This window comes from Lynx rufus, unplaced genomic scaffold (genome assembly GCF_022079265.1).
Source record: "Lynx rufus isolate CCGP_SWC_20201006 ecotype Redwood Valley unplaced genomic scaffold, mLynRuf1.p SCAF_1, whole genome shotgun sequence".
NCBI lineage: Eukaryota > Metazoa > Chordata > Mammalia > Carnivora > Felidae > Lynx > Lynx rufus.
This window is the reverse complement of record NW_025814823.1, coordinates 174,079,093-174,141,381: the sequence shown is the minus strand read 5'-3', so window position 1 is coordinate 174,141,381 and position 62,289 is coordinate 174,079,093. Positions and strand designations below refer to the sequence as shown.

The 62,289-nt window shown below is 47.7% G+C and overlaps 4 protein-coding genes and 1 pseudogene across 4 annotated transcripts; 3 read left to right on the top strand and 2 right to left on the bottom strand.

The window, feature by feature from the left end:
- The first annotated feature begins 3,498 nt into the window (after positions 1-3,498).
- Positions 3,499-3,914, top strand: LOC124506812 (sterol carrier protein 2-like; annotated as a pseudogene).
- Positions 3,915-12,715: 8,801 nt separating this feature from the next.
- Positions 12,716-22,398, top strand: ARL10 (ADP ribosylation factor like GTPase 10). The gene is made up of 4 exons (XM_047090881.1): positions 12,716-12,961; positions 13,641-13,842; positions 16,867-17,042; positions 18,734-22,398. The coding sequence occupies exons 1-4, from the start codon at positions 12,779-12,781 to the stop codon at positions 18,905-18,907; spliced, it is 735 nt and encodes a 244-aa protein (XP_046946837.1). The 5' UTR covers positions 12,716-12,778; the 3' UTR covers positions 18,908-22,398.
- Positions 22,399-31,253: 8,855 nt separating this feature from the next.
- NOP16 (NOP16 nucleolar protein) lies at positions 31,254-37,746 on the bottom strand. The gene is made up of 5 exons (XM_047090855.1): positions 37,368-37,746; positions 37,171-37,279; positions 34,141-34,210; positions 32,248-32,354; positions 31,254-31,680 (listed from the first exon to the last, which is right to left on the bottom strand). Exons 1-5 carry the CDS (start codon positions 37,472-37,474, stop codon positions 31,537-31,539), a joined length of 537 nt encoding a protein of 178 aa, XP_046946811.1. The 5' UTR covers positions 37,475-37,746; the 3' UTR covers positions 31,254-31,536.
- On the top strand, positions 37,728-38,672 carry HIGD2A (HIG1 hypoxia inducible domain family member 2A). Its single transcript, XM_047090867.1, has 2 exons — positions 37,728-37,912; positions 38,270-38,672. The coding sequence occupies exons 1-2, from the start codon at positions 37,759-37,761 to the stop codon at positions 38,434-38,436; spliced, it is 321 nt and encodes a 106-aa protein (XP_046946823.1). The 5' UTR covers positions 37,728-37,758; the 3' UTR covers positions 38,437-38,672.
- A 1,912-nt stretch (positions 38,673-40,584) lies between these two features.
- CLTB (clathrin light chain B) lies at positions 40,585-61,134 on the bottom strand. The gene is made up of 5 exons (XM_047090847.1): positions 60,770-61,134; positions 55,437-55,483; positions 46,967-47,084; positions 46,615-46,726; positions 40,585-41,048 (listed from the first exon to the last, which is right to left on the bottom strand). Exons 1-5 carry the CDS (start codon positions 60,954-60,956, stop codon positions 40,877-40,879), a joined length of 636 nt encoding a protein of 211 aa, XP_046946803.1. The 5' UTR covers positions 60,957-61,134; the 3' UTR covers positions 40,585-40,876.
- Positions 61,135-62,289: the final 1,155 nt, after the last annotated feature.

Here is a 62,289-nt window from a genome sequence, read left to right as displayed (position 1 = left end):
GCTGACAGCTCAGAGCTTGGAGCCTGCTTCGGACTCTTTGTCTCCCTTTCTCTCTGCTCCTCCCCCACTGACACTCACTCTCTCTCACTCTCTCTCTCTCTCTCTCTCAAAAATAAATAAACATTAAAAAAAATTTTTTTTTAACTACACTGGTATAAGGTTAAAATTCTGCTTTTCTATATTCAAAAGACAAAGTTTTCTTGGATTGTTCTGCTCTTGATAAATATATATATTAAATTTTATATATAATATATATTTATATGATATATAAATAAATCTATAATTCTATATTATATATAATATATAATACATATAGTAAATATATGTATGCAAACGGTTTTTTCTCTTTCGTCTGCTGGGAAAATGAAAGCTTATGTTTTGTCTTTATCAGGTCTTTGACAACTTAAAGTTAAAACTTCTCAATGTTAAAGGACCTAAGTTTTGCTAACAACTATACAACCCTACATGTTTGTTTTTGAAATCTCTTATTGCCATCTTGGTTAAATAAATAATTTAAAGTTTTTAAGATTTCAACGTTTATTTATTTTTGGGACAGAGAGAGACAGAGCATGAACGGGCGAGGGGCAGAGAGAGAGGGAGACACAGAATCAGAAACAGGCTCCAGGCTCTGAGCCATCAGCCCAGAGCCCGACGCGGGGCTCGAACTCACAGACCGCGAGTCGGACGCTTAACCGACTGCGCCACCCAGGCGCCCCAAAGTTTTTAAGATTTGTAGTGATCTATAATCCTATTTAGGATGTGCTTTATAACTTTCTAAGGTTTTAACAAACTTCCAAGATTTAAATTGTAAATGAAGTCTTTTTGACCAGTTAGGCCATTTTATTTGTTATGTTAAGTTACTCTGCAAACACTGTCAAACAAATAATGGTTAAGTTTAGGTTTTATTGCTTGGGTAAATGCTATAACTCTTCAAATATATACGCAATTCCTAAAATTTTAATATGTTTTGGTGATAAGGTTGACACTTGATATTCTGATTATCAAAGTGTTATGTGTCACAGAAATAACCAAATTTCCTTGTCAATTGCATCAAAATGAACTCTCAACAGACTGTTAACCATGTCCACTTTTTACTCTTTTGTCACTTATAGTTATTGTTCTGATGCTCTTACAAAACGTCTTTTATCTTCAAGATTTATAAAAAGGACTTTTAGGACAAATACAGGTATCTGAAATCTTTAACATTAATACTAAAATGGGTAAGAATTTCCAGAACCAAAAGACATCATTCAAACTGAACAAAAATTAGGAACATGGTACAAAATAAACCGAGGAAAATTACAGTTTTTATGACTCTTGTTTTAAACAATTGCTGGTTCTCTGTTTGCTCTTCCCGATTAAGGAAACTTTCTCTTAAGATATCCATGATATACAAAAATAGGATAAGGTATTCATTGGGAAACAAACTGAAGCTTTTAACCTTTCTCTCTACCTGAACCCTCTGAAATTCAGACTCCCAGTAAGTGTTCTTTTTCATGGCAATTACAGTTATTTGCATGAGTTATATAAGAATCTGTTCTCTTTGTAACAGGACACCATTGGTTATTTTACTAGGCTTTGACTCGAAGGTCATATTTGAGAATCATGCATAGACTCAGAAATAACCAAACAGCTTTAAGGAACTAAGGTTGACTTTATAAAGCATGAAGCCAACAAAGCCTGTTGGAAATGTTGGCCTGATGCCTTGCTTACAGAGTTCCCAGCAGCCTTATCAGGTGAGTAAAGAATGTCACTTCCTGGCAGGTGCAGGAACCTCAGGATATCTTGGGGACCTCTAGAAGAGGAACTTGCCCAACTCTCTAAGTATTGCAGGCACGTCTGATGGCAAGTATATGGCTGGCTTCTGGCCTGGAGAGGCCTAAAAGTTCAACCTAGAGATTCCTTACAAAAAGTTCTAGCAAAGCAAATTATAAAGGATTTATATGATCAGTCGCTGTTCTTGCTGAGCTTATGTAATTAATTAGGTCAAGTTTATTAAAACTGGACTTGTTTTACAAGCAAATTAGTCTTGATTTGGCTATCTCTGGAAATGAGGATTATTACAAAAATTATGTTTCAATAATGCACCTTTATGGATGTTAAATTCTAGTTCTAATTGTCTTTACCTGTTGTTTGCCTAAGTTGAACAACGTGAGGTAAACTTCAGAAGAATTGTCACAATAGCACAGGTATGGACAATCTTCTTGTTTGTTATTTTGTGGGAATAATAACAGGACCCCATGGCCATATATATATATATATATATATATATATATATATATATATTTGTGTATATATATATATTTGTGTATATATATATATTTGTGTGTGTATATATATATATATATTTATTTATTTATTTATTTATTTTAGTGGGATGGATTTCCCCAACAATTGTATATAAAAAGACTTTTCTCACTGTAAACCTATCAATAGATAAAGACTATAGCGCTTTATTAAATTATTCACTTGAGGCTGGGTTAATTCATCAATCTCTAAGTGAATACACAAACCATATCCTCCCTAAACTTGATTTGACAGTTACTAGAAACCTACCCCATAAAAACCCAGGAGTCCTGGGCGAAAGTCTAATACAGCAGGGGATTTAATTCCAAAATGGAAGGACCCCTACTGGGGTCATATTGTGTACTTCTACTGCAATAAAGTTAGAGGGGCATTCTTCATGGGCTCATATACCCAGAATAAAAACTGTACCTCCTTCACAGGAAACCGATGAGCCAACTAATGTGCTTTCTTATTCCTGAAACCTGTGGAAGACCTCAAGCTTCTCTTGTGATGGTTGCACCTTTCTTCTTCATTCTCCTTTTCCCAATTTATACTGATAATTCCTTCTTATAATGGGTCATTCAAAAGGATCACCAAAGACATTTGAATTACAAACCAAAAAGACCCATCTGATTCCTGCTGCCAGTTCCTACTCCCCTCTGAGAAGTAGTAGGGGTAGAAGTAGTAGAAGTACTCCCCTCTGAGAGGCTTCAAGCCTGACATCTAAAAATCTCACTGGCAGTGCTGGCAGACACCGGGTTTGAAATCTGCTATAACCATTAACCTATAATTGCCTTGTTTCTGTATTTCCTTATTGATTACTTATTTGCTTCCTGAACAGAGTCTATGATGGCTATACACAACCTTTACACAGTTAAGGCCTTAAATGACTCTCAAAATAACACTATATTATTAAATACTAAAATAACTAAAATAAAATTAAACATTAAAATAAAAGCATGAAGCCAATAAAGCCCGTTGGAAATGGTGGCCTGATACCTTGCTTAGAGAGTTCCCAGCAGCCGTATCAGGTGTGTAAAGAACGTCATTTCCTGGCAGGTGCAGGAACCTCAGGATATCTTGGGGACCTCTAGAAGAGGAATTTGCTCTCTACATAGTTCTACAAAAGAGAATGGCATTAGATATTTTAACTGCTGCACAAGGTGGAACTTGTGCTCTCATAAAAACAATGCTGTGTAGACGCTCTACAAGATGGGTTTTCCTGAAGCTGCCAGTTCTTTCAGAACTCATCAAATCGAGGCTGCTCCAACCAGCTCTACATTTGATGGATTTAAGGCAAATCTTTCTTTAAGGAGATTGAGAAGAAACTTGAAGACGAAGGGAACTTGAAGAAAACTGGTGGTTTTTTTGTCTTCAAGGTGAAGGATGACCCTGGGGGTAAAGAAGCCACCTGGATGGTGGATGTGAAGAATGGCAAAGGTCAGTGCTTCCTAACTAGATTGTGACTGCACAATCACGATGGCTGACTCGACTTACTGGCTTTAACGCCTGGTAAAATGAATCCTCAGTCGGCATTCTTTCAAGGCAAATTGAAAATCACTGACAACATGGGTCTGGCTATGGAGTTACAAAATCGTCAGCTTCAGTCAGGCAAAGCTAAGCTGTGAAGAACTCCCTTTGCCTATCTTTGAAAATTAAGATAAGGTATATAGATATATATCCATATATTTCCTTGTCAGAACTTAGATGGAAATCACACATTGGCAAATAATGTGAGATTTGGTTTTTATTTTTTTTATTTTTTTAACATTTATTTATTTTTGAGACAGGGAGAGACAGAGCATGAACAGGGGAGGGTCAGAGAGAAGGAGACACAGAATCTGAAGCAGGCTCCAGGCTCTGAGCTGTCAGCACAGAGCCCGACACGGGACTAGAACTCACGGACCGTGAGATCATGACCTGAGCCAAAGTCGGACGCTCAACTGACTGAGCCACCCAGGTGCCCTGTGAGATTTGTTTTTAAATGGGTGTGACCAATCCTATTTACCCTGAACTCTGGGTGAACAGAGCCTGCTAGTATATTACTGCTTGCTGAACTGCATACAACTGTGCATTACAAAGTTAATATGTTAATTAAGGTTTGGGGTAAAACTGAGTTTCAGAATAAAATTAGGAACAGCAAGATCTAAAAACAATGTAAACAACACTCTCATTTTGCTTTAAAGAGCATTCTGCTGAAGACTGAATTTAAGTTTCCCTTGGGAGAACTAGGGAAGAAACCGAATACCACCACTAGGTGGCCAATAATTAGTGTTGTGCACTTAATGTCCTTAACCTATTTTCCATTAATAGTTTTTAAAATTCTGTACTGGGATGTTTAAAAAAACTTAAACTTTGCATTTCATGCTGTCAAAATGGTATTTTCTTCCCAAATCAAAATAATCTGATCAGAGCTGGGGGAAAATTTTTTTAGGTGAATACAGGCCTATTTAAAAAAAAAAAAATTTAAGATGAGTTTCCTTCTTGAAAAATCAGTGTATTTATCATAAAACGCTGTTGTTAAAAATAATTGAACAAATAAAGTTTGCTTTGAGATGCACAGTTTTCAAAGTAAAAAAAACAAAAACAAAAACAAAAAAACAATGCTGTGTATACATTCCAGATTACCACACGAATATTTCTGGATTTCAAAGCAACATGAATGCTCAAATTGACACTTTTAAAAATCCCTCTCGGGGCGCCTGGGTGGCGCAGTCGGTTAAGCGTCCGACTTCAGCCAGGTCACGATCTCGCGGTCCGTGAGTTCGAGCCCCGCGTCGGGCTCTGGGCTGATGGCTCAGAGCCTGGAGCCTGTTTCCGACTCTGTGTCTCCCTCTCTCTCTGCCCCTCCCCCGTTCATGCTCTGTCTCTCTCTGTCCCAAAAATAAATAAACGTTGAAAAAAAAAATTAAAAAAATAAATAAATAAATAAAAATCCCTCTCTTTCCTTTAATGATTGGTTAAACATCTAGACTGGAAAATTTTTGTCAACTACCAAGGACTTTTATTGGGGTTTCTTTCTTCTTACTCTAATTATGTTTTGCTGTTTTCTCCCATGTCTCTCCACCTGATGCTAAGACTCCATCACTACAATAACTTCAAGCCAACAGATGATCTTTTCTACTCAAGGAGATTCATACTCATTGTCCACCTTGAATTCAGTTGCTTCCGCCTTTCATAACTCTCCTATACGTCCCCGGACTGACCAATGTTGACCCATAGGTAGGGACATCTCTATACCGCTATTTAGCAGGAAGAAGCTATAGAAGATGAGACCCTCCACCTTCAGCAACTTTAAAGATTTAAAAGTCAAAACTGATTAGGGGGGATCGGACAAGGGACCATTAGGCCCTTGAGGGCAAATCACAAGCTAGTACCCCCACTCCCAACCCCTAGGTGGGATACGTGTGATTCCTCAGGCACTCCTGGATGCCCAAGAACAAAGGAAAGGAAACAAATAGGAAACTGACAGAGATCACAGTCATGAGGGCATGAGTCTCCATCAGTTTACAAATATTTTAGTAAATTACAAGAAAAAGGCATTCATTTAAATAGTCTAATCTCCAGAAACCTATAGACTCGGTTTCCTGGAGCCCCTAATATCACCCTCCCCTCCATAGTGATGTAGAGAACAAAGGCAAGAAGGAAATGGCAGGGAAAATTAAATTTCTTTATAACTGCAACCCATTGACAAATACTTGAGGCAAATACAGAGTATAACATTTCTCTAGGAACCCCCTACTGTCATAATGTTAATGCATTACTAGAGGGAAAAAAACCTTAGTTTGACAATAGCAAGGTCTCCAGTATTTTAAGAGTCCTCTTTAGTGTATCAAAGTCTTTCTGGAGGCCTGCCTCCCTTTTGTCTTTACCTCCCCCAACTCCATAGTATATAACCAGTCACTCTTCACAACCCCAGTGCAGCTCTTTCTGCCCATGGGTGCTGTTCCTGTGCTTTAATAAAATCACTTTTTTGTGCCAAAGATGTCTTCAAGAATTCTCTCTTGGCTGTCAGCTCTGGACCCCCCCACCACTCTAAAACCTTATCAACTCCAGTCCGCCCACTTAACTCACAGAAATCCCTCTTGAATACCTGAAACCAGAAGTTCTAATTTTCTCATCTTTTCACGTTATCTTCATTCTCTCTGTGTCTGTAGGGAACGTGAATGCTGATATCTCTCCAGCTTTACTTCTGCCAAGAGTATGGCTATTTCTCAAATGCAGTATGAAAGCCTCAAACGCTTGCCCTGGCTTGGGTCAGTGCTCCCTCCCACTGCAGCCAACCATCTGTGGCCAGGAGCACGCTACATTAGAAAATGTTAGCTTCCCTAGGAATCTCATGACTGGGATGGAAGAGGCATTCCCATAGGAAAAGGGGGAGATGACAGAAAGAATAGATCTCAGCACACAGTAGATGCAATCAGCACCCACTCAACAAAGGGTTGATGAATATTGAAGGGACAGGGATTGTGCTAAGTGCTGGGTGACTCAGTCCTTGCCCTCAGGGCACCTACCTTCTAATGTAGGGGACTGGTGATAAACTGATATTCATCCAAATTGCCAATTAAACAAATGGTAAAAGGATATGAACAAACACAGAACAAAACTGGTGAATAAACATATAGAAAGTTGCTCACCCTCACTCCAATGGGAAAAACACCAATAAACAAAGAAATAGAAGCTCATTTCCATCAGATTTGCAAAAAAAATTTAAGTTTGATAATACCATATGTTGGCAAGGATATGGGGAAATAGAGACTTAATATGTTTTTGGAATGGATTAAAAATTAGGACAACCATTTGGGAGAGCAATTTGGCAGTATTAACTTTGAAGATGCACAAATAGAATGACTCAGGAATTTCGCTCCCAGGAAATACTTCACACATACATCCCTCACAAATGTGCTCAAGGAGATGCATATAACAATCTTCATTGCATCACTGTTTGTGAGAGCAAAAACGTGTAGTCAGTCCAACCATTTCAACAACAGAAGAATAAAAAAGTAAACCGTGGGGGCGCCTGGGTGGCTCAGTCCATTAAGCGGCTGACTTTGGCTCAGGTCATGATCTCAACAGTGTGTGAGTTGGAGCCCCACGTCAGGCTCTTGTGCTGGCAGCTCGGAGCCTGCTTCAGATTCTATGTGTCTCTCTCTCTGCCCCTCCCCCCTTGCCCTCTGTCTCTCTCTCTCTAAAAAATAAATAAACATTTTTAAAAAAAAGTAAACTGTGATATATTCATGCAAGGAAATACTACACAGCATTAGAAATGAAACTAGATCTCCATGTATGACATGGATTAATCTCAAAAACGTCAAGTTGGATAAAAAAAGATAACAGTATGTTACCTGTAGAGGACACTTTTTAGGCAACAGGCTCGAGCATTAGAAACTTGAACAAGGCAAAAGTGTCCACAGTGACCACCAAGCTGACGCAAAAAGGTTTATCAAGTGACCCACCTGGAAATAGCCATAGGCTCTGACCAATTACAACCACGCATAGTTCTTAAGATCACCAAAAAAGGGAAAATTCCATAGGTTCCATACTTCCTCACTCTGCCCTATACCTATAGCCCTTTACCACCACCTCCTGGCAGACAGTCTCTCCTTTGCTGTCCTTCCTGCTCTTTTGCAGTGTATTCAATAAACTTTTATCTCTTTTGTTCTGCCTTGGGTGTATTCTTTCACCACCCATGCCTTGACCCCCTATCCAATCAGACCATGCCACATCACCATTTATGTATATTATTAAAATTCAAAAAAGTTTTGATACGTACATAAAATAAAAGTATAAAAACATAAATGGAAATGATACACATCAACTTCAGGATAATGGTTATACCTGGAGATAGGAATAGCATTCTAGTTATGTTTGAATTTTTTTTTTTAGAGAGAGAGAGCATGCATGAGCGGCGGGGGGGGGGGGGGGAGACACAGAGAGAGAGAGAGAGAGAGAGAGAGAGAGAGAGAGAGAGAGAGAATGAATCCCAAGCAGGCTCCACATTCAGCACAGAGCCCAATGCAGAGCTCAATACCATGACCCTGGGATCATGACCTGAGTAGAAATCAAGAGTCAGATGTTCAACTGACTGAGTCACCCTGGTGCCCCTGAAAAATCTTTTTAATAAAAAAAGAGAATAAAGCAAAATGCTAACTCTCAAATTTTGGTCAATACATGGGTATCTGAACATGTTTGTTTGTCATATTTAATAATTTTAAAATTTAAAAACATTAAGAGTCAATTAATTAAAATGATGAACAACTCCAGAGCTCATCTATGTCTGTGAAATTGAAACATCCTAAAATCCAACTGAGGACACGTGAAAAACTTCAGAACCAATCCGTGGATCTAGATTCCTGGATCTATACAGGGAGAAACAAGGTATCAAAAGCATGGTTTTCAAGACACACAGACCTGGTTCAAATCATAGCTGCCTTGGTTATTCAATATACGTTCTTGGGTAAACCACTTCCTCCCTCCAAGCTTGTTTCCTCTTTGATGAGATGGAGATAAGCTGGCCAGATGGCAGATAGCACAAGGCAGCCCCAGGTCAGGGATACCTGAGAGCCAAAGGGAAGCTGGCAGATCAGAGAAACCAGCCCTGTGGCCATCAGAAGAGGGCTGGGCTTGGGTGTAAACAATGGTAACCCATTACAGAAGAGGCCAGAGCTCTAAGAAGGGAATCAGGCCCTGTTGGGTTAAGGACAGATGTACCCCTTCTTCTTCCCCCCGTTGCCCTGGGGAGACCTTGGCCAGCCCTATCACCATTACAGCAGGTTGAGAAGACACTGGCTGGGTGGCTGGGTAGGCACCTGCTCTACCTCAAGAACTAACTACAGTGTAGTGAACCAGCCTGCACCTTAGCAGCCTCTCTTCCACCACTCCTCTTCCCTCTCCCTGTACCCAAGCACTAAGTTAAAGCGATCAGAGGCGGCAACTTCTAATAAGAGTCTTACCTGGGCCAAGAGAGTTATAGAGAGGTTCTCCAGGGATGCAGTTGTCTGCTCAGGATTATACCAACTAGGGGTGTAGACTATACACCAGAGAGCCTCCTTCCCAACTCACCAGGAATGCTTCAAGTTACACTTGGACTATGCCACCTCCCCTAGGCATTTTAGTCTCCAGGCCTCTCCTGGCCCCAAGGAAAGAGGAGCTCACAGGGACAGATAAGAGAGGTCTGAGGGGCACACACCCAACAAGAGAAAGGCAACATACAGGACTATCTTATCCAGACACACCAGAGTTAATAGACTAGGCAGGGCAACAACTGAAAATAAGCATTTTAAGTATTATTCTAAAAAAGAAAAGAGAGGACTTCGGAAATATGAAGGGGGAAACAAGAAATCATAAACAACAACCAACTACAGAACCCGATGTGAAAAATGTAGATTAAATAAAGCCCTCAAAGGCTGTGGTGAATAGCAGAGTGGATATACCCAAGGACGAAATAAGCAAGTGTGAAGATCAGGTTCAGAAAATTGCCTTAAAAGCATAACAAAGGTATAACCGAAAGGCAGAAGGTTAAGCCAGTGTTGTCTGAAGCTGGCTACTTCTGGATGATATGGTGTATGATATAATGAGTGGACCCTTTGGTCAAGGGTCCTGCCTTTCACTGTATAGTGGGTCCCCTCATTGTATGCTATGCTGTTTGTGACTACTTCCTGTGGATTGGGCAGGCATACTGTGGTTCCCCAGATAGTGATGAAAAAAAAAAAAAAAAAAAGGATGGAAGGAAAGAGGGAAGGAAGGAAGGAAGGAAGGGAGCTATAAAATGGGTGAACACAAATATACCCTGGACTTTAGGAACAAAAGTGCACAAGAATGCAAATGGCACCAGGATTCCAGCTCTACCTTCTTTCTTTGTTTTTCCTGCTCTACCTCAATCTCTTTGACCTGAAGCTTTCTTCTTTACAGGTGGGGAAAATGGCTGCCTATAGCTGATAAGTTTTACATCTTTATCCACCCAAGACAGATTGATCTCAACACTCTGCTTACCAAATTTAAGAATCTCACGAAAGGATCTTCTTCGTCCAGCTTGATCCAAGTCATTACCCTGGGACTAATTATTTGTGCCAAGAATCATATAAACATGGTAGGTTTCCAGTTAATTCAATCATTAGGGAAACAATTCTCAGGAGATGAAGACAGACAAATGTTTGCATAGCAGTACACTTTACACCAGAACAAAGCCTGATATATAGTAGGTGATCATTAAATGTCAGTTCCCTGCTGCCCTTCTTGCACCATCATCAGAGACATATAGTACTTATCCTGGTAGAGATGGGGAGCCACTAAGGAATTTTAAGCTAAAGATGACATTGTCGGCTTTTGTTTTGTTAAGACTACTGTGTAGCAATATGGAAGTTGGACGGTGTAAGGAAAGTTGGCAGTGTTTACCTTTAGAATTTAATCTTTAGGGGCGCCTGGGTGGCTGAGTCGGTTAAACGTTCAACTTCAGCTCAGGTCATGATCTCATGTTCGTGGGTTTGAGCCCCATGTTGGGCTCTGTGCTGACAGCTTAGAGCCTGGAGCCTGCTTCAGATTCTGTGTCTCCCTCTCTCTCTCTCTGCCCCTTGCTGCTCATGCTCTGTCTCCCTCTGTCTCAAAAATAAACATTAAAAAAATTCTTTTTAAGAATTTAATCTTTAATTGTAGAATATCCAGATGGGGTTATGATTGAAGAGGAATTAACATCACTCAGAGATGGATATATTGACTATTGGGACTTTGTCTTCCCTTTTTTCAGAAGGTAAAGGGTGACTATTTTTATGATGGATATTATATCATGCAAGTGGAAGCACAAAGTTTAAAATGGATATAAGAGTAAAACTGGATGCAAAGGGGTGGACTGTGCTGGTCATGTGCCTGTTTACTTATGGCTCCATCCCTCACCCTTCACCTGCCCTGCTCTGTATCTAACTCCTGACAATCCCATTTCCAAAATTTCCTTGCCAAATAGTCCAGTTAGTTTCAGCTAATGGCAGCCAATGCCAGGTAAAAGGAGACTGAAAAGGATTGGTCAGAGAGGAGGGAAAAGATCAAGAAAAAAATGTGTCATAGAAGCCAAGGGAGGAGCACATGCAATTCATTCAATTCTGCAAATATCTAAGTGTGACCTCTGGGCTTCAGTCAGACTGAGCACATCAGACCCCAAGATGACAAAGGCCTGGTCAACATCCTCAAGTGGAGTGACAGAAAAATTTTCAGGCAGAAACTGTGACAAAACAGGGTGACTGAACTCCAGCTGAGGAAAAAAAACAAAAAAAGAAACCTAAAAAAAATTTTTTTTTTCTGACTGCAAAGTTCTGGTTAAATTCACTGATAATAACTTTTCTCTTTGGGAACTTTGCACTCCTGTTTTACCAAGGAGGTGATCCCTCAAGCAGTGAGCTGGCACCCTGGCCAGGTTTTGAATGGCATCTCTGCTAAGACTCTATTTAATAGTGTTAAATGGTGCAAGGAGGTGGAGCAAAATAAGAGCTAAGATGTTACCAACAGATTTAATAAAGAGGGATTTGTTAGAGACCCAGGTGAGAGAAGTTTCTCTGAGTGGGCGGGGCGTGGAATAGGAAATGCATATTATCCAGAAGTAGGGCTGTAACAGAAAGGAGAGGAGGTAGCCAGTGAGGGAGGACAGTTTCCCAAATAAGAGAGATCTGAGCATACCTGTGAATGACTACAAGAGTCCCGGGTCAACTAGATGGCTGGGGGTTGCTTACAATAAAGACACCTATTCACCGTGCAGCCCCTCATGGAGTTCTTCTTTGAAGTACCTCAGGATGTTTCTCCTGCTACACCTGGAAACCTTGGCAGTCACTGGAAGTCACAAAAGACTAGGTGATTAGGAGATCTAAACACTGCCTTCTGATCCTGCCTGCTTCATTCGCATGCCCAAGACCCCAAGAGAGCAGAACCGCTGGGGTCTGAGAAGCAGCCAACGGAAGGTAGAGTACCAAGCGTCTGGGATCCAGGCTGCAGTCCCGCCTCTGACACTCCATAACCTGATACCCCGTAGCCTTGTGACTTGTCTTAATTTGTTCCCCGAGGTCTTGAGGGATGCCCAGAAAACACCTTTTGGGTTTGAGTGCAGTCTCTACCAATGCACTACAATGCGACCTGGGGCCTCGGTTTTTCCTTCCAGGAAGCCCTGCTTTACAGAGTAACCGAGAACAGCGGCCAACTGACCACTAGGCATACAGTAAGTGCTCGGGAAATGCCAATATCACCGTCTCCCATTACGCCCAGGTACAGCCTCTCGCTCCACACCGCACCTTGCAGCGGGGGCGGGAGGTCCCCGCGCTCTGGTCGGCTAGCCCACTCCCGCTGCCCCGGCGCGGGCCGCCTGTCGCTGACAGCAGCGGTGCATTGTGGGCCTTGTAGTGCGGGGCTGCGGTTGGGTGGGTGGGCGCGGCCGCGGCAGTCGCAGCGGGGCCATCTTCCGCGGGCCGGCTGGTTCGGCCTGTGCAGCCCGCACCCACGCCCTTCGCCCGGCCCGATGGCTCCGCGGCCGCTGAGCCCCTTGGTGCTGGCGCTGGGCGGCGCCGCGGCCGTGCTGGGCTCAGTACTCTTCATCCTCTGGAAGGCCTACTTCGGGCGCGGACGGGAGCGGCGCTGGGACCGGAACGAGGCCTGGTGGGGCGCAGAGCCTCCTCGCCTCCCTGAGTGGGACGAGTGGGACGTGAGTGCCGGGCCGGGGTCTGTATCTCCGCACGTGCAGCTGAGGGGTGTGACGCGGCCCCGCGAGGCCGGAAGCGCCTGGGTCCGGGACTTGGCGCCACAGCCCGCTAGCCCCTCGCGAAAGGGCGCGCGGCGGGCAGCCAGGCAGTCGTGAGTCCCGGAACCGAGAGATGGGTGGGCATTTCAGGGAGTGTTTGGCACCGCCCTGTGCTGCCGCGGGACCCGGGCTTCCTCGTGGGCGCCAGAGCTCCGTGGGCGCGGCCCCGGAGTGATGTCGGGCCCACGCCCTGTCCAGCCCGCGCTCGCCGGGCGCCTGCGCAGTACGCACAGCCCGCGGCCTGGGGCATGCTGGGAGAGGCCTCCGCCCCCTTCCCGGCCCCTGGCCTGATTGCGAGTTTTTCCCTGTCCGTGGTACCTACGATCCTGGGTCGCGGGGATTGCCAGTCTGAGGAAGCTGAGACTTCGCGAGAAGGAATTTCACCGAGGTCACTCAGGGAAAGCCAGGAGAATAGGGTTTGGGATTCAGGACTCCAAAGGCAGCGCTGGTCTCACTGCACCAGACCATGCCTGCCTGCCCGTTGACGGGTGGGGAGCGGGATGGACGCTTTGGTGTCTTCGGTCTTCTTTTAGGGAGGGTCCAGAGGGAGGGTGCCGGCCGCAACCTGACCTGTGCTCCACAGCCTGAAGACGAGGAGGACGAAGAGCCGGCGCTGGAGGAGTTGGAGCAGCGTGAGGTGCTGGTGCTGGGGCTGGATGGCTCAGGGAAGAGCACGTTCCTGCGCGTGCTGTCTGGGAAGCCACCGCTGGAAGGCCACATCCCCACCTGGGGCTTCAATTCTGTGCGGCTGCCCACCAAGGACTTCGAGGTGGACCTGCTAGAGAGTGAGCAGACACCCCCCCCCCGCCGCCCCCCCCCCCCATCTCCCCATCACCTCAGCTGGACCCAAGCGGGGGATCTTTGCCTGGGGGTGGCTCCAGCATGCATATCTAAGCAGGACACGTCCCTGTATGACATTCTTCCCCTGCCTCTCTGGGGCACAAATATAGTCCAAGCTCTGTCTTCTGAAGCGATGGGCCGTTCATGATCAGGCAACTCCAGCTTGGTCACTGCCTGTCCCTCACCCCTATTGAAGCTCACATGCCTAACACTGAGATATCAAAAGCTAAAGTTTCCTGTATGCCAAGCACTTGACAGGCATTATTATGTAATAAAATCCTCCCAACAATTCCAACAAACTGGAAACAGTCATTATCCTTGTTACATTCATGAGGAAAGGGAGGCCCAACAAGTTAAATAATTTATCCTGGCTCACCCAGCTTGCCAGTCTGCTAATGCAGACTCTGACTCTAAGCTCTCGATGTTAAGTACCATGCTACATTGCTTGTTTCTGAAGGATGCTTGCTATTTTCTTCTGCCCTTTGCACTGTTCCCTCAGTCTGGAAAGCCCTTCTTCCCTTGAGAAACTGCTACACCTTCAAGATTTAGGTCAAATATGATATCCTGTGAAGCCATCTCTGACTCCCGGGCTAGGTCAAGGGCTCTTCCTCTGAGCTGGCTTTTGCCACATACTAGGCTGTGTCCGTAACTAAGCATCTGGGACACAGATGTGTCTGATCCAGTCTGGCCCCTAGGGCCCAGCCTCAAGCAGATACCTGGGAGAACTTGTTGAGTGAGTGATCAGAGGGGGTCTGGGCAGTGCCTATCCTCAGTGTTAGGCTTCTTGGGATCCCAGGAGAGGGTTGGCTGAGGGGGTATTGAGAGGACAGCAGTACTTAGCCACGTGTGTCTAGCTACAGACTTGGAGGGGAGGGACAAATGGACTTCTTGCCAGCCACAGGACTCAGGCCATAAAGATTGGGTAGGTTTAGTTAAGCGTTATGTAGTGAGATCAGACTCTGAGGGCCTACCTGTTGGCCTGAATGGGCCCAGTTCTTCTGGTCTCAGGCACTTGCTTGCTGGCCTGTCCTGGCTATATCTTTCCTCCCTGATTGTGGCAAACATTGATATCCACCTGGAATTTGGTTCTTTTTTTTTTTTTTTTTCAATTTATTTTTTTTTTCAACATTTATTTATTTTTGGGACAGAGAGAGACAGAGCATGAACGGGGGAGGGGCAGAGAGAGAGGGAGACACAGAATCGGAAGCAGGCTCCAGGCGCTGAGCCATCAGCCCAGAGCCTGACGCGGGGCTCGAACTCACGGACCACGAGATCGTGACCTGGCTGAAGTCGGACGCTTAACTGACTGCGCCACCCAGGCGCCCCTGGAATTTGGTTCTTTAAACAAGATTTTCCCCATCCCTGGAAGAAGGGGTTTGGTGTTTTCATGTTACCCAAGAGTCTGACTGGTTACAATCCAGGTTTGATAGGGTCACTCCTGGATTCAAATTCAGATCTCCCATTCAAGTCCTAGAGTTTTCCCTTCCCACAACACTCACATGGCTGTGGTCTCCAATGCCTGGCCTGGAGCCCAGCCAAGGATGGACCCTTCGTGGATCTTTGATGACTCTTTCCGTCCCCCCCACTTCGTATACCTCTTTCATTAGCTAGTTCTTTCAGCTTTATTTTCCAATAGATTCTGCATCTGTCCACTTTCCCCCACTTCCACCACTGCCTGTTTGATCCAAGCCACCATCATCCCAGTACTATAATAGCCCCTGTGCTGGTCTTTCTGCTTCCACTTCTGTCCCCAATGTCAGCCAGCAGTATCTTTCAGACACCCATGTCACGCTTGCTTAAAACCCTTAAGGGGATCCCCAGCAGCCTCACTGTAGCCTTACAGCCCCTGTGTGTTCAAGCCCTGGCCAACCTTGATGGTTGTGGCTTCTTCCTCCCTCCCTCAGCCATCCTGGCTGCCTTCTGTTTCTCAAACACAGTGTTCTTGCTCTTCCTTCTGCTTGTAATGCTTTTCTCTGCCTCTTCCCTTAGCTAGCTCCTTTTCATTAGTCCAGACTCAGCTCATATGCTGCTTCCTCGGGAAGACCTTCCCAGATGACCCAAACCAAAGCCACCCTCAGCCATTTTCACTTTTTCTGTTTGATTTCCTTCCCTTCTGAAATGTGCTTATGTGTTACTGCTGTGTCCGTCTTGGTTACAGAGGGAGCTCCTTGAGAGCAGGGCCCTGTCTGCCTTGCTCACCTCTGTATCCCCAGCACCCAGATCAGTGCTTGGCACCTAGTAAGCACTCAGTAAATACTTGTTGAGTGCCTGCTATGTGCCAGGCATTGTGCTGAGGGCTTTGGGGGGGATCCAGATGTAAACAGCTCTAACTCTCAAAGAGCATAGAGTCCACAAGTATCAGAAATATATTCAGCAACACTAGGATGTGGTGTGACTAATGGGGACTGTGCAGAGGGACAGAGAGGAATAAGAAGGCAAGCCAGGGTACTGTGTGGGCAGCCATGTGGTGGTAGGACTGAGTGTGGTGTTTGCAAGGAAAGAAAATGGGGTGACCAGACTGAACAAGAGACACTGAAGGGAGAATGGCTGTGCACAGGCTGGGCAGGGAGTCCTGGCTTCTGACCACACCATTACTGGCCAGGGAGGAAGCTAGGAATTGGCAGGAAGCAGCCCAGGAAAAAGAACTAGAGAGTACTATTTAATGAGCACCTTGTATGCTAGCCCTGTGAAAGGTGCATTGCGTGTGGTACCTTGGGTTTTGCCACAACCTATTAGTAGGTAAGTTCAGTGAGGAGGAGAATGCTGCTGCTTGAAGGCAGTGACTTGCCCAGGGAGCCCTAGCTGTCAGAGCCCGGGCTAACCAGGTCTGATTGGCTCCAGAACAGGTTGTCTTTTCCTTGCCCCTGGCTGATGGAGCCTTGGGAAGCCAGAAGAGGGGTGGTCTTGAGGCTGTATGTACAGAGCTGGGGCCTGGGGAGGCTCTGAGCTGGCCCCTGGCCTCTCCTCAGTCGGTGGCAGTCAGAACCTACGCTTCTACTGGAAGGAGTTTGTGAATGAAGTAGACGTGCTGGTGTTCCTGGTGGACTCGGCTGACCGGCTGCGGCTGCCTTGGGCCCGGCAGGAACTGCACAAGCTGCTGGACAAGGACCCTGACCTGCCTGTCGTCGTGGTGGCCAACAAGCAGGTGAGAGCCATGGGAGGCTGGCTTAGGCCAGTTGGGCTTTATCCACTGATCCCTGGGCAGGGGCAGGGAGCACAGGAGAGAGATTCAGGCCCAAGTCCATGACCCGGAGCACTTGGCTGAGATTCTGTCCCGTGTTTTCATCCTGTGCTTTTTCCTCATCCCTGACCCTCGTCCTCTATCTGCCTTCCTCTTTGTCTCCCTGCCACCCACCATCCTGGAGAAATGAGAAAAATAATGATTAAGCATCCACTACATGTCAGTCAGGTATGGTTTTGAAGAGCATTTCATATTATGCTTCTAATTGACCCTACTAGGTATGGGATACTATTCCCATTTTACAAATTGGGAATCTGAAGCTTGAGGTTTTGTAATCTCCCCAAGGCTGTACACCTTGCAAATAGTGGAACTGGGATGTCTAAATCCAAAACTTGTGCCTTTTCTGCATTGCCATATCCTTGTGACTTCCAGCTCTAGATCTGAGAGGTAAAGCTGGGAAGTAGTAAGTTGAGCCGATTGAAATGACAATATCATGAGTGCGCCTACAGTGTGCCAGGCTAACCACCTGACAATCATGACCTCACTTAAATCCTGCAAAACCCTATGATTGGCCTTGTTATTATCCCTCAATGCCCAGAGTTACAGCTGGTATATGGCAAAGGCAGGACTTGAACTCAGATCTTCCTCAAAGATCCTTCTTAACCACACTATACCTTTTCTGGGCCTTTGGCCAGACCTAAGCTGCCCTTCTCAGTACATACCAAGTTAAGCTTTGCCACAGTACAGAGTTCTGTCATTTTTCCTGTAGCCTGGCCCATGTCCCTGAGAACTGTGGCACATGTTCCCAACCTGTCTTGAAGAGAAGCTGTACGTCTTTGATCCCAGTTTCCCTTGCCTGTCAGGAAATATTTGACAATCATTTATAAATATGCCCATATGTCCTGGTTTTCCTGGGATGGTCCCCATTTATGCCTGTTGTTCTGATATAATTATTAATAGTGCCCACTTTGAGTCTCAGAAGTACCCTGGTTTGGATGATGAATTATATCATCATTCTACTCATAATTTATGGCAATATAGAACCTACAGGAGACAACACCTAAGGTCCTATGAATTCTCCAAGAATTATTTTAATTTGGGGCCAGGGCTGAAATTAAAATGTACCCTCACCAGCCGTGCTCTGCAGTGGCTTCTTTTTTCCTCAGCCAGTGTCTAGGAGTCTGGGGCAGATAAGGCTCTTGTCTGGAAATGATCCTAATATAAGATCTCCCCACTACTGAGTTTAGGAAACTGAGCTAGGATTCCTGTAAGGGGTATAGCCTTGGTTATCAGCCCAACCTGGGTTTGAAACCTGGCTTTGTCACTGTGTCCTTAGCTAAATACCTTCACCTCCCTGAATCCATTTCCTCAGCAGTTCAGTGCAGACTGTGAGAATCAAATAAGTCTAAGCGCCTCTTACAATGCCTGGCTTAAAGGAAGTGCCATCTCTTACCACAGTGGCTGGTGATGGTATGAAAAGAGGTTGGTACCAAGGAAAGACGGAAAAGAGTTTAGACAAAGGGGCCCAGAGGCCACTTCTGGGAACTTAGGCCCCAGTGTTCCCCGGGTAGCCAAACAGTTCTTTCCATGGATGACAGCATGGGTGCTGGGAAACTGTCAGCTCTGTTCCAACTAGCTTCTCCATCTCCTCCCAGGACCTGAGTGAGGCCATGAGCATGGTGGAGCTGCAGCAGGAGCTGGGCCTGCAGGCTGTCGATAGCCAGCGGGAGGTGTTCCTCTTGGCAGCCAGCATCGCCCCTGCAGGACCTGGCTTTGAAGACCCCGGCACCGTGCATATCTGGAGACTGCTCTTGGAGCTTCTCTCCTAGGCTGGCCCCCACCTGCTCACGCACCCAACCCTGGAGACCCCCGTTCTGCCACTCCTGCTTCTCTATTGCCGGCCTGGGCCTGAGGCGGGAGCTGTGTGGCAACTCTTCCCTTCTCTCCTCCCACACTCCAGAACAGGGCCTGAGCAAGGCCAAGAACCACACAGAGGCCTTCCTGGTGAGGTGGCCGTGAGGCTGAAGTGGGGAGGCAGGTGGGGCAGACAGTGGAAGAGCATAGTGTCTGGCTCACTCCAGGCTGGAAGTGGATCCAATTGTCACCAGTGAAGGCCTGCACCCTCCTTCTCTGATGTGTAAAGTAAGGTGCTCAGTGGGCTCAGTTCTCACCACTGCAGGTTGTGGTGACTGAGAACCAGTATGGTGTCAGAAGTACTCCCAGTCTGAACCATTCCCTCCTGGAGACTTCACGCCCCTCTCATGCAGGCAGGTTCTGGGCAGTACACAGTGAGCCGTGGCTCCAAGGCCTACGATGTCCTGCAGCCCCAGTTCTGCCCAGCTGGGTCATGGCCTTGTGCTATCTCTGCCTCTCTGGCCCTGGGGCCATCATTTTTAAAGAGAGGTGATTTCCATGGGTTGTTTTTTTTTTTTTTTTCTGACTTGGAAATACGTTTTCCAGCCATGAAGGTAAGAAGTGCTAGAACGAACCTGGAGATCCTAGCAAGCTTTCTGAAACCTGCTTCTGCAAGCCAAGGCCTGCCTGCCAGACTACAGGATCAAGTGGTATTCACCCCCAATCAAAAAAACTAAAGGCTTTTTCCCCCCTAATCTGGACACACAAGCTGCTGCTCTTGCACTAACTGTGCCAATGCCCATGTTTACAGAAGTCTGGGGGAGGAACCCATGTCCCTGGGGAGACAACTGTCAGCTGGAGCTGGGTGTTGGCCTCCGAACTGCGTTTTAATTATTTATTTATTTATAAAAGGAACAGGCCGAAGTTTTAGGTTCTGTTTCTAGGTGCTGTTATCAGAACCCCAGATGACTGTCATGGAAAACTTGTGTCTTTGAGGAAAATAGCTGGAATTGTGAGGCAATGTGATAACCTCCACATGTCAGTGGAGACAAAGCTCTAGCTTCCCCCTATCATTTACAGCTGTATGCAGTATCATACTTCACATTAATCCACATGAACTTAAACTCCACCACCTGGCCTGATAAGTCAAAAGGACACACCTCCTTCTGTGTAGATGGTGACTCTAGGAGAGGAAATTTGAATCATGTAAATCCAGGCAAAAAGAGATGGGAATTAGCAGATCAGCCAATAGGGGGACTTTGGGTACCTCACTCAGCCTTTCTGGACCTGCTGATTCCTCAGCTAAAGCAAAGTTGGACAGAATTTCTGGGTTTTCTCCAGTGCACACTCCAGGATTCTCCTGTTTCTGGTGACCAGCCAGTTTGTCTGTATATTGACACTTCTCTTTAGTGCAGGCAAAAGAAGGAGGCTTTTGTCTGTCAGGGGCTACTGAGTAATCAGTAGCCACAAATGGACTTTTTTTTTTTAGAGGTCATATCCAACTCCGTTTGCTTTTTAATTGAGAATACAGATTATGTGCCTTCATTTCATTTGACATTTACTCAGTGTGCTTCAGTTCCATGCTGTGGCCTATGTGAGAAAAGGCACAAGGAGGGAGGGTGGGGAGGGAACCCCCCAAATCCAGAAGTGTGATTATTGGAACAGTGGCCTACCATGCTCTTGGGCAGTAGGTATATCAACAGAATCACTGTTATTTGAAATCCTGATTAATGTTCGCAGAAGATTTTGTTTGCTTTTACTTAAAATATTTAAGGAATGACTTGGCTTTTAAAGAGTAGCCTTTGAAACTTTGTCGACAAATTTTCATTTTGACATTGAAAGATTATAAAACTACTTCTCTGTTCTTTGAACTCCTGGTTCTCCAGTGCTTGACATTTACCTTTGGAACCAGCAGTGTTGTAGGGGATCCTTTTCTAATTAAGATCTGCCTTTGGTCTAATGAGTATCATTATGTAATACAATTTTCAAAGTCTCCAGTGAGGGCAGTGAACTTGAATAAAGAGTTTAACTAACTATATCTACTTGAGCAACTTTTGAAGACCACTCCCAGAACAGACAGGTCCGAGTGGTACACCAGAAGAGACACCACCGGGGGGCGCTGAAGGTCCAGAGTACCACCCCTCTGATACTTGTGCAGAATATAGATGTTCTCTTGGCCTGTGAGTGTGCCTCATCACATTTGTGGCTGACAGCTGTGCTCTGGTAGGGTCGTTGGCCTATCCTCCAGGCAAAGTGCCAACAGTGCTTATCTGCTCTGGTTTCTGCCAGAATTAGACCAGATGAAGTAGAGGAGTGGGGCTCTCTTACGAACAGCTACATGCCTGGCCTGTGGTGCTCTTACTCAGTTGCTCCCGAATGTGACTTTCTGATTCACAAGCCCAGATCACCTGCTCCTGGGACCCAGCCATTATCTGGAGTTCATCTCAAAGTTTTCTGAGCTAGCCTGGGTGACACTGCCCCCACCCCACTCTACCCCACTGCCCCAACACTACAGCTCCCAACCTACCTGAGCATGAGTTAGGGGTCAAATGTCAGCAGCTCTCCTAACAAAGGCAGCTGGAAGGTAGGAAGGCTCTGGGTCTGAGAGAACAGATGGGCACTCCACATCAAAGGGAAGCCTCTGCTTCTGCTTGCCTGTTGAACCTATGCCTCATCATTCACCCTGGCCCTAAGGGCTTCTGTTCTTAAGAATTACTTAATGCAATGTGGCTTCTGGTTTTCCATTCTCTGACCTGCTGCCAACCCTCAGGAGAGGCCAACTTGGCTGAAAGCTTGGTCATGTGGATGGCCTGAGCAAAATTAGGTTCCTGAGACTACTGAGACCACCACCTTGGACTGGCTGCCTATCCCAAGAAGCCTCCTCTGGTACCTCTTGGTGCCCAGATGTGGGTTGTAAGCTTGCGCTGACACACTGGCATCCAGCTGTAAGGACGGGGTGGGATGGTGAAATCAGTCCATCACAGCCCTCCCAGTCCTACAGAGAGGTGCTGATGAGAATCTGAGGATTCTTCCCCGTCTGCCTGAATGAAACACTAGATTCTCCAAAAAATGTTTCCACTTGACTTTAGAAAACATTTGTTCTTATGCTAGTTTAGTAGCAATTGCCAGCACTTTGAACTAGCTGCTGAAACTCACCGGTGGTATTCATCCTCGAGTACCTGCCCACACCTCAGACCTGGGAATAGTCTTAGTCTGCCTGTCTTGTTTGTTGACTCACACATCCCCGAAGTCCTTTCTAGTAAAGAACCTCCACCTTTTCCTCATCTGCTGCCTCTGCGAGGTGGGCCCATGAGGTACATGGGGAGAATTGCCATCAAAGATCTGGAAGAGGCCTTGCTGTCCCAGCCCAAGCCCTATGAACCCAGACCTGCAGGGTTGCCAAGGACAATCTGCATTAAAGAGCACCGGCAGCAGTTTGAGCCACACAATAAATGCCAAAAACTCAGTTGTGGTTTCATTTGAATTCTGATTTTGAGGAGTACATGCTGGGTGCTTACAGCTCCAGTGAGGGGCAGCTATGGAGGGTGGTCCCAGAATACTACCTGTGACACAATCACTGGTCAACAGCAAGTCCCAGTCCTCTGACCCTTCAACCCACAGCTCAGTATCTTTTGGGAGGTATCCAAGCCTGGTTGACATTCCTTGGGAGTTCTAGCTGATGGGCTGGAGCCGGGGTGTGGAAACAGGAGCAAAGGATGTCTAACTGCCTCCATTCCAGAGATCAGAATGGAGCATTCCCCTAGCACCTGCCTTGGGCTGGGCTCTGGATTCCCAGGTAAGGTGTCCACACTCCAGCCCAGTCTGGAGGCAGAAGTCAAGCAGATTAAAAGGCATTTATGACTGATCTTTATTGCTACAGAAAGTCTGGGGCGTAGGGACAATAGGACACTTACACAGCCTGGGGGTGGGGCACAGTGGTAGGAAAGGCTTCCTAAAATTGGCACCTGAATTGGGTAAAGAAACAAGGGGACAGCCATCAAAGGTCTGAATATGGAATGCTGTGGAGGGCATTATGAAGCCAAACAACAAAAATCGTCATGAGCTCTGCTGCAGACTAGATTCCAAAGGCTGTGTGAACACTGCTTACAAATGGCCAGTCACTGCTGGGATCTAAACTGGCTGGGTCCTCTAGGAGGGGTTTCTGGGAACCTCTTCAGTTTCCAGGCTGCCTTCAAATGGAAGGATAGCAAGCGAAAGCCCAGGCTTAGCTGTCGGACAGAATTGACTTCAAACTTCACACTGACCACTCAAGCCTGTTTCCTTACCTGTAAAAGGATAAAGCCACACACCGTACAGGATTTTACATGAAGTGATTTATATAAAAATACCAAGTCCTTTTTAAGAGCAGTAAGAACCAGATTTTAGGGGCACTTCTAGGAGAAACATTAGGAATAAGAGGGTTTTAAAATTATAATAGCTGAAGACAGGGGCACCTGGGTGGCTCAGTTCGTTGAGCATCTGACTTCGACTCAGGTCATGATCTTGTAGTTCGTGAGTTTGAGCCTCACATCAGGCTTGCTGCTTTCTGCGCATAGCCCGCTTCAGATCTTCTGTCCCCTGTTGAAGAACAAGAAGCCCGAGGCACCATGAGAATGTCCTGAAGGAAAGGGACGGAGCAGCAAGGAACTGAAAGCCACTGGGACTGCACGTTCTCTCCAGAAGGACATCATACCGGCACCAGGCCAGGGACAAGAATGTTTTATCTGGCGCCAGACGTACTCATGACCCAGTATGGAATACACTGCAGGTGCACGGCCTGTCAAGATGCCAAATACTATGTTGTACGTGCTTGCTGTCATCAGACAAATTGCAAAAATAAGAGGCTTGAGCCAGGGGACTGGTCCTTCGGGCTCCTGGAGAGTCTTAGCCCCCTGCTTCGTAATTCTCTCGTCACTGCACCTTTAGGCCCCGTCTCTCTACAGCTGGCGCCCAAACAGGGACCTGAGGGAGGAAGTGTGCAGCACTGCTGAAGAAGTGCCAAGGGAACCAAAGGGAAATTTGGAGCCAGGAAGCTCATCCTTTGGGATTTCTGCAGGTAAGTATGGGGAATGCCACCTCATCTAGTTAGGACTCATATATTCAGCTCTTGCAGACTTTATTAAAGAGCTCAGTGGTAAAAGTGAAACGTTCCACATTTGAAGATTTGTCTTATTTAGTAAAGAAACATTGTTATTGGTTTACGCTCTCTGGCAAAAAAATGCTTTGAACCAGAAACAATGGAATTTGGCTTTACATGCTTTGCCCCTCACTCATCAACAAGGGGAAGCCATGCCTTTCTCCATATGGTCTTTGTGTAATTTAACTTCCCTGACTTTACAATTCTTGCAGTCAGAATTGGGAGGAGGGGGCACTGGTCCTCACAACCTTTCACTGGCTGAATGTGATCATGAGCTTGTAGATAACGAGGAACCCGAGCCCCAACCTCCACCACTGGAGGAATGGAAACCTATGTAATCATGGGTTAATGGCCCAGAGATAGTGGCAGCTCCAGCCTCTGCACCCCTGCATCCCGCAATACCCCATGGTCCTGAGCCAGTCAATCCTTTTAAGGAAACTAACTGTTCCACTTATTCAAAAAACCCATTTTTTGATACATCCGCTCAGAGCATCACAGTTCCTGTTTCCCCCATGATGCAGATGCTTCAACAAGCTAAGCCTGGGGGGGGGGGGGGCAACCGAATTAATGGCTAGTATGCCTGCAATTTATCCTGTCAACATTAGCCAAATTCCTCCTAATCAGCAATATCCTCAGGGAGGGCAACAATTTGATCATGTTCCTTTAAGTTTTAAGGTAATTAAGGATTTGAAACAGGCTTGCATGCAGTATGTGTTAATTCCCCTTGTATGTTGGGATTGGTGTCTGGTTTAGCAAATTCAGAGCGACTCATTCCGTGGGACTGGGAGGTCCTAGGTCGCACTGTCCTAAGTGCTTCTAAATTTTTGCAATTTAGAACTTGGTGGGATAAAGACACAGATACAGGCCTGGCGTGATGCCGCCGTGAATCGTCCTGTGCCCATTACCATAGAACAACTTACCGGGCTGGACAAGGGTTTGGCCTACAGGTTCGGCTTCAGTACAATGATCATGCAGTGTCACAGGTCAGATTGTGCTGCCTTAATGTCTGGGAGAAAAGAGCTACCCCAGGACGGGCTACACCCTCTTGTGTTCAAGTTAAAGAGTTCTAATGAGCCCTATGTAGATTTCGTGGCTCGACTAAAGGTTGTTATTACAAAAACTGTTTCTCAGGCAGGTTTACGTGATCTCCTCTTACAGCTGCTGGCTTTTGATAATGCTAGTAAGGAATGCCAACAAGCTTTATGCCCAGTGAAGGCTCAAGGAGGTGTTAATTTAACCGATTATTTAAAGGCCTGTCAAGATATTGGCCCAGAGATCTATAAAATGGGGTTACTGGCAGTGGCTATTCAAGGCACTGGACCTTACAAACAGTCCAAGTGTTTTCGCTGTGGCAAATTGGGACATTATACGAGGGATTGTCATAAAAAAAATAAATAAATAAAAGGGATTGTCGACAGCTGAGTCGTAACAATTCCCGTGATCCACCCTGGCCACCAAAACGAAATACTAATGCTCCCCCCAACCAAGCAATAAAGGCTATTACTATGCACATCGATGTAGATCTAAATTCCTTAAGAATGGAGCTCCCCTGCCACCTCAGTCGGTCAGGGAAACGGAAACGGGATAACAGGCCCTCCCCAGGGCCTGAATGTAAACAACATGGGGAATCAGATTCCACGTTGTTATCCTGTGAGCAGCGGCACTCATCAAGCAAATCTGTCCATGACCTCCTCCATGCCACACGAGGGAGCGCTGCATTAGATATTCCTGCTCCAGATTCTCTGGATCTCAAGACTTCCATGGGAATTTATATGCTTAAAATGGGATTTATGGGGCACCTGGGTGGCGCGGTCGGTTAAGCGTCCGACTTCAGCCAGGTCACGATCTCGCGGTCCGTGAGTTTGAGCCCCGCGTCAGGCTCTGGGCTGATGGCTCGGAGCCTGGAGCCTGTTTCCGATTCTGTGTCTCCCTCTCTCTCTGCCCCTCCCCCGTTCATGCTCTGTCTCTCTCTGTCCCAAAAAAATAAATAAAAACGTTGAAAAAAAAAATGGGATTTATGACCCTTTTCCTTCAGGGTCCGTTGGCCTTATTGGCTGAAGTAGTCTTATGTCCAAGGGAGTTCATGTCCACTTAGGAATTATAGATGCTGATTTTAAGGATGAAATTTTAGTAATGATTAGTACTTCTGTTCTTTATTGTGTCTTGGCAGGAGATCACATTGCTCAACTATTGTTGTTGCCTTACATTGCTTTGAATTCCAAGCCGATAGAACGACAGGGAGGGTTTGGATCTACCGGCAAACGGGGTACTTCGGCAAACATTTCTAAAGGACACAAGGCCTGAGCTGACCTTACAAATGAACAGAAAATAGTTTAGTGGCCTGGTAGATTCAGGAGCTGATGTCACCATCATTGCTTCTAAGTTCTGGCCTGAGAATTGGCCACTTTCACTTGTATCCGCAGTCTTCACGGGTGTAGGAAAAGCTACTGACTGATATCCAACAGAGCATTGAAATTTTTCTGTGTAAAGGGCCTGAAGGCCAGGCTGCTACTATCCAGCCTTATATTACTGATAGAGCCATTAATCTGTGGGGAAGAGACCTATTAAGTCAATGAAGAGCATATGTTAATATTCCTTATGTTTCTCCTGCTGCAACCAATATTATGTCCAAAAATGAGTTAAAATCCATTAGAAGGGCTTGGACGACAAGAAAATGGGTGTACGGAGCCAATTACTGCCAAAATGCAGCCTCCTTATATGGGACGGGGATATCCTGCACAGAATTCAAATTTAGTGTAAGGGCCACTATTTCTAAACAACGTTATGCCTTGCCATTAAAATGGTTAACAACTGTCCCAGTGTGGGTGGATCAGTGGCCCCTTCCGAAAGAGAAATTAGAGACTTTAGAGCAATTAGTGCAAGAACAAGTGGATGCAGGTCATATAGATATGTCCACCAGTCTATGGAATTCTCCTGTGTTTGTGATAAAGAAAAAATCTGGGAAATGGAGAATGTTGACTGACTTAAGGAAGGTAAACGAGTATGGGACCATTGCAACCTGGGTTCCCATCCCCTACTATGATTAGTCAGAACTGGTCATTAATTATAGATTTGAAAAATTGTTTTTTCACAATTCTACTACAGCCAAATGATAGAGAAAAATTTGCTTTTTCTGTACCTTCATACAATCATATGGCTCTTATGCAATGCTATCAATGGAAAGTGCTTCCAAAAGGTATGCTTAATAGCCCTACTATGTGTCAGCATTTTGTTAATCAGTTGCTTTCACAATTGCGTATTCAGTTCCCACAAGCATTGATTAACCATTACATGAATGATATTCAAACGCCTACACAAGTAGAAGATCTTTATCTTTATTATTAGGCCCAAATACAGCCTAATAATAGGAGAGGAAAAGGTGCAAAACCAAGATCCCTTCCTTTATCTTGGTGTAAAAATTCACAAGGTAACCATCATTCCCCAAAAAGTACAGATTCACCGAGATCATTTGAAAACTTTAAATGATTTCCAGAAGTTACTAGGTGATATAAATTGGTTGTGACCTGCTTTGGGAATCCGACTTATACCTTATCTTTTCCAAACATTAGCCATGATCCCAACCTTAACAGCCCTACCCAAAAAGCTGAATTAGCAGCCGTTATAGAATTGTTGCATCTTGTACCTGCTTCCCTCAATGTTGTGACAGATTCACTATATGTATGGTTCATAGTCCTAAATATTGAAACTGTACATATTATTTCACAAAATGAATTACATTATCTGTTTTTGCATTTACAAGAATTAATACAGATGGCATAGGCAACATCCTTTATATATCACTCATACTTGCAGTCATTCTAACCTTCCTGGCCCATTAGCCTTAGGAAATTCCACTGCTGATGACTTATTACAAGGCACTTTACAGATGACACAACAGGAGCATACTAATACATAACACCATACTAATGCTCGAGGACTCGCCCACAGACACACTATAACACATGCTGAGTCAAAAGACATCGTTAGTGCCTGTCCTTCTTGCAAGCCCCTCACTGTGGCTCCATATACTTCTCGAGTGAATCCTCATAGACTATGGGCAAATGAACTTTGGCAATCTGATGTTACCCATATTCCTGCTTTTGGTAAGCTCTCTTATGTACATGTTACTGCAGATACCTTCTCCGGATATATCTGGGCCACAGCATGTACAGGAAAAAAGGCTATACATTAAAAGTGATAATGGCCCTGCATACATATCTCATAAGGTAGCCCGCTGCTTTGCAGCACAACAAATTACTCATCTTACTGGCATTCCCTGTAACCCTCAAGATCAAGGGATCATAGAACACACTCATCGGGTACTTAAAAACATGTTAATTAAACAAAAAGGGGGAGAAGAAGGACTTAGACTACGCCACGGGAACAATTACATCGTGCCTTATATACTTTAAATTTCTTGGACATACAAGTACCCCATACATGTCCTGCTGCTAAGGTACACTGGCACAAGCAAAAGGTCACCCCTGTTCATCAGCCGGTATATTGGAAAGATGAGAAGGGACACTGGGAAAAGGGAGAGGTTGTTGTGTGGGGCAAAGGGTATGCTTATGTCTCTATGGATCAAGGCTACCAGTGGTTACCCAGTAGCCGGTTGAAACCCAGGAATAAGCCAATCCAAGTGACCTTGGTTAGACATAATCCCACCAGTCAAAGAGTTTCACAGAATGTCCATCGGGAAACTGATAATTTGTGCCTAATGCGCCATGCCCTCTCCTCAGGCGCACTAGGACCACTCAGCCTCCTACCTGGGGACAAGTTAAGAGGTTGACACACGATGCTGAAAAATACTGATGCAGACTCGCAGCCCGCAAACTCCTGCTCACCTTTTCCTTGCGATGCTTGCGGTTATCACTACTACAGTAAACGCTGATAACTATACTTACTGGGCTTGTATCCCTCATCCACCTCTCAATCAGGGCATAAATTGGTATGACTCCCCCCGTGCCGGTATATACAAATGACACGGAATGGACACCTGGGCCATTTGACAGCAGAGGACCACATAGGCCAAATGAAGAAGGTCCTGTTATGGATAATTACACTATAGGGATCGAGTGTCCTCCTTATGTTTTGGTTACGGGCAACACTGCCTCAAGAGTAAGCCTCAAGTATGACTATCTATTATTAAAAATGGGACCCAACACAAACATTTTCTTACTATCAGCCCATTCTCTGATTGACTCCAATCTTACAATTAATGACACTCCTCCAATGCTTCTATCTTATGCTACTCGCACATTGTCAGAATGACAGATGCGTGACTTGGGACGTATATAGAAGGGAAATAGGGTGAGTTCTTTTAAATGCTTCCTATGGAAGCGTCATTCATTAAAGCCCTATGGGCTCAGCTTGCCTTAAAAATTCGTTACAAAACCTACGATGGTGTGTTCATAATCAAACTATCAGCACCACTGCTAATGGCTCAATCATTTGGCATGGTGGGGGAATTTCCGCACCCAGTCATTTACAATGACTGTTACAGAAGCATATAGGGAAATTAACTCCTGTCTGTCACCCTTTACATACCTGGAAGGGCACATATTATAAAAACAGCTCCAGCAATATTTCTACTTTATCTTTCACAGTCAATAGTACCCAGTACATACAGGCTTGTGTCTGTTTGCCATACATACTACTGAAAGGACGGATAGTTTGGAATGATTCTGAGACCCTTATAACTTGTGTTAACTGCTCATTACACACCTGTCTTAACAATTCTATACCCTTTAATATGTCACCCAAAAGCCTGTATTTACTTAGAGCGTGCACTGGCCTGTGGCTGCTGATTCACATGTCTCAACCATGGCAGTATTCCCCAGAAATGTGTCTGATGGACCATCTGCAAGCAGAAATATGTGAGACTTTCAAAACAAATCTGGACATGTTATCCAGTTCTAAGATCTTAGAAAGTATATCAGAGGGATTGGGGAAATTAAACCCTAAAGAGCGTATTAGTATTTTTAATTTCTCTACTGCTATTCTGTTTGTATTAATATGCAGCGTATTTATCCTTGCATGTGCAGTCTGGTACCGGGGACAACGAGCCTGTCAATGTACCGACGGACACCTCAGGTTATACAATGTCCTCCTACAGTCCGTTGTATACAAACAAAAAGGGGGAGATGCTGGAGAACAAGAAGCTGGAGGCACTGTGAGAATGTCCTGAAGGAAAGGGACGGAGCAGCAGGAACTGAAAGCCGCCGGGACTGCACGTCCTCTCCAGAAGGGACATCATACCGGCACCAGGCCAGGGATAAGAATGTTTTGTCTGGCGCCAGACGTACTCATGACCCAGTATGGAATACACTGCAGGTGCACGGCCTGTCAAGATGCCAAATACTATGTTGTACGTGCTTGCTGTCATCAGACAAATTGCAAAAATAAAAGAGGCTTGAGCCAGGGGACTGGTGCTTCGGGCTCCTGGAGAGTCTTAGCCCCCTGCTTTGTAATTCTCTCATCGCTGCACCTCTAGGCCCCGTCTCTCTACAGTGCCCCCTCCCTCTGTCCCTCCCCCACTTGCACTCTCTCAAAAATAAATAAAACATTAAAAAAATTATAACAGCTCAAGATAAAGTACCAAGACCAGAAAATGCCCAGTGCCCACCCCACAACATGCCTGTGATCCTGTTCTGAGTCATCACCTCATATGACCAAATTAGGCCTGCCCCAGAGACTGGCCACACAGTGTGTAGCCCAGTGCCTGGCACACAGTAGAGTGGTATTCAGCAGTCCCCCAGTCTCAGAAAGCAGATTTGGGGGCCCTGGGTTCCTTTCAGGGCAAGCAATCTGAAGATGCAGTGAAGACCAGTCACAAGGAGGCAGCAGTGCAGCTACCTGCCCTCTGGCCATCAAACCACAGGGTAGGGCCATGGACAACCAGTCTGCCAACCTCCAGCCTCGGGTGGGGCTAGTGTTGGCAAGACAGACCCCTTCTGAGCAGTCCAGGGTTGCTGGCAGGCTTCTGTGGAAGGGTTAATGCTGTGCAGAAAACCAAGGCAGAGCAATGGAACTGAACAAGTGAGAAGAGGAGGAAGGCCACACCTAAGAGGGCGTGGCAATGTGGCACACAAAGGGCTGGACGGCCTCTGCCCTGGTTGAGTTGGTTTTCACAGGGGCAGTCCCAGGGCTTGGCTGGGAGGGGAAACACATAACCGTCAGAGAAATAAAATAGCCTTATTTTATTATGTACATATTATATGTAAACAAACCACCCACTCTGAAAACATTAGGTTCTGGCTTTTCCCAGGGCCCTAAGAAACCTCATGGAGACTGTTCCTTCCCCAGAGAGGGGAGCGTGTATGTGCGTGTGTGTGTGCATGTGTGACCTTTTGATTCCATGGGGTTTGGCCAGCCTCATCTAGCCACATGCCCCTTCTTGCCTTAAACCCTGGCTTCCAGTTTCTTTGGTCCAGGAGGAGGCCTCAGCCTGGGGCAGGCATAAGCCACTCACTCAACTTCCATCTTATTCTTCTGCAAAGAATCAATGAAGGCTTGCCACTCCACTGGGTAAAAACGCTTATAGACGTTGATCTTATTCCGAATCTGTTTCGGGGTATCTTGATAGTAATTCTTCTCATCCCGGGCCATAGCCTAAGAAAGGAGAAGGGCCACTTGAGGAGGGCTGGACAGGCACAGTTCAACCCCTAGTTCTGCCTGAGTTAGGCAAGCCACCTCATATCCCCGAGGATCAGGTTCCTCACCTCAAAAACCATGGTATATGTGGGGAAATGGGTGCAAATGCCCTCGGGGACCAGGCAGGAGCTAGGGCCAGAGGAATAGCTAATGCTCCATCCACAGCCATTGATCCCACTTGGGCACCAGAGTCCAGTGCAGCCAGATTTTTCAATTTTTAAGAGAAGTCAAAAACGTGAATTTTTATTTGAAACCTCCCATAATTAAAATAGCAACTAGTTCAAGTTCTTTAAAAATACCATGCAAACAAAACAGCATATCTGTGAGTGGGATATGAATCACAGGCCAGTCAGTCTATCCCAGCTATAAGCATCTGTCAATGAGATCAATTTCCTAAAGTCTCTCTTTCCTTTCTTTGTTTCAACTCAGTCTCAGGCAAGAGTCAAGAAGATCAGACCCCAAATTGTCCAGGGTACCTTCCCAACAGACTCAAGTGGTTCTTCCCGTGGGACCCAAACCACTCACCTTATAGTCCTCGCCATGATTCTCCACCATGTAACGTACATAGTCAATGAGGTCTCGGGACAGCGTATTTCCTTTCTTTTCTGGGAGGCTGGCTTCTGCCTCCAGGTCTGGGGTGAGAGAAACCAAGAAACAGGAAAAGAGGTTTTGCCTCCTGTACTTTTTGGTTGCCCAGTCACTCTTTCACCTAATCCCAAACCATGGCCATCAGATGGCTTTGCCTCATCATCCCCAATTCGGTACTCTTCAGCCCCTTGGATCTCAGGCTGTGCCTATGACACAACCATCTATCAGTTTTACAACTACCTAAAAGGCAAGTCTTATCTCTTTGGGTCTAAGCTTGGTAAGAGACAGGAACCAAACTAATAATCTCTACTTAGTACCAGGTCGTGGGGACAGAAATGAAGATACATTGCCTACCAGAGGTTGGGACTCCCTTCCATCTCTAAAATTTCCTGAGAATTTCTTTTCTTTAAGTGTTACAACAATAATGTGAAATGGAAAGGTGTGAATGAGAACTAACACCACAGGAACCAGGGCCTGAGGCTGGGTCTCACTGGAACCTCACTGCTCTATGTAAGGTAAAAAGCCAAGCTGTGGAGGCAATTGTGGCTTCACTTTTAAAACAGCTAAGCAGGGGGGCCTGGGTGGCTCATGTCGGTTAGGCATCCGACTTGGGCTCAAGTCATGGCCTCGTGGTTCATGAGTTCAAGCCTGGCATTGGGCTTGCTGCTGTCAGCACAGAACCCACTTCAGATCCTCTGTCCCCCATTCTCTCAGTCCCTCCCCTGCTGATTCCCTCTCCTTTCTTTCAAAATAAATTTAAAAACTTAAAAAAAAAATAAAATAAAATCGTTAGGCAAACACTCCCCATTTCTCAATTTAAAAAGTAGCTCACAGAAAGAAGGTGGTCAAATGTTATCCAAGGGTTAAATGCTAAATTGCTTATGCTCAAGAATATCTTTGACTTGGTTGCCAGGGGCAAGGTCAGGGTGGGGAGACAGGAACAAGGGGATTAGTTGTTTAATGGGTAGAGTTTCAGTTTTGAAGATGAAAAAGTTCTGGAGATCTGCTACATGACAACATAAACATACTTAACATTACTGAGCTATTTAATGAAAAATGATTAAGATAGTAAACTTTATGTAGTATGTTTTTTACCATAATTTAAAAAAATTTTTTAGAGAATGAGAAGTAAAACTTTTTAAGATTAACTCTGACTACAATAAGTACACCTGGTTTTATTTATGCAATCCTGTGTACTAATTCTTATGAGAATCACTGATGAACTAATAATAGGAACTCAAGAATTCTCTATGTAATGTCTGGCCATTTAAAGGTGCCTTAAAGGTGCCTCGTTAGCACAGTAGGTAGCGCGTCAGTCTCATAAAACCCTTTTACCTTCAGGAGAACTGTTAAAAATCTTGGACAGGTAAGAAGAAGGATGGGTGGAGAATTTCAGAGTATACCTGCTTCCCTGCAGATTTTACTCTGCTCTATTTTAATATTCAGCCTCTATAGCCTTAATATACATAAAATTGACTTGTCAATGAAAAGATTAAATGAGATGGTGGAATCTCTATAAAAATCTGTTTGTCCTTAAATTCATGACAAGCTGAACACGTGCCTGAGACTTAATGGTTTCTTTTCTATTCTCTTAAGGCACCTGGCTACATCCTCCCTGAACATCTCTGACCTCACTTCACACACTGGAGTTTAGTAAGTAGACTGAAAATGTCCCAGTTAGGGACGCAGTATTAACTTTGTGAACCCTGGACCAGTTCCCTTCTTCCCTCTGAACCTCAGTTTCTCCATCTGTAAAATGAAGACATCTGAGGCCCTTTTTAGCCCTGACTGTGCAGGATAGTGACCTAGAGGAATGTGACCAGCACTCACCATTTAGCACATAGGGTTTTCGCACAAGCTCCTTAGGCCTTTCCTCTACATCAATGTCCATGGCCTTCACCTGAAGAGAACAGAAGTTGTGAGACCAGTATACAAAGGAAGGATCCCAGGTGAGGGAAAATTCTAGAGGTTCCTGCCCTCCTCACACAACTGCACTACCCACAAAAATCCCTACACAAGTTCAGGCAGGAAGAAATGACAGAGAGAACCATTGCCCCAGAGGCTTTATGGTTCCCAAAAGGGATTCAAGCAAGCAATTAATCTTTCTGTGCCTATCTATAAAATCAGCATAATATCCTTTGCCTACCTCACCTCATCTGTGCTAATCAAGTGAAACAATGCATATGAAAGCTCTTCATAATTTACACTGAGGAGCAGATGACTTCTTTTTTTTTTTTTTTTTAGATGACTTCTTTTCTATGAAGACGAGCAACCTGACAGTGCTTAGCAATAGCCTCACATTTATTTGATCAAGAAAGTAGTGCCATTTTACTCTGGCATGAAGGAATAAAAAGAAACCTGTCTAAAAGCAATGGGACAAAGAACCATAAAATACCTCGGAATAAACCTAACCAAAGACGTAAAAGACCTATATGCTGAAAACTAAAGAAAGCTTATGAAGGAAATTGAAGAAGACACAAAGAAATGGAAAAACATTCCATGCTCATGGATTGGAGGAATAAATATTGTTAAAATGTCAATACTACCCAAAGCAATCTACACATTCAATGCAATCCCAATCAAAATTGCACTGGCATTCTTCTCAAAGCTAGAACAAACAATCCTAAAATTTGTATGGAACCACAAAAGACCCCATACAGCCCAAGTAATATTGAAGAAAAACCAAAGCAGGAGGCATCATAATCCCAGACTTTAGCCTCTACTACAAAGCTGTAATCAAGACAGTATGGTATTGGCACAAAAACAGACACATAGACCAATGGAATAGAATAGAGAACCCAGAATTGGACCCACAAATGTATGGCCAACTAATGTTTGACAAAGCAGGAAAGAGCATCCAGTGGAAAAAAGACAGTCTCTTTAGCAAATGGTGCTGGGAGAACTGGACAGCAACATGCAGAAGAATGAAACTAGACCACCTTCGTACACCATACACAAAAATAAACTCAAAATAGACCTAAATGTGAGACAGGAAAGCATCAAAACCCTGGAGGAAAAAGCAGGCCAACAACCTCTTTGACCTCCGCCGCAGCAATTTCTTACTCGACACATTTCCAAAGGCAAGGGAATTAAAAGCAAAAATGAACTATTGGGACCTCATAAGGATAAAGCGCTTCTGCACTGCAAAGGAAACAACCAACATAACTAAAAGACAACCGATGGAATGGGGAAAGATATTTGCAAATGACATCGGACAAAGGGCTAGTATCTATGAAGAACTTACCAAACTCAACACCCAAAAACCAAATAATCCAGTGAAGAAATGGGCAGAAGACATGAATAGACACTTTTCTAAAGAAAACATACAGATGGTCAACAGACACATGAAAAGATGCTCAACGTCACTCAGCATCAGGGAAATACAAATCAAAGCCACAGTGAGATACCACCTCACACCGGTCAGAGTGGCTAAAATGAACAAATCGGGAACTACAGATGCTGGCAAGGATGTGGGAAAACAGGAACCCTCTTGCACTGTTGGTGGGAATGCAAACTGGTGCAGCCACTCTGGAAACAGTGTGGAGGTTCCTCAAAAAATTAAAAATAGAGCTAACCTATGACCCAGCATTAGCACTGCTAGGAATTTACCCAAGGGACACAGGAGTGCTGATGCATAGGGGCACATGTACCCCAATGTTTATAGCAGCACTTTCAACAATAGCCAAATTATGGAAAGAGCCTAAATGTTCATCAACTGATGAATGGATAAAGAAGATGTGGTTTATATATTCAATGGAATACTAGTTGGCAATGAGAAAGAATGAAATCGTGCCATTTGCAGCAACGTGGATGGAACTGGAAGGTATTATGCTGAGTGAAATAAGTCAGTCAGAGAAGGACAGATATCTTATGTTTTCATGCATATGTGGATCTTGAGAAATTGAACAGAAGACCATGGGAGAAGGGAAGGGGAAAAAAAGTAGATACAAACAGGAAGGGAGACAAGCCACAAGAGACTATTAAATACAGAGAACAAACTAAGGGGATGGGGAGGTGGGGGATAGGGAAAATGGGTGATGGGCATTGAAGAGGGCACCTGTTGGGATGAGCAATGGGTGTTGTATTTGACCCAATTTGACAATTATATTCACACAAAATTTTTATATTCATAAAAAATTTAAATTCATAAAAATTTATATTCATAAAAAAATAAAAATAAAAGCAATGGGACAGATCCAATCAGCAAGCCCATTCATTAGGTTAACTATTGAGCACTAGTCACATGCTAAGAACCACTGGGGGTTTAATAGTGAACAAAACACAAAATTGTCTCCAAGGAGATTATGCTGGGGTAAAGAGGCACAGACAATAAACAAATATATAAAATATCAAGTGCTTACAAGTGCTATGAATTAAAGCAGGGAAGAAACTACTGGGTAAAAAAGTGTGCCGTTTTTGAAAGGGTGGTCCAGAAAAAGACCTATTTGGGAGAAACTAATAAGGGAGCCTCAGACCAGGATGACTAGGGAAGGTGTAAGGAAGAGGAAGTAAAGATCCCCAAATCTGGGGGAGCCCTTACTAGGAAAGTTAAGGGCAGAAAAAGATAAATTCTGGAAAACACCACTGAGATGACGAGGGACCCAAACAGGTTAATTTCGGAGGGAAAAATGAATGGAGAAGAAAAGGGGGAAGCTCCAACCCTGGTCCAACGTGTGCTGAGGAGTCTGAGCGTAGCGGTAAAGAGACATTCATCCACAGTCAGTGCAGGCTGCCCGAGTTGGCTGTGGGAAGGTCGCAAACCCAGAAAAGCGTGAGCGTGGGAATAGGATGAAGTTCTGAAACCCAGCAAAGTACGGCGGGAAGCAGGGGTCAAGGGCCGAGACTCAGCCATGTGAGTACCTTTCTCTTACGAAGGGGCACAGCCTTGTTGGGGTCCATAGCCAATCCCATCTCGGCCAGGTTCTGCCGCACGGATTTAGCGTGGTCCCAGGCATGTCGGATGTGGGAGCTACGGGCAAAGAGAGAGATCACGGAACCGTCATCTCGCAGGCCGTCTCACCAGAGGTCCCCCGCCTCCTAAACCCCGGGCCCCTCACCACTCGATCCGCGGCGCTGCTTTCCGTCGAGCATTTCGGTTCAGACGCTTCCGGTTAACATTGTAACCGAACTTCTGTCTCCTGGTCTTCCCCTTGGCCTTGGGCATTGCAGTGACCACGGCACCGGCAACTACAACTGGGCTCCTCTCACTCGCAGCACCTCGTGAAGCAGACTATTTCCGGCATATGCGCGCCAGGGCTGTGCAGGCTTTTTGGGAAACGTAGTTCTCCCCTTAGCGATATCGTGCAGTTTACCACGACTCCCAGAATGCAATGAGCGGTTGGCGCCTGCGTACAATGCTCAGCAAAGTCCTTTCCCCCGCCCTTTTCATGACCTCATCAGGAGGCGGGGTTTAGCGTCCCTATTTTCTCCTACAGCTGTTGCGGGGACATGGCGGTTCCTGGCCCTGTGACTCCGGAGGCACCCTTTGAGCCATCACAGCCCCCGGTCATTGAGGGCTTTAGCCCCAGTGTCTACAGCACTCCAGAAAGCTTCAAGGAAAAATTCCTTCGCAAGACCCGCGAGAACCCGATGGTACCCATAGGTAAGCAGGTGTTGTAGGAACTGTAGACCGAGAGGATAGTGATGTCTGAGGGAATGAATTAGGGGAGGACCAGGAAAGCCAAGGGGGACCTGAGTGAGAGTGGACCAGAGTTGTGGCGAAGTGGCCGGGCGGTGAGGGGTGAATCTGATTGGAGCTGGGCGGGATTGGGGGGCGCTGAGGTGGGGCGAGCCCTATAACTAGGAGGACCCTACCTCGACCAAAGCTTCCCACTCGGCTCCACCCGCCTTCCCTCGGTCTCTCTTCTGAGCTCTCCACCCTCTGGTAGGGGATCCAAAGCGGGGAGAGGCCTACGGGGTCGAAACCTGCCACTCCGTACTTGCTTTGTCCCTTCCTCAGGCTGCCTGGGCACGGCGGCCGCCCTAACCTACGGCCTCTACTGCTTCCACCGGGGTCAGAGCCACCGCTCTCAGCTCATGATGCGCACCCGGATCGCTGCCCAGGGCTTCACGGTCGCAGCCATCTTGCTGGGTCTGGCTGCATCTGCTATGAGGTCTCGATCCTGAGCCTGAGACTTGGCCTTGAAAGTTCCGCAGAGATCATTCCCAGCCCCAGGAGCAACCACCTGTCCTGTCACCTGACTTATTCCCTCATCTTCCCTGACAAGTCGGAGGAAGTGGCCAATTGTGTGACCGACACATGTTTTTTCAGGAATCTCAGATTCGGTTCAGTTTGGGTGTTGCATACTTCTATTTGTGCCTCACTCTCTCCACCTCCTACTTAATAAATTGATCCACTTGTAGTTTGGTGAATTCATTCCCTCTAACCCTCCAAAGTTTTTGGTCTTTGATTTTAGGACAAAATTGTCTAAAGACTGCAGGGGCCCTTAGAAATCTTAATAGTTTAATCGTTCCTGAACTTTCCTGGTAACGATCACCTGAGGAACTTGCTAAAAGTAGAGATTCCTTAGAGTGATGTTATTTGAAAAAAAACTGATCTTTCTGTCAATTTTCAAACTTACAACAGAAAACCTTCCTTCAGACTAGGCCAACAGCTGTGGCCCTGTCCAAGGCAGAGGGCTCTGCTCTCCACTTTACTCCTCACCCCACTCTCACCTGAGAGCACCTAGGGCTCCACTGATCTAACCATCCCGGCTTGATTCTTGATGCATCTTACAGAAAAGGAAACAGGCTCAGAGAAGTAGCCTGGTAAAGTGGTAAGAACATAGTCACAAAGCTTGTCACTGGTTTGTGTACCTACTGTTTCAGGGTTAAGGAAGAAAGTAGGCCTCTAGAAGAGAGGCAACCTATGAGTTTTGCATTCATGTAAAATCCCACACAAGTATTCCTGGACTGTGGTCACATCCAACCTGTTGATTTGGACCCAAGTTCCTAACATGTATGACTTCAATTTCATCACCATCTGCAAGCTACCGGAAGGGAAAAGAGGGAGTATAGAAGACATACCCACTTTTTGAGCCCCATAACACAACCTAAATTGCAAAATGGAGGAGTGTATGACTAGGGCCTACTAAGTTTCTTGTTCCCATCATGGTCTCTCAGTTGTAAGGCAGAGATTATAAATTTAAAGCTATATGTTGTGGTGACCCTTGCCTCAAGATTCAAGGAATCAATGTGGAGTAGTGAGGACTATGGCACTTTTAAGGATGAAGGCCACTATTTTTAGTGGTTGGTGGTATTGTGTTCCCCTAAAAAAGATATGTTGAAGTCCTAACCCAGTATCTCAGAATGTGATCTTATTTGGAAATAGGGTCTTTACTGATAATTAAGTTGAACTGAGGTCATTGCAGTAGGCCTTAATCCATTCTGATTGACATTGTTATGAAAGGAGAAATTTGGACAGAAAGACAATGCATAGATGATACGAAGATGAACTCAGGGCTGTAGTGATGCACCTACAAGTCAAAGAATACCTGAGGCTGCCAGAAGCTGGGAGGGAAGCCTGCACAGATCCTTCCCTAGTGCCTTCCGATGGACCATGGCCCTGCTGACACCTTGATTTTGGACTTTGGACATCCAGAATGGTGAGACAATAAATGTGTGTTCTAAGCCCGACACTGCAGTACTCTGTAATGGCAACTCTAGGAAACTAATACAGTTGGTAGTTACTCAAATCTTTTTAAACATTGTGCAGGTCACAATGGCTTAAGCATAGCTTGTTTGCAACCTCGGCTGAAGAGGAAGAATGTATGGTCACTGATTATTTATCCCAGATCTACAGAGGGGCACAGCTGAAGGAGAGAGAGCAGTGAGCCTTCCCCATCTAGAGGGTACTGGCCAAACCCAAGAAAGGAGTCTGGCAGCAGCCACCTTCACCAGCCTCTCACCCAGGTTTAGAGGGAGCTACCACCGGGAACTTCTGGTCTTGCCTCTTCCCTCCCACTTGAAGCTTCTTACTTTCTGGGAGCCTTGGTGTCCATGGCTATATCAAGACAACAAGAGAATCCCTATCTCACAGGCTTGTTCAAGAATCAGCAAGGATCAAGGTTGCAAAAGCATTCCATTAGAGGTTGTCTTTCCTCCTGGAGAGGGAGGCAGCAGACATATACAAGTTGGGACACCCACTTCCAGCTGGGAGGGGTTCTGGGGGAATAGCCTCACCTTGTCTCAAGGCCATGAAGCTGGGAAAGTTCTAAGCACAAACTGAGCCCTGACACCAGTTATGGCTTCCGGAGAAATGAGAATGATAATAAATAAGTGTAAAAAGAGTTAACAACACACCCTTTAAGCCAAGAAAAAAAAAATACGTCAGGAGGGACAGTCACAATTTTGTGGACTGAGAGGAGGTGTGAAGGGCTGGGCCACAGGGCTAGGAGGAAATGGGGTGAGAGGGGTGAGGGTTCCCTTCCCAGCCCCGGGAGATGGGGAGGAACGGAATAGGCTGTGTGTAGCAGCTGCTGGAGGTGCTGCCCCCCCTGGCTGAAGCAGCTGCTCCTCCTGTGCCCAGGCCCAGCCCATGCTTTGTGGCCATGCTTGTAACAGGCACCTAGCGGGACAGCGGCGTCTGCTTCAGGGACATGAGCACTGAGCGCAGGCGGGACACGTCTTTGCACTGCTTGCTGCTCTTGGGGTTGAAATCACACAGCTGAGCCACCTTCTCCCATTCTGTGCCTGGGGTCTCCTCCTTGGATTCCTTCACAAAAGCCTCCTCAGATGCCCTGCAGGTGGAGAAAAGACAGAGATTTCATTGCTGTCTGTCTTTCCCCTGAATCAGTGATGCTCTGCTCCCATTGAGTAAGCTGCTTTGCCCAGCCTACTCTTGGGTCCTCTGTCCAGAGTTAGCCCTGTGTCCTATGCCCTCAGGTCCCCAGAAACAGCCTTGGCATCAAAGGAAGCCTACTTTGGTCCTGCCTCAGGGCCTTTGTACTTGGCTGTCACCTCTTCCTGGAATGCTTTCCCCTATACTTGCTCGTGGCTTGTAGCTTCTTTTCATTCAGGTCTGAGTGTAGCTTCTTTTCATTCAGGCACGTGAGTGCCTCACGTCCTCAGCAAGAGTTCCCAACTGGGGCGCCGGAGTGGCTCAGTCAGTTAAGCGTCTGACTCTTGATTTCAGCTCAGGTCATGATCTCCCGGTTCGTGAGTTGGAGCCCTGCATCAGGCTTTGTGCTGACAGTGCGGAGACTGCTTGGGATTCTTTCTCTCCCTGCCTCTCTGCCTCTCCCCTACTCACTCATTCTCTCTCAAAATAAAATAAAATAATAAAATAAAATAAAATAAAATAAAATAAAATAAAATAAAAGTTGTTGGGAATCCCAACAACTAAAGAACCTTGGAGGCACTAGTGTAGTACCTCAGCTATTTTAAACATTTCCAAAACCTTGACAGAGGTAGGACATTGACTAACCACCTTACTAACTGGTTCAGCATTGCCTCTATGTTCTATGGACCCAATAAGTATTCCCCCAGAAAAGCATTCTGGTCAAATACACATAGAAAATTTAGTTAAAGAGGATCTTAAAAGTGAGACTTTCAAAGCCTTGAATGTACTGATGTTTATCCTGAACCTCTAAGGTGGAGTATAAGATGCAGATAGAATCTACCACATTCCAAGCATATTTGACTACAGAGCTCTTTTTAGCCCAGAATGACTTATCTCCATGGAACCACAGCCTGGGGAATACTCCATTGGAGTCTTTGCTTTTGGTTGGAATCAAGTTAGGATGAAAACTGGTGGTTTCTTCATCAGAAGTTCTGGTGGACAGTTCTAGAAGCCACTGATTAAGGAACAGTGGAGAAACAAAGTACAGTAAATACAGTGCAGTGGACAAAACCCAAATGTGGGAATCTAAGAAAAGGACAATAACTGATCTCCAGTGGAGAGGGCTGGGTCTATGTCTTATTTGGCCAGCAAGGGTCCCTGGAAATCCCCATTCCTCTCATGGCCCCTTCTGTATCTCAAGCAGGATCAGTTCTGCACATGTCAGGCAGGGAGCTCTTAGGTGATGCCTACAGGCTGTGCCAAGAATGAGCTGGCCCTGGATTAGGTGACGTGGCCCCTCCCTAGTGATCTTCCTTTCCTTCCATGTACTCATTTCCTTACCTATAAAGTGAGAATCAGTCTCCACCTTGCTGATCTGTCTCACTGGCCTGAGAATCTAACAAAGTGGTGAGTGTGTGCAGGCTTGGAAAAAGGCTATATGAGGTTGGATGACCAGTGGGGCTGAGGCGTGCTGTCTTAGGAGCTGTCCCTTCTAGGTCAAGAGGCTCTCCTCTAACCTTGCTGTTCAAAGTGTGGTGCATGGTCCAGCAGCATTGGCATCACCATGGGGCTTGTTAGAAATGCAGAATTATGGCCTCACCTCAGTCCTACTGAATTGGAATCTCTCTCCAACAGATCCCTCAGTGATTCACAGGCACAGAAAAGTCTGAGAAACACTGATCTAGACTCTTCCTCTCTTCAGGAGCCCCCTGGGCGCTATTTCCTCAAGCGCAAAAAGAACGCTCAACCACTTGTCATATATTCCCCAGCACCCATGCCCCTGTCATCCCACTCTTCTCTTTGAAACCTGTGGATCCTGCTTTTAGGATCAAGTCCCAGCTTATACATCTGGCACAACAGGCATTTTGCAACTAGCCCCAAGCTGACCTCCCATCCTCAGCTCCCACCCATCCATCCCCACAGCCCCAGCACTCCACTCATGGAGGCTGCCCTTGTCCTCTTCTAGCACATCCCTTCCTTCTCATACTGAAGGTCCCGCATCTCTGAAGCCGCTCCCCCAGCAGACAGTGGCTCCTGGAGCTCAGTGTGCCCTTCCATACCGCCCTTATGACAATACCCTCCTGACCATGAGCAACTTGGGGGGACAGGCTGTGCCTTATTCCTGTTCGAACAGAGACTGGCACTGGGCGAGTCCCAGTAAAAACTGGCTGAAAAACAGGTTGTTTCTCAGGTGGGTCCTGTGCTCTGTGAGAGAAGTGTTAGCCCAGACAGCATCAGAGGCCTGCCGAGGGTGAACCCAGAGTGAGGAACAGCAAATACTGGCACACACGCACGTGGCAGACATCACACATTCATCACTGCTTCTCCTTCAGCTTCAACATCCCCAATACATCTTCCAGGCTGTCACTACCAATCATTTGGGGGTGACATGAGAGGAAGCCTCTGCCATCTCAGGTCTAGATTAATCACAGTCCTAACTAGACTCCAAAGGGGAACATGTGAGAGGGGCCCTGGGTGGTCTAGGCAGGGTCTTGTCGCCAAACTTGGGCCGAAGTTTTGAGGAGGAGCAGTGCACTTGGGGGCAGGAGGAGAGAATGGGAGTGTTCCTGGGAGCATCTCTTCTTTATGCTTCTGACAGTCCATGTTTGGTTCAACAGAAGACTCCACCCCACCTCCCAGCCCTAAGAGGCCTCCCAGCCCTAAGAGGCCTCTCAGAGGGAGGGAGTTTGACTGTTTGCATTTGCCCCTCCCACCATTTGCCTGTCCCCCCCTGGGATGGACCGTGCATTCTTTCTCTGCTCAGATTTAGCAAAGCTGCCTCCAGGCAGAATAGATACTCAATAAACATTTGCCGCAGGGATAGAGGAGAAGGTCTGTGCCTGCACTAGCCCTGGAGTGCCACCTGCTCTGGTCATTGCCACCCCCACCTCATTTATACCCCACAAGCAGGAGACTCAAGAAACCGTGCCAGCCCCACAAGGGGTCCCTCGCCCTCTCCCGGTCCCTGACAGAGGAGCAAAGAAGACACGTACACATAGCCGATGATATCAGCATCTGGCTGCTGGTAGAATGCTTTGTCAGCGATCCTTGAGAGAGAAGGGTTAGGTGGGGGAAGACAGATGGCAAGACAGACAGGCAGAGGGTTAAAGAGAAAGGGAGACAGCGTTAGTACCTCCAGTTGGAGCGTGTTAGGAAGCACAGTTCTGTAACGCTTGGCAACTATCCACAACCCGGAGAGGAGAGCAGGGAGAGAGGCCTGAGTGCCTCTTCTAAAACTGCGCCAATCGTATTACTTGTCCTGTTCACAAATCTTCGGTGGCTCCTCACCACCCCGTCTATCCAGCCCTGTTATTGGAGGCCCTCCACCCGTGACCCCTCCTTCCTGTCTTCCCTCCTACCACACCCTGACTCCCCGGTGCCTGAGACACAACATCCTTTCTTTCATACTATGCTGTTCCCTGATCTAGAATACCCTCCCCCAACGCTGCCCTCTTTTCCCTAATGAACTTCTAGTCATCCTCCCAAGCCCAGGTCCTCAGACACAGAGGTCTCTCCTCCACCCACAGCCCTTGCTTCCATGGCCTTCTTGCAGAGAGCTCTACTGTTGAGTTCACCTGCACATGTGTGCTTGTCTCCTCTGAGCTCTTCCAGGATACCGACAGGGTCCTCAGCTCTGTTTCCCCAGGGCCCAACCCAGAGCCTGGCATGCAGCAGCTTCTTGAACAGAAGTGCGGCAGCTTCCCAGAGCCAGCCTTTCCTTTCTGGGCAGGCCAAGTACCTTGAAGGACACAGCCTCAAAGGCAGAGCTGCTGGCCAGAGTCTCAGAAGTGGTCTGAGACCATGTCCATGCAGGTGCTCTCTGGTGGGCATCCACTGCCTGCCTGCCCAGCATCCATCCGCCCCTTCCAGGAAGGGCCCCTGATTGTCTTTTGCAGGATCAGGCTGGCCCCACTTCAGTCCCTGTGGTTTGGGTGAGACTGACCCCATGCACACTATCGCTGGACTATCAGGGTCCCTCCCCCGGCACGGTCACTGGTCCTGGAATGGGCACAGGACCTACACCAAACCAATGAGGGTCAGGTTCAGGATTTCAGCTGAGCTATTGGGAGCAAGATGCTATTTTCACTGAAGTTGCCAAGAGAATGGCAGAAGCCTGGAGCTTCTGGTGGCCATCTTTCTGCCCCATCCCAGGACAAGAGAGGAATGCCGCATGGAGAGACAGTAAAAGTGAGCACCAGTCCACTTTGTCTGAGCCCCTGAGCCTAGTGTACCTGGAGTCCCACCCCAGCCTTTTCAGTTACACAAGCCACTAACTTCCTTTTATTCTTTAGCCTCTCTGGGTTGAAGTGTTGCCATTTCTACAGGCAGTAAAATCCTCTACCCAGGTTGGTTCTTCACTCCCAGCCAGGCCTGTGCTCCCTGTGACGCTAACTGCTGGGCCCTGGACAGTCTGGCTCCCATGCCAGGGTCCTGGGACCTCTTCTGCTGACTGCAGAACTTGCTTCTCTCTGTTGTGGTAAGATGACAGTTCAACAGTGTACCACCTCTGAAGGACTCTGAACTCCACAGGCAGCTGAGGAAGCAGCCCTGAGGGGTTCTGCTTCTGCTTCCTCTATGTTCTTGCCACTAAATCGCCATCCTCAAGACAGTTCCCATCCCATAACTTGTCTCACTGTCCCTGTGGCTGGCTTCATGTCCCCATAGCCCCCCTGTCTCCATAAATCCTCTCATGTCCCCACAGCCCCCTCGTGTCCTCACAACCCCCTTGTGTCCCCACAGCCCCCTCATGTCCCCACAGTCCCCTCAGGTCCTCACAGCCCCCTCATGTCCCCATAGCACCCTCATGTCCCCACAGTCCCCTCGTGTTCCCACAGTCCCCTTGTGTCCTCACAGCCCCCTCATGTCCCCACAGCCCCCATATACCCACGGTCCCCTTGTGTCCCCACGGTCCCTGCATGTCCCCACAGTCCCCTTGTGTCCCCACGGCCCCCTCGTGTACCCACGGTCCCCTTGTGTCCCCACAGTCCCTGCATGTCCCCACAGTCCCCTCGTGTCCCCACGGTCCCCGCATGTCCCCACAGTCCCCTCGTGTCCCCACGGTCCCCTTGTGTCCCCACGGTCCCTGCATGTCCCCATAGTCCCCTTGTGTCCCCACAGCCCCCTTGTGTACCCACGGTCCCCTTGTGTCCCCACGGTCCCCGCATGTCCCCACAGTCCCCTCGTGTCCCCACGGTCCCCGCATGTCCCCACAGTCCCCTCGTGTCCCCACAGTCCCCTCGTGTCCCCACAGCCCCCTCGTCTCCCCACAGCCCCCTCATCTCCCCACAGTCCCCTCATGTACCCATAGTCCCCTCATGTCCTCACAGACCCGTGTCCCCACAGTCCCTTCATGTCTCCACAGTCCCCTCATGTCCCCACAATCCCTTCATGTCCCCATAGTCCCCTCATGTCCCCACAGCCCCCTTATGTCCCCACAGTCCCCTCATGTCTCTATAGTCCCCTCCGATCCCCACGGCCTCCTCAAATTTCTATAGCTGCCCTCATGTCCCCATAGCTCCTCTCACCGGTTGTTGATCTTGTTCTTCTCGACTTGTTCACTCTGGCGCTGGTTCCACTCCTCCAGGTCCTTTTTGGCTTTCTCCCGCCACTCCTGTTCTGTCACCTTGGAGGCAGCATCTGCGATCCCAACAGGAGAATAAGTGGCAGCTTTCTTGTAAGAATGTGAGAGCACAGCTGCCCTGGCTGCTTCTCCCCTTGGCCCTTGGCAGGCAGCCTCAGGGCCCAACCTCACCCAATACCCATATTAAGGCAGTGCAGGGGGACGGGGGTCCTCTATCCTAAGGATTCCCCACCCCCCACCGTATCCCAAACAGTCAACCCAGCTGGAGCTGCTCCGAACCTCAGCCTGGCCCTTACCCAGCTCCTGCAGCCGTTTCCTCTGCTCCTCTCTCCACTTGCGGATGCTCTCAGGTTCCTGAGTCAATCTGTCAGCCTGGGCAATCGCCGCATAGCCGTCTGCTGGACCGTTAGCCTCCTAGGGCACAAATACACAGCAGCGTGCACAGCTCGTGCACCTGCCCCTTTGTCTCTGCTGCCTGACTGCCAAGACACCCCCTGCATCTGGATTTCCCAGCAGTCCCCAACAATCTCCCACCTGCTGCCTCTGGTGACTATGACCAGACCCTGCCTCTATACTTGCTGTGCCCTTTGCCAGCAATCTTCCCACTGGGGGACCCTGGGAAAGTTACTCAGCCTCCCTGTGCCTCACTTTCCTCATCATGAAGCAGGCTCAGTAAGACTATCCACCTTAACACTGATGTAAGGTTGAAATCAGTTTTAACATGTAAAGGATTCGGAGGAACCTAGGTGGCTCAATCGGTTGAGTGTCCAACTCTTGATTTCGGCTCAGGTCATGATCTCATGGTTCGTGAGATCAAGCCCTGCATCAGGCTCTAAGAAAACAGTGTGGAGCCTGCTTGGGATTCTCTCTCTCCCTCTCTTTCTGCCCCTCCCCTGCGTTTGTCCTCTCTTTCTCTCTCTCTCAAATCAGTAAATATTTTAAGAATATATATTAAAAAATGGAAAAGATTTTGAACACTTCTTGGCACAGTGAGTCCCTTGTGTTACTATTATTAAAGTCTCTCTCTATTACAATCTTATTCACCCACTAGCACTTACACAGTCTGAAAAAAATCTCACTTTATGTTTGCTTGTCCATTGTCTGCCTTCTCCATCAGAATGTCACCTTTGTGACAGTAGGATCCTTGCCTAGCCTGCTCATCACCCTGTCCTCTGTGCCCAGCACAGTGCCTGACACACAGAAGATACTCAATTAGCATCTGCTAAGTGAACAGGCAGCGCTGAGATAGGCAGGATGGCCATGGCTAAGACTGCACAGTGGTATAAGCCTTGCTGGGCCTGTTTTTTCATCTGAAAATGAGAATAATAATAAAACTACTTCTAAGAGCTGTTGTGAGCATTTGGCGTGACAGTATTTGTAAGACATTTAGAAGAGTGCCTGGGAGCGCCTGGGTGGCTCAGTCAGTTGAGTGCCTGACTCTTGATCTCAGTTCAGGTAATGATCTCATGGTTTTGTGAGTTCGAGCCCTGCATTGGGCTCTGCGCAGTGACTGTGCCGAGCCTGCTTGGGATTCCCCCGCTCTTCTTCTCTCTCTGCCCCTCCCTCACTTGCACTCTCTCTGTCTCTCTCAAAATAAATAAATAAACTTAAAAAAAAAGAAGAAGAAGAAGAAGAAGAAGAAGAGTGCCTGGCATGGGGTGATGGCTCAATGAATGGTAGAATTATCATAATTATCATAATTATTCATTCTCATTTTATAGGGGAGGAAATTGAGGCCAGGAAAGATGGCATGCTGTAGTGGCAGGCATCCAGGCTTCTGACTCCCAGGCCAGAGCTCTGCCCACTTCCCTGTGCTGCCTGCCCGAGCTAGGGACTCCCAAGTGCTGGGGCTGAGAACTCAGCCCAGCAAGGATGTGGTTCCCCTCTGGTCTCGCAAAGCCAGAAACCTTTTCCAGTCCAGCCCCATCTCCTGCCTCCTCCTCTGGCACTCTGCTGGTCCTACACATTCCAGTCTTCACACACCCCACACACTCCTGCAGCCCCGCCTCTGTCTCCTGCTTTAGCTGCAATTGTCTCCCCTCCCTTCTCCAGCTGATGAAATCTTGTTCCATCCCACAACTTTCCAGCTCTGAAGTCACCAGCTCTGGGATATCCACCCCCTTGGCAGATTTCACACCCCTTCTTCTCTGTGCTCTATCACGGCCTTCACCTTCTGCACAAGAGTCTCCCCACTGAACCAGGAGGTCCTGGTGGGCAAAGCTGGACCTTATTTATAGCCTCTGGTTCCCTGTTCCATCCTTCCATCACTCCCTGTGCTCTTCCTTCAAGCACTCATCAAAACTGTCAGGAACTTTGGTGTTTAATGTCTTCTCCCCACAAGACAGTGTCTGGGGCGCCCTCTGTCCAGGAGTGCTCCCCACTGTCCTTGGCACACATCAGTGCTCAATAAGCAGTGGCTGCATGGATAAATATCCCTGGAGCCTGATGTGCCCAGATCAGAGGAAGTGCTGGGTAAACGCTTGCCCAAAGGGGTGTGGGCAGCCAGGGTGAAGGAGCACACAGTGGGGAACAGGAGGGCTGCAGTCTCCAGCTGTCTGGGGGGAGAGGGAAGGGCAGGCCCAGAGCAGGGTATGTAGCCTGGCACCTCCCTGGGCTCAGGCCCAGCCTTGGGTGGGACAGTTGGAACACTGCCCTATTCCTCTTTCCAGCACAGCATTACACTTCAATTTAGACAGTCTCTCACCACACCCAAGGGCCCTAATCTGGAGAACACAAGTTGATCACTAATGCTGAGTGAGCCCCACCCTGCCCCCTTTGGAACAAGACTGTCCTGAGGCCAGGCCGCCAGGCCTCCTGCCCAATCTTCTAGAATGTCCCATCTGCAGACAACTGCAGTTACTTTTGTGTATATGTGTTTATTCAGGTGCCGGGTTTCATTGTCCTCATGGCACTACTTGCTATCTGAAATGACTTGTTTGTTTACGTGTTTACAATCTGTCTCCCACCTGCCCCAATCAAGTAAGTGAGTCCCAAGCCTACCTCGGTAGAGTACCTAAAACAGGGAAGGCCCGCTGCAGGATTTCTAGAACATTCATTGAATGAATTATCATATGCTTGGGCTTGGGGACAGGGATGAATAAGACAACCCATTCCCTTAGGGAGTCTGGCATGGAGAGTCCCTCACAAATGAGGACCATGGCTGGGCTATGCACTATAACACAGGTCAGATAAAGAGAGGGGTCAAGAGAGGACACAGCCATTTTAGCCTGGGGGTATAGCAGGATGGGAAGAGACATGGAAAGGTCATTTCAGACCAGAGCCAACAGCGTTAAGGACCTTGTGGGGCCAGTGCCTTTGGGAAACTCTGGGTACATTGATGCTGCCAGGCATGGGAGGAGAAAGGGTGGGGTGTGTGGGCTGGAGAAGGGTCTCTTGAGCAGGAATTGTGTAACACTGGTGTCCTTCAGGCCCACCATCTCCATAAAACCTGCCCTAAAATTAAGATTCCCAGGTTATAGTGCTTTAAAACTTACAGAGAATCACAATTAAACAGTTCTTTACAACACTACACGACGGATTTTATGATCGGTGTTTTACAGGTAGAGAAATTCTAGCTCTAGAGTCCCAGGGTCACCCAGCTGGGAACTGGTGGAGCTGAGATTCCAACTGAATTCCTGGATGTGAACTTACTGGCCACGTAGCAGCAGGGACCAAAGTCACTTCTGTGTCACGTGATTTGTGACACGCTTACTCGGTCTCTCAGATAAGTCTACTTGCCCAAGATTAGAGACTATGCCCACTCCTCCAAGTGACCCCCCCCCCGGCCCATCCCCCATCTCTCTCACACCCACACACCTCTCTGCAGCAGGCCCAGGCTCTGGGCAAGGCCCACACAGACTGCCTCACCCTCTGTACTTTGCACACACTTTCCTATCAGCCAAGACCACCACATGCCCCCGGGCAGCCTGGAAACCCACTTCCAGCATCCCCTCCCTATTGTACTCCCTGATTCAGTGCAGCACCTGGCCTGGTTCAAGTCCCAGCTCTTCCCAGCTGTCTAACTAGAGCAAGCTATTACACTTCTCGGTGCGTCCTCCTCTTGGTCTGTAAAATGGGAATAATGACAGAACCTACATCATGGGGTGTCGGGAGGATGAAATGAGCTTACATGTAAAGCTCTTGGGTGATGCCTGACACACTGTTAAGAACTCAAATTCCTCGCTTTTTTTTTAAATTTTTAAAAATTATTTATTTTTTGAGAGAGAGACAGAGACAGAGAGTGAGCAGGAGAGGGGCAGAGAGAGAGGGAGACACAGAATCCGAAGCGAGCTCCAGGCTCCGAGCTGTCAGCACAGAGCCTGATGGAGGCCCGAACTCAGGAACCTTGAGATCATGATCTGAACCAAAGTCAGACGCTTAACCGACTGAGCCACCCAGGTGCCCCTTGGATTCCTAGCTCTTCATACCACCCCTGTATCTGAGCCTTACCATCCTGCACTAGCATCACTCCTCTCCGGGTCTCTGTCCTCCATTACAAGCGAGCTTCTTTGAAGAGGACAATAGCTGGTTGATTTGCCTTTACAAACGTCACCCCGAAGGGCACCTGGGTGGCTCAGTCGGTTAAACATCCGACTCTCCATCTTGCCTCAGGTCATGATCTCATGGTTCACGGGTCCAAGCCCCGCACTGGGCTCTGCATTGACAGCGTGGAGCCTGTTTGGGATTCTCTCTCTCTCCTTCCTTCTCTGCCCCCCCTCTGCTCGCATGCACACACACACTCTCTCTCAAAATAAATAAATTTTCTTAAAAATATAAATAGATAATGAATGGGAGTGGCGACATCCCACTCGGAGTGTGAAGCAGGGCCCACATGGGATAACTGCCGTGGGCCCCTTGTAACCTGGAGAGGATGTGCATGTGTGGGGGCCAGCAGGGCTGTGTGGCTCACTGCTGGGGCCTAGCAGGCCCTGTGCACGCCGGCCCATGTTGCACCATGTCCAGGAAGAGCACCACAGTGCTGCCAGCACACTGAGTCCTGGGAAGTCGTTTACTGGCTCCTCTTCTCTGGCTGCTCTGTGGACTTATTTTCCCAACCCCTGCCAGTGAGCAGCGAGGTTGGGGGCCACAGCAGGGCTCCTCTTTAACCACTTGAGTGTCCCAGAGAGGAAATCGGGTCAGCTGCAGGCTGGCAGCTCAGGTGGGCTCCCCAGTGGCTGCAGGAATGCTCTGAGCACCCCCAAGCTTAACAGAGAAGGGGGCAGGAATGGCCAGGACCAAAAAAGCAGGAAGCCACAGTCAGGGCCAGGCTTATCTTGGTCCAGTTGCCAGCACCCCTCTCCTGAGAGACCTCTTTGCTGGACATCACCATGAGAGCCTCCCCGGGTCAGGCTGGCCGAGGATGTGCTGTGACTCTGGAGACAGTCAGGAGGATGAAGCATATCCGTCTTTGGGATTGTCCATCTAAAGCTAAGCTAAGCTGAGCCGTTGATTCCTCTAAGTAGCTCAAAGGGGGATGATGGCAGTGAGTGGGGGGAGAGAGAGTTTGTGCAGGAGGGGGGAGTCCTGCAGGGGCCTTCTATCCTGTCCCTGGCGGTGCTAGATGGAACTGGAATAGGTGTGGGCAGACTTATCCTTACGCCTTGAAGACCAGGTTTATAGCTGGACCCCCTTGTGGTCTGGAGGCTGCCAGGAAAGAATAAGAAATGTAGTAAGAAAGCTCTGCCAAGGACACTTGACAGTGTTGGGCATGTGCAAGCAAGGCTTCCCCCCGTCCTCCTTCCACAGCACAAACCAGACCCTGGTCTAAGCTCAATCCTAAAAAAGTCTGCATGGGCTTTCTACCTAAGATTCGGGGGCTGCAGCCAGCCAGTTCCAGCACAAGGGGGTGGGACAAAGGGCACCAGATCAGGGGCAGGAGATCTAGGAGAACAGTTTTGCCACTAGGTTCCTGAGTGACTCATCTCATCCATGACCCCTCCCCTCTCCGTAATGGTTCTAGAATGGCATGGAGTGAAATGATTTACACATAAACACACTTGGATTATTAGCAGTGAGAATAAGAGTTCCCATTGAGACAGGGAAGGAGCCCCGGGGTTCCCTATGGGGAATAGAAAGTAAGTCTGGGGGGCCAGGAAAGGAGAAGACCTCAAGATCCTAACCTATAGAAAGGGAAAATTAGCTTTTTTTTTTATTTAATTTAATTTTCTTTCAATGTTTATTTACTTTTGAGAGACAGAGCATGAGTGGGGGAGGGGCAGAGTGAGAGGGAGACACAGAATCTGAAGCAGGCTCCAGGCTCTGAGCTGTCAACACAGAGCCCAATGCAGGGCTCGAACCCACAAACTGTGAGATCATGACCTGAGCCAAAGTCAGACACTTAACTGAATGACCCACCCAGGTGCCCCTAAGCATTGGCATTTCTTTATTAAAAAAAAAAAATTTTTTAATGTTTATTTATTTTTGAAGGAGAGACACAGACAGAGTGTGAGTGGGGGAGGGGCAGAGAGAGAGGGAGATACAGAATCCGAAGCAGGCTCCAGGCTCTGAGCTGTCAGCACAGAGCCTGTCGCGGGGCTCGAACTCATGGACCGCAAGATCATGACCTGAGCCAAAGTCAGACGCTTAACCGACTGAGCCACCTAGGCACCCCGAAAGGGAAAATTATCTTGCTCATAGTGTTCTAAGTATTTCTGTGGTCCTAAGTATATCTCCAGCTCCAGGTCCACTTTAGGACACAGACTTTTTGGGTCAAGTGAAGTCCTTTTGAGTGTGCCCAGGACAGGGGCCGCCTGAACTCTATGACCTACCAAACTGTACAGGAATAAATACTGCTTACTTGGAGCTCTCAGGCCGGAAGGGACACAAAATTCCTAAAGTCCTAGAGCCTGACTTTTCTAGCTCGCCGATAGTTGAGTAATTTTCCAGAAATGGGACTTGGCTAGGTTCCTTGTGTAAGGTACCAGCCCATCCCTCTTACATAAGAAAGTATTGTTTATTCCCCACTGAGGATTTGGGAGGCCAGCTCTTCAATAGGGTGGGGCTCAGGAGATCCTGAAGCTGCAGCCCCAGGGGTCAAGGCTCTTTGACCCAGCCAGTGAGAATTAAGCCTCATCCAGCAAAGACTTTACCTCAACTAAGCATGGGTGGGGAGGGACTGTTGAAACTGTGGGGGTCCTGGGGATGCCATTTGTGGTCCAAGTTCTCCCAGTCTACTGACTCTTAAACCGATTTGTGTACAAATGAGGGGAGGCAGTAGGCAAGTACAGAGGGCAGTCTAACCAGAAAAAGGTGGTGTGTGTGTGTGTGTGTGTGTGTGTGTTATAAGACTACTATGAGGAATTTTAAAACAATCCAGTGAAAGTGAAAGCCTTTTTCTTATCTCACGCCCAACCTTGGGGCTAACCACTGTTAAGCATTGTTAACAGTTGGTACACATCCTTTCAGATATTCTGTGCAAACAGATTTCTACAATAAAAACCTGGACCATACTGTGCATATTATTCTGCAATGGGCTTTTCTACTTAATATATTGTGGGCCTCTTTTCATGTCAATACAGAAAGCTCTGATTGCTCTTTTAAACAACAGCACGGTTTTCCAGTTTACCTACTCAGTCCTTTGATGCTGGACACTTAGGTTGTTTCCAGTTTGTTTTTTTGTTTTTTTGTTTTTTTTTAACTTTTTATTTGAGTGTAGTTGACATACAATGCTACATTAGTTTCAGTGTACAATTTAGGAATTCAACTTATGTATATGTTATGCTATGCTCACCATATAGTCTGTCTGCTCTTACAAACAGTCCTGCAGGGGCGCCTGGGTAGCTCAGTCAGTTAAGCATCCGACTTTGGCTCAGGTCATGATCTCACAGTTCGTGGGTTCAAACCCCATGTCGGGCTCTGTGTTGGATTCTGTGTCTTCCTCCTTCTCTGCCCCTCCCTCGCTCATGCTCTGTCTCTGTCTCTGTTCTCTGTCTTTCTCTCTCAAAAAATAAATAAACATTAAAAAAATAAATAATCGTGCAAACATCTGGGAGTATGGGAGTCCTTGTCCAATTCTTTCCTTAGGGAAATTTTTTTTTAATTTTTTTAATGTTTATTTATTTTTTGAGAGAGAGAGAGGCAGAGTGTGAGCAGGAGAGGGGCAGAGAGACAGGGAGACACAGAATCTGAAACAGGCTCCAGGGTCTGAGCCGTCAGCACAGAGCCCGACATGGGGCTCGAACCCACAGACCGTGAGATCATGACCTGAGCCGAAGTCAGATGCTTAACTGACTGAGCCACCCAGGCACCCCTCCTTAGGGAAAATTCTAAGAAGTAGAATCAGTGGATCAAAGATCTGCCCACTTAAAATGCTCAGACATGTTAGAGATGGTCAGTTCAGCCTCCCATCCATGGTACACATGTGTGCAGGGCCCAGTGTGCGTCTGTGCCACTGTGGGCCACTTTATCTCTCTCTCCCTGATGGACATCACCATGGGCAACCTGAGGCCATGCACCATCAATCCCTGTCTCTAGTGGTTCTTATTCTTCACTCCCTTCCCCTACACAATGGGAAGGGGGAAAGGGAGGAAGGGAGGGAGGGAGGAAGGAAGGAAGGAAGGAAGGAAAGAAGGAAGGAAGGAAGGGAGGAAGGAAGGGAGAAAGAAAGAAAGAAAACATGTCAAAACCCTCATCTATATTCCCCATCCCAATGCATCAGACATAATGACCAGAATAACTTGCAGCCTTAATCCTTCTGATGATGGGGCCATAAGTTTTTGAGACCCAGGCTGTTGGTCCCTACCACGACTAACACAGAATCTTGCTTACCTGAAACACATCTCCATTGATGGTGGTCCCCATGTCCTCAGAACCAGCTAGAAAGAGAACAAAGAAATGGCATTATTCATAGCTCAGCTTAAAGCAAGCACAGAATGGTTCTACATTAGCTCCCTGAGCCATCCTCTGCCTATGCCCATGTGTGTATTAACACCCCCTCCCCACGTAGACATACTGGATGCATAAATAAGTTGGGCTCTATCCATGACTGTTCACAAATCCTTCTCACAGCCGTTATCACATTTGATTGTCACCACAACTTTGTGATGATGTTATCAACCCATTTTACAGATACTCAAACTGAGGCCCAGAGAGGCTTATGATTGCCAAGAGCCACTCAGCCAGTAATAGCCCCTCACCTACCTGAGATTACTTCACCCTCGGCCATGGCTAGGAATGGCCTGATTGTCTGTGGAGCCTGTGCCTGGTGAGGAGATAGAGGTGCTGTAGGCTCAGGGCGGTGTCTGTGAGAGCTAAGGAAGAGGGGCCCAGCGCGTCCCTGCCTGTCCCTGCAATGCCTTGAGCAACTGCTCCACCTGGAAGAGCAGGAACTGCAGCCCCCACCAGGCAGCACCTGGCCTATTTTTCCTCCTTCCGCTCCTCCCAAAAGGATTTTCTTTTGCCCTCAACAATGACTCCTCCTGGTCCCTTTCCCTGACAGCTGATTAGTCACAAATTCCTGTGGCTTTTGCTGCAACAGTGACCTTCAAATTTGCCCTCTGCCCTCTGCCCCCTGTCTGCTCTATCTGCCCTGTTAGTGGCAAACACCTAGAGGGCCATACTTGTGTCCTTTCTCCTCCCCACTGTCTTCTCCAGAGGTGGGCACAGTAAGAGTTCAGAGACGTGTGTTAAATAAACACGAATAAAACATATCAGAAAAAGAATGGATGGCTTTTGTCCACTCACAGGCCTCCCTGACTCCAGTGTCACACTCTCCCAACCCTCTTTCAAACCATCTGCCAGGGTTGATGTTTTGTAAAGCATACACTTACCTATGTCACTCTTCTGATTAAAAATATAATAAAAACAAACCAGAAAAATATCCACCTCTCATGAACTGCAGTGGCCCGTAGGGCCTGCTCCTGCCTTTGGGACTGTTCCCTCTGCCTGGAAGGGCTTCCTACCCATAGCCACACAGGCTGTTCCCTTACTCTCTCTTCAGCCTCTGCCCAAATGTTGTCTTATTAGAGGCCCTCCCTGACCACCCCGGACATTTACCCCTCTGGCACCGCTCCCTCCTGCCCCTGCAGTATTTCTCTACTTACCCCTCAGCCCGATAGGCTTTTTTGTGCATGTGCCTATTATGCACCTTCTCCACTTGAATGGACCCTCGTGAGGGCAGGGACTTTGTTTTGTCCACTGCTGGGGCCCAGCATCTAACACAGTGCGTGGCGGGGCGCCTGGGTGACTCGGTCGGTTAAGCGTCCAACTTCGGCTCAGGTCATGATCTCGCGGGTTTGTGAGTTCAAGCCCCGCATCGGACTCTGTACTGACAGCTCGGAGTCTGAAGCTTGCTTCAGAATCTATGTCTCCCTCTCTCTCTGCCCCTCCCCTGCTCAGGTTCTGTCTCTGTCTCAAAAATAAATAAACACTAAAAAAAATAATAAATAAAAATAAATAAAATAAAATAAAACCGTGCCTGGCACATACTAGAGGCTCAATAAATATTTGTTGAATGAGTACATCAAACCTCAGACCATAGTACGTGAGAACCTCTACACTCTGGCCCTGCCCACTTACTTCCCTGCCTCACTTCCCACCAGTCCCTCTCACAAAACCTATTCTGGTTTCCTCCTTCTCCAAACACAGCAGTCTGCACCCCATGACTTTCTTCCTGCTTCTCTCTCTAAAGAATGCTCTCTGGAGCCATTCTCCAAGGCCCAGCTCACAGGTCACCTCCTTTGGGAAGCCCTCTATCACTTCCCCTACTTCCCTAGACACTGATGGAAGGTTCCAGCTCTGGGATATCGCAGAATATTGTATAGCATCCCCCCACACTCTTATGCAGTTATTTGTGACCTTCCAAGGGTCATGCACTCCCTTCTCAAGGCAGTCTCTGTATCGTGTTCAGCTCCTAAGGGTTCCTGCACAGAATGGGTGAACAGTTGAGCAGCGAGTGCCGGCTAAATGGAAGGTGAATTGCTCTTTTGGGCCCACTGCTACCTGCAAGGTCTGCCTAAGGCATCTCAGAAACTGTGATGCCTCCTGCCAAAGAGCCACAGGAGGCCACACCAGCTTCCCACAGACAGACAAGTACCCCTTTACCAGCCAGATAGAGCTGTAAGCAGGAACCACAGTGATTTCAGCCTGGGGACTGAAAGGAGGGATACTTAATCTTATGGAAAAAATCCCTGGCTGATATACATTATAATTGACTATTTTCAAACAGTGATTGCTTCCGACCAACTATGTCAGCTGTCATTCCTACCCATTCAGCTAGGGCTTCTCCTATATAGGTGGCCTCATCCCTCAGTCAGCAGGGAGCTGATGGAGTTTTAGTGGCAGCACCTTCTGTGAAGGGGCTTCTCCTGGGACATCTCCTCTACCAGGGCCTAATGCTATCAGGGTACATTCATGATTATGTCAGTCTGTACACTTGGCCTTTCTGGAGGCCCCACCCCACTCTGGCCACACCAGTCTCAGGTCCCTGGTCCACAGTCCTTGTGCCTACCTTGGCCTTTCAAAAGTCTCTGCCTCAGTTTCTCAGTCCCTTGACTGCTCCTCTGGAGATGAAATTTCAGGCTCTTCGAGAATCCACACACACCCACACACAGAATTGAGTATCTGTTCCCACAATGCTTTCTGATTATTGCACATTTATAATCATACGTCCATAGTCAGAGGCCTGCAGACTAGAAGCGCAGCAGATATGAGTCCCACAGATAACCCTGTGGGTGTTGCTTCCCTCAGATTCCTGACCCCTTTTGGAACAAGGGCAGACAGGGTCCAGAACATTCCTGGGAGCTTACTGAGGCCCAGCAGGGGAAACAGGCTTGCCAGGAACTGACTGGGCAAGTCAGGGGCAGAGCCAGGCCAGGGCTCAGAAATCTGGGTGTGAAAATGTAAACCTTCTGGGGCCCTACCCAAGGCTGATGAATGGAAACAAAGTGTCCATTGCTCAGGCTGGCCACAGATCCAGCCCCAGAGGAGAGGCTCAATGTGGCTGAGGCACAGGCCTATATCGGATACCTCTTTCCCCAGGGGTAACAGGGAGTCCAACGGCAGGGCAGTCAGCACAGTGGCAACATCTAAGAGAACAGCCACAGAAGTGTTGATTGGTGGCAGCTCCGGAAGCCAGCTTCCTCCAGCTCCCAACAGGCCAAGGCACTTTTTCTCCATCCTATCCTGGCTTCTGGCACTATCGCTGGTTAGGAAAGATTACTTGCTCAGCACCATCTAGGCCTAGGAAGGTCAGATCAACTCCATGCTGTCTGGCCACCTACTGAGCCATCATCCCATATTACCTCCCTGATCTTCAGGTCCCACTTAGGAGGGCAGCTGAACATTTGCAGCTTCAGCAAGTATGAGTCTGGAAGGCCTTCAGAGGGCCATGTCTCTGCTTTTCTCCCTGCTACCTCCAGTCTGGGGTCAACCTGTACCCCACTCCTGCCACAAAGGGAACTTCTCATCCAGGCTGTAAGCCCCTGGAGCCCCACTGTCCTGGGATAGGCCACAACCTGCTCAACTCCCAGACGCCTCTGGCTGTCCTTAGCCTAGTTTCTACCTGCCCTTCTCTCTCAGAGGGTTCTGATAACAGCTCTTCTCAGCAGGGCCTCCCGCAGGCCAAGCCAGATTGAAAAAACTGGTGGTTTCAAGGAGGAGGTGTGGACTAATGAATACTGGTGCATGACTATAGGCAGGCATTTCCTAGGAGTTCCCTGGAATGTGTGAGCATCCATAATGAGGTGCTAGGAGCTGCTGTTTGAGAAGACTCCACTCTTGGCCTGGTTGGGTCACAAAGCCACCCCTCCATCCCATTACCTCCTAGGGTGATGGCCACATCATTTGAAAGAGTGTGGGGCCCAAAGTTGGGAGGGTTAGGATCAAGTCTCAGATCTTTCACTCATGGCTGTGAGACTTTGGGCAAGACACTCAGGCTCTCTGGGCCTCCAGTTTCTTAGATGTTACAAAAGGCTTGTTTCATTTCTTTTATCAATGGGGTACTGAGATGCTTCAAGCTCCTACATCCACAGAAACTGTCCTATTCATTTCTATATCCCCAGTGGTCCTGGCACACAGTAGGCACTCCGTAAAGGTTGAATAAAAACAAATATGACGATAAGGAACATTTTTTTTAAATTATGTAAGCTACCACTAATTCCAACAGGCCCATAAACCCCAACCAAAATGAAAACATTAACAAGAAGCACAGGCTGTTTTGGAGGCACCCATGAAGGTATCTACTTTTTAGCTAAATATTTTAAGAAACTGTTCTTTCCAGCCAGAACCAGAACAGGAGTATCATTGATAAACACGCTATCAAAGGGACCAGACCCTGGACCCTGATTCTAAAGCTAACCACAGTAGCCCTGGACCACCATGGAAAACCATTAATAGACAGTTAGAAACCCCCAGGAGGCTAGCACCACATCTGACTGAAGCCCTTTGTGCCCCTACCCCTACCTTGGTGTCTAACTCAGAGCCAGGCATATGGAAGACAGTGTGGTCAGGTGGAGGGGGCTTAGAGTCTGACAGAAACAGGTTTAAATCCTCACTGCCACTTACTAGTTGTTTCAGTAGTGTACCTTTTGAGCCTCAGTTTTGCCATCTCTGAAATGGGTTTAATAATGCATAGGAAAAGACTAAATGTAAGTAAAGTGGCTAACCCAGTGGCTGCAGGATGGCAGGTGGTCCCCAGGAGAGGTTTGTGAGTTCTTGGTGCACTGAGCGTCCTCTGCTTTTGCCAGCTGTAGGCAAGAGCTAGGACTGAGGAGCTGGGAGGTCTGTGGTTCTGCCCACACCTGCAGGGCTTAGCTGGGAGTCTGGGACAACCAGCCAAGGGGGGAGGTTCAGAAGGGACTCTCAGGGCCAGGTTATGTTGGATTCCAGAGCCAGGCAGTGGTGGAGCTGGCCCTGGGATGAAATGTCATGACAAATTCCTGTCCGTGGAGCCACCAGGTCCACAGACGCCAGGCAGGGCCTCAGAATCCAACAAGATTCCTCCCCATATCTACCAGGTCCCTCTCAGCCCTAGGCCTGCTCCTGGCTGGCCACAGCAGGCCCTTTTCTCTCCACCGCAGGGCCCCGAGGCCGGGTCTGCGCGGCCAGGTATCCGGGTGCGAGCCCCAGGCGCCCCCAGTTCCCAGGCCCCTGTACTGACTCACCCCCACTCGCAGGTCCCAGCTGGGAGAGGGCCGCATGGCTGCCGGCAGGTGCCCCGAAGCCCTCGTCATTCTCTATGCCCGCGATCTCACTCTCCTGCTGGGCCAGGAAGGCAGCCGCCGGGTCCTCCTCCGCCGCCTCGGGCGCCCCGCTCTCCGACGACGAGAAGAAGCCAAAGTCATCAGCCATTTTCCCCGCGTCTCTGCTGAAGCGTCCGCCTGGCGCTCGGCTCTGCCCGGCGCGTGCCCGGCGCTGCGCCCGGCGGCCGCGACACTGTCACCCGAGCCGCCCGGGAGCCGGCCTCGGCTGGGACTGGCTCGGCGCGGCGCGGCGGCCCCGCACTTCCTCTCCGCCACCGGGCCCGGCTCGCCTGTCACTGCAGCTGCAGGCGGGAGGAGCCGGGACGGGAATGCGGTGATGTCACCGGCCGTGGGAGGGGGCCCGCAGCGCGGCCGGAGGTCGCCTCGCAGCGGCCACAGGAGGGCGGCAGCAGGACGGTGGCGCAGCCCCAGGGGCCAGGAGGCCCCGGCAGCGCTCCCGCTCCCGGCTGGCATTGCTCTTTGCGGGGACACCAAGACGAGGCACAGCGCCCGGCCGGTCTAGAGGCAAGCGGACCGGGCAAAGCGGCCGGGGTATGAACAGCTCCGACCGCCAGAATTTGCGTCGCCCGGCTGGGCCCCTACTTAGGGACCTGGCCCCTTAAATGTTCTTCAGTATGAACTGGTCTGAGAAAGACCTATTTATCCATCTCAGGCAGGCAACCCCGGCCTGGGGAGCACCGGGGCGGGGGGCGTGGGGGGGGGGGTAGTGGCTGCGCAGACCTTCCTCCTGAGTCATTCTGCGGATTCTTCGCCTAAACTGGGCAGATATTATGAATCCCATTATTATGAGAGTCCCGCTCTATAAGAGGAGGAAAAGGAGGCTTGGAGAGGTAGACCCTACGTCCCACCGCCTCTTGCATCCTTCCTGCAAGTCCAGAGCATTCCCCACTAAGCCTTGTTGCTAAAGTACATATCTTATGCATCTCTCTTCATTTAAGGCGGCTTCAGCTCAGACTGCCAGAGTTTGGGTGACCTGACTGGGCCTCTACTTTACAGGCTGGGTCCCTTAAATGTCCCTTAAGTATGAAACTGCCTAAGAACGGCAGACCTAATTTATCCAGGCGTCCTGCCACTGGTCCAACCCTCCACCCTCAATAAACAGTCTCTGCCTCCTCCCTGCCAGCACTTGGCCAAGCACCAGGGCACCAAAATGTGGCAGAAAAAGCCAGCTTTGGCCAAGGAGAGATTACAGTCTATGAGACCAATAGATGATAAATGGCCCATCACAGCATCACATGTGAGGTGCTCTGACATTTAAACATTAAACATATAAACACCTTTAAAACTCTCCCTGGGAGACTCAGAGAACCACCATCAGATTTGGACATTGGGATTTTTCTCTTTCTGATTTGACACTTGAAAGTCAACTATGAATTGGAAAACAGAAAGAAAAGACACGCCCTAAACTGTGAGTAGTGGTT

Excerpts from the sequence above, each read along its gene's own strand:
- ARL10 (XM_047090881.1), top strand. The coding sequence starts at position 12,779 with ATGGCTCCGCGGCCGCTGAGCCCCTTGGTGCTGGCGCTGGGCGGCGCC. Across the intron at positions 12,962-13,640 it reads CTGAGTGGGACGAGTGGGAC|CCTGAAGACGAGGAGGACGA; the intron begins GTGAGTGCCGGG and ends TGTGCTCCACAG. Across the intron at positions 13,843-16,866 it reads CGAGGTGGACCTGCTAGAGA|TCGGTGGCAGTCAGAACCTA; the intron begins GTGAGCAGACAC and ends GCCTCTCCTCAG.
- NOP16 (XM_047090855.1), bottom strand. The coding sequence starts at position 37,474 with ATGCCCAAGGCCAAGGGGAAGACCAGGAGACAGAAGTTCGGTTACAAT. Across the intron at positions 34,211-37,170 it reads TGCCCCTTCGTAAGAGAAAG|GTGAAGGCCATGGACATTGA; the intron begins GTACTCACATGG and ends TGTTCTCTTCAG. Across the intron at positions 32,355-34,140 it reads AAAACCCTATGTGCTAAATG|ACCTGGAGGCAGAAGCCAGC; the intron begins GTGAGTGCTGGT and ends CTCTCACCCCAG.
- HIGD2A (XM_047090867.1), top strand. The coding sequence starts at position 37,759 with ATGGCGGTTCCTGGCCCTGTGACTCCGGAGGCACCCTTTGAGCCATCA. Across the intron at positions 37,913-38,269 it reads GAACCCGATGGTACCCATAG|GCTGCCTGGGCACGGCGGCC; the intron begins GTAAGCAGGTGT and ends TCCCTTCCTCAG.
- CLTB (XM_047090847.1), bottom strand. The coding sequence starts at position 60,956 with ATGGCTGATGACTTTGGCTTCTTCTCGTCGTCGGAGAGCGGGGCGCCC. Across the intron at positions 55,484-60,769 it reads GCTGGGACCTGCGAGTGGGG|CTGGTTCTGAGGACATGGGG; the intron begins GTGAGTCAGTAC and ends TTCTCTTTCTAG. Across the intron at positions 47,085-55,436 it reads TCAATGGAGATGTGTTTCAG|GAGGCTAACGGTCCAGCAGA; the intron begins GTAAGCAAGATT and ends TTTGTGCCCTAG.